The sequence below is a fragment of the Aythya fuligula genome, chromosome 3 (genome assembly GCF_009819795.1).
Source record: "Aythya fuligula isolate bAytFul2 chromosome 3, bAytFul2.pri, whole genome shotgun sequence".
NCBI lineage: Eukaryota > Metazoa > Chordata > Aves > Anseriformes > Anatidae > Aythya > Aythya fuligula.
Genome location: NC_045561.1, coordinates 39619127 through 39691215, shown reverse-complemented (window position 1 = coordinate 39691215; position 72089 = coordinate 39619127). Strand labels below are relative to the sequence as shown.

The following is a 72089-nucleotide window of genomic DNA, read 5'->3' as shown; positions in this document are numbered from 1 at the left end:
GGAATGTGATAAATTTTCTGTATAAAGGATGAATCACTCAGATTTCAGTTAAACATCTTAATCATAATGATTAAAAAAAATTGCCTGGTCAACTATGAGGAGGGCAGACATAACTTTGCAAATGGTCTGTGTCTCAAATGATATTTACAAATTAATTTTACTCTGAACCTAGAGATGACTGTTCAGCAACAGATACCCTACAAACTGATCCTGCCTACAAATATGAGAAAATGTTTAATCTGTTTTAATCTGATCTTTGTCCAGTGATACTGAGATTCTTTCTCCAAAGAATTCCATGGGAAAAAATTACTTAGCTACTTTTGGCTCTTTCAAAAACTGTTTTATTATGATGGTAGAGAGCACTGCCAAATATTGTTAGTATTGATAGATACCTGAAGTTCTCTTTCATTGTAACACAAGTGTTCAGGGTACAAGGTGTATTTGTTCCATTCTTCTCCAGGCTGAACCGTAAATTCTCTTTCTGAATGCCTAGCTGTTGTCACAACCAAAGTTCTTCAACTCTCATGTCCTGAGTCATAGGTGAAATGCTGGTTTTATTAGCAGGTTTCTCTGGACATGTGGTGTTTGAATAGTGTTTCTATGGCTTCAAGGAGACCATTTAGTCTTGGACTCTTTTAAAATAGCAGATATACTTGGCTGCATTTTGGTATCATATTGTCATCTCAGTTTCTGAATCGTTCCCTAGAACACTGTAGAGAAAATGAGCTCTCTATGAGGCTGTCAGTTTGGGTATGTGCAGAATGTGGCTTCCAAAACAACCATTTCACTTACCTGCCAGGATGCTGCTAGGACATCCCAAGCTAGTGTCTAGGGCTTGGCATTTTTAATGTTGTTGGTAAGGGAGCATCTATTCATATAGGGCAGTGCGATTTTTTTCCATATTTATCTCTAATACTTGCTCTCTTCTGTATTATACCTTTTAGCCCTGTAGGAACAGGAGATCTGTAATTCTTTGGCAAATCGTTTTGTTGGTAGTTTGTATGCTAATTAAAAAGAAGCTTGAGCAAAATGGAGCTGAGCTTCCTTTGGTTCCTATCTATTAAGCTGGTATTTTCCAGCACATTTTTAATAGCTTTTGTAAATCTCACTGTTTTTCTGAAAAGCCTCTTTTGAGAGCCACTGTTGTGACAATTTTTTTTTGTAGGTGTGGGGTTTGTTTGTTGTTTTTCTTTTTGACCCTCCTTTTCTTCACTGTTATGCATTTTTCCCCTGCCTCACACATTACTTTAGTCTGTTCTGGTTCTTTTTCTTCTGTTTGACCTTCAGTGTCATAAACTATTCCCATTAAAGAAGTTTCTGTTTACATCTCAGAAATGGGTGACAAGCATGAACACAGCTGGCTGTACTTCATGTACTTCAGTGTCTTCAGGAGTCTGTGAAAGGCAAGACCTGCCTCAGACTGACCCCAGCGATCTCTCCTACTCTTCTTCTTGACTGAAGAGCATTTTTGTGACTTAAAGAAACAGGTCTGATGAGAGCAAGCAGAGTTATTGTATTTTATCTATTTCGGGGGGTGGGTGATGGGGTTATGCCTTTAACCTAAAGTTAGAGTTAAAGATTTCTTGCTTGGTTACAGATTTCCTGTTTTCTGCCTTACAGAGATTGCAGTCTTTTCTGCCTGGAAAGAGAAGCTAATCTGTGGAAGAGGAATGAAGTTGGAAAGCCTAACTCATCAATGACAGCAAAAATGCTTTAATATCTGGACAGTAATGCTGGATATATGTTGTTTCTGTGGTACTTCATCATAGAATCATAGAATCATAGAATATCCTGAGTTGGAAGGGACCCTTAAGGATCATCAAGTCCAACTCTTGACACCGCACAGGTCTACCCAAAAGTTCAGACCATGTGCCTAAGTTCACAGTCCAATCTCTTCTTAAATTCAGACAGGCTCGGTGCAGTGACCACTTCCCTGGGGAGCCTGTTCCAGTGTGCAACCACCCTCTCTGTGAAGAACCCCCTCCTGACGTCCAGCCTAAATTTCCCCTGCCTCAGCTTAACCCCGTTCCCGCAGGTCCTGTCACTAGTGTTAATGGAGAAAAGGTCTCCTGCCTCTTGACAACCCCTTACGAGGAAGTTGTAGACTGCGATGAGGTCTCCCCTCAGCCTCCTCTTCTCCAGGCTGAACAGGCCCAGTGACCTCAGCCGTTCCTCGTACGTCTTCCCCTCCAGGCCTTTCACCATCCTCGTAGCCCTCCAACAGTTTCATGTCCTTTTTATACTGTGGTGCCCAGAACTGCACACAGTACTCGAGGTGAGGCCGCACCAGCGCAGAGTAGAGCGGGACAATCACCTCCCTTGACCTACTAGCGATGCCGTTCTTGATGCACCCCAGGATACGATTGGCCCTCCTGGCTGCCAGGGCACACTGCTGGCTCATATTCAACTTGCTGTCTACCACGACCCCCAGATCCCTCTCTTCTAGGCTGCTCTCCAGCGTCTCATCGCCCAGTCTGTACGTGCAGCCAGGGTTTCCCCGTCCCAGGTGCAGGACCCGGCACTTGCTCTTATTGAACTTCATGCGGTTGGTGATCGCCCAGCTCTCCAACCTGTCCAGATCCCTCTGCAAGGCCTTTACGCCCTCATTTGAGTCCACAACTCCTCCAAGTTTGGTGTCATCAGCAAACTTGCTCAAAATACCCTCTATTCCTACATCCAGATTGTTTATAAAAATATTGAAAAGTACCGGCCCTAAAATGGAGCCTTGAGGGACCCCACTGGTGACCGCCCGCCAGCCTGACACAGCTCCATTTACCATAACCCTTTGGGCCCTGCCCGTTAGCCAATTGCTCACCCATCGTATGATGTTTTTATTTAGCTGTATGGTGGACATTTTGTCCAGTAGGATCCTATGGGAAACCGTGTCAAAAGCCTTGCTGAAGTCCAAAAAAATCACATCAGCTGGTTTCCCTTGGTCCACCATACGGGTGATCTTATCATAAAAGGAAATCAGGTTAGTTAGGCAGGACCTACCCTTCACAAACCCATGCTGGCTGGGACCAATGACTGCTTTGTCCCCCAGGTGCGCCTCAATAAGTCCGAGAACCAACTTCTCCATGATTTTACCAGGCACTGACGTGAGACTGACAGGCCTGTAATTGCTAGGGTCTTCTTTCTGACCCTTCTTGAAAATTGGCACAACATTTGCCAGCTTCCAGTCTACCGGGACCTCTCCAAATTCCCAGGATCGTTGAAAAATAATTGAAAGAGGTTCCGCGATGACATCCGCCAGCTCTTTCAGCACCCGGGGATGAATCCCATCCGGACCCATGGACTTGTAGGGATCCAGGTGGAGTAGCAAATCCTGCACACGTTCAGGGTCAGTTGGGAGTTTGTCATCCCCACCGTCCCGGTCCTCCAGCTCAGGGCACCCTGGGTCCCGAAGCCCATCATCGGCATTGAAGACAGAGGCAAAGAAGGCGTTAAGCGTCTCTGCTTTGCCTACGTCATCGTCTGTGAGGAGACCTTCCCTATCAAGGAGCGGCCCTATGTTTTCTTTAGTTCTCCTTTTTCCATTTACATATCTAAAAAAACCCTTTTTATTTTCTCTCACAGACACAGCCAGCTTCAACTCTAGCTGTGCTTTGGCCACTCGAACTTTCTCCCTACAAACACGAACAGCATCCCTGTATTCTTTCCATGACGCCTGGCCCTCCTTCCAGTAGCGAAACACTCTCTGTTTCCGCCTAATCTCCATTAGAATGTTCCTGGTCAGCCATGCCGGCCTCCTGCCCCGCCTGCCTGACTTGCGATATTTTGGAATTGCCTTATCTTGTGCTTCATCATGACAGTACAGGAATTTTGATCCATTCCTAAAGGATGCCTTGTAATTTTTGTGCTGTCTTTTACTAATAGAGATTGTGGTAACAGAAGTATAATGTTGCTTTTTTTTTTTTTTTTTTTTTTTTTTTTTTTTTTTTTTTTCTGAATGAGAGAGAAAAAATGTCCCTCCAGAAGTCCTGCAGAAGGCCTGTGTAATTTTGATTTCTTTTTAGTTTTGGTTTGAAAACTTCTGGCCCTTTACACAGTAATTACTTTCATTGAGGAAGTGCACACATTCTGCTACTCGCTAATTACTGATAAGGAAAATGCAGGAAAGCTCAGTGATGAAACATGTCTCATTTGCTTGTCTTTCTTTTACCAAGCCAAATTCTGCAGAGCTGGCAGCAGTTGCAAAGACTACCTTCTGAAATCATTCCCCCCTCCCTGTGACTTGAAATTTCCTTCTCTTCTTTCCATCAAAAATAAAATGGTAGCAGATCGTGTCTTGTCAAAACGGGCTTCGCATGCTACATGCCCTGTGTGGCAGGCAGGTAGTTAGGCAAGAAGCCAAGCAGATGAGGAAGAAAAAGGGAAAATTTCCTCATTTCGTTAACTTTGCTACTCACTATGAAGGAACAGATGCTGTTATAAATATGAGGAAAGGGAGGGAGCAACAGCTTGGCTGGATTACGGATTTGGACACTAGACATCCAGTTTGTCATCTTAATTCAGATAACCAGGATTGCCAACTCTTCAGTCACATACTTGGCAGTGACAAAGTGAGTGAGAGAAATCCCAGCAGACTTCCTGCTTTCTAGATGTCTCTAGCTCTTGAGATAATACTGTTAAGTTTGTAAATGAGATGGTTTAAACCTTAACTAGATGGATAAAAATAAAAATCCTAAATACATTAAAAAAAAAATAATTAAATCAGTTTTGTGACTCAGATTTTTTAAATATCCAAGAGTAGCAATATTGACTATTAAGGGGTAAACTCATACATTTTTTTCAGAATGCTTCATCTGAGATGATAGAAATGTTTTGTTATATCCAGTACAATGTCTAAGTGTTGTTTTTTTTGTTTGTTTTATTTAGAAAATGTATTCTGATATAACTTGGGGTTATTGAAAATAGCACCAATTCCCCTAACTTTATTTGGTATTACTTTAGATTTACTTTAATAAAAGTGGGACCAAAATTAGATTTTTCTTGCTGTACGTCAAAGCAACAAGCCTGAGAATACTTAAAAAAAAAAAAAAAAAAAAAAAAATCTAAGCAGCCTTAATATTCACAGAGCAGTGGCCAAGTGTGGAGAGTTTTGCCTGGAGTTTACAAGGTTTTAGAATTTTAAAGAAATTGTAAAGATGGGGATAGAAGGATAAAAAAAAAAAAAAAAAAAGGATTGCCTTCTGAGGAATGAAACAGTAATTATGCCCTCTTGGGCAGCAATAGCAGAAATTGAAATAATTTTACATTGACGGAAATTTTACAAATTTTACAATGACAGAAATTGAATAATTTTACTGTGCTTTGATTCAACATTAACACAGGTAGTCTTTTGGCTACTCTGAGGTCATTTTCCTGTAAGGTTCTTCTGCTTGGTATTGTTAGCTAGAAACAGCTCTCTTTTTGTCTGGTATGGCTTCTGTGGTGTCTGTATCAGGGATGAATAGATTAAGTCTTTCTAATTTGAAGCCTCTGTTTGAAGAATGACAAAAAGAATAACCACCTGATACAGAGATGTCACTTTGCTAATCAAAGCTTTTCATATTTTATGAGCCATACTTAAAACTAATGTTTGTGTGAAGAAATAACCTATATCTAGGTAATAAATTGTTTTTTGTATCAGTTTTGGGAAGAAAACTAACAAGGTTTTTAAATCTGAAAATAATAATTTGGGAATTTAAGAAAGTGTGCAATATTTCAGGAATCATTGAAAAATACTTTGTTGTTACAAGTCAAACACAAACTTTTTATGATGACTCATGAACAAGTGTCTCATCTATCTTAGCATAAAAAGTAGTCTGATTTTGCATATTATCAGATTTTTTTTTTTTGGTTGTTTAGGATAACCATGTATTTCAAACTTTCCCAGAAGACTGCTTGATTCTAGTATCAGACCTCCTTCCTATGTCAGACCTCTTCAAGTTACCCCTCAGGATGATGGCCTTCCTTTCCCTGAGGTGATAGGTGTAAACCACTGAATGATTTTCACACATCATATGTGAGAATAAAACTTACTGAATAATACAGGAAGATGCATCTTTATCTAATCCATCATGTTCCCTGAGAATGACTTTTCTAAAAAATGCTTTTTTATCCTTTTTTTTTTTTTAAAATAGCATTAGCGCCTTTTTAAACAGCAATAGCATTTGCAAACTCCAAGGCCATCTACATTGCCTCTAGACTTTCAGAAATGTTTTTTTTTTTTGCCATGCTTATCTTATTATATTGTGTCATAGTTTCCACAGTCATGTATAAACAAACTTCTTTCCTCTTTCTACCAGCCTGTTAGGTACTGAATAGGTATTCTTATTGTGTCTGTCTCTCCTTACAATTACCTCTTCTTTGAGCTAGCCATTTCTTGTTTCTTCCAACTTTCCCCACAGGACTTGCCACCCTTGTTCATTTTCTTGTCTGGAGTCTTTCCAGTTGGCCTATCTCTCTCCTGAGATGTACACACAACTGGAAACAAGCCTTACCTGTGGCACTGTGAACCACAGTTTCCCAGAGACTGGAAGGAATTCCTTTGGGAGTTGCTTGTACATCTCCTTACAGTGTGTACTATCTTTTCTAATAGTCATGGTTTGTTTTCATCTTGCAATCCACAAAGACCTCCAAATAATTTCCTGAAAAGCTTTCATATAATGAGTTGACTTTGTTTCTATGCACTTGATTTGTTTATGTTTATGTGCATCACATTATAGTTGCCCCCACTGAATTTCACTGTGTTGTTTTAGAACAGATTTATGAAGAAAGTTTTGAATTCTAATCCTGGTCTTTAGTTTACTGTAGTTTATACCCATTTGGGATCATTTTAAAACCATATGTTGTTTAATACATCATCTAGGTTATTGTGACTATGCAGCATTGAACGCGGGACCATTTGGCCAGTCAATGACTAACAATTCTCTGTAGTATTTAATTCTCTGTAATATTTTATTCAACTAACTTTAACTATTGCTTTAATTTCAACTGAGAGTATTTTCATCTAGCTTGTAGTTTTTTGATTTTCTTTTCAATTATGAGAATCAGTGTTTGGGGCCTTACTGTGGTCAAAATACACTTACTATTTTATTTTATTTTATTTTATTTTATTTTATTTTATTTTATTTTATTTTATTTTATTTTATTTTATTTTATTTTATTTTTATTATTTTATTTTATTTTATTTTTATTATTTTATTTTATTTTATTATTTTATTTTTAATTTTATTTTTATTTCCTTTGTCTCTAGAAGGGCATTAGGTTGGCTTCACCAAACCAGTGGTTGCTAACCTATTCAAACAACTGTAGACTTAAACATTATTAACTTATACATTCTGTGCAGTTTTGTAGAAGAAATACGGATTTGTTACACTGTTCTATGCTGGGTGTCAAGAAGACTAATAATATATAGAAAAAAATTTAAGAAAGCCTGGTAGCCTCTATAAACCATTCATAATATCATTAATACCCAAAGACCAAACAAGGAGGACTATTCCTGGTTGAACTATGGTGTAGTCAGATGTGTTCATTAATAATATAAAACACCTGGATCATTGTCTTTAACTGGTCTTAAGGATGTTTAATAGAAGCAATGAGAAATAATATGAATTGCAAACAAGATACTTCCAGGAAGCTGAAAGGAGGTTTTTCATAACTGCGTAATATCCAGGAGCCACAGATTTAAACTGTGGTGAAACAATCCCATATTTATTAAGTGGATTCTGTTGCCAAGATTGGACTATAGCAGTGTTTTGTTACAGTGTGATGTGAGAGGGAAAAGCTCTCGCTGCATATTTTGAAATTATGTTCATATGGCTTATTAATTCTAAGAAAAAGAATATGAAGTGCAGCTGAACAAATGCTCAGGAAAAAAAAAAAAAAAAAGTGGAATAGCCAATCATCCCTGAAGAAGATAGGTAAAATATGAATATAGTGCAACTGTGCAGTGCTTTGCCATAGAAAATCTTAATTTAGTTATCAACAGGTTTTCAAAAACACTTCATAGTATAGCCAGCTCTTCCAGTTCTCAGAACAGGTAGTGTTTTTCTGAATTCCAGTGGAAGTGACTTGCATAAAGAAAACTTAAACTGCCTAAAGGGGTCTTACAGAAAAGCTGGGGAGGAACTCTTCATCAGGGACTGTAGTGTGTAGATTTAGATCAGATTTAAGGAAGAAATTCTTTACCATGAGGGTGGTGACGCATCAGAACAGGGCAGTGAAGCTGTGGATGCCCCATCCCTGTAGGTGCTCAAGGCAAGGTTGGATGAGGCTCTGAGCAACCTGATCTGGTGGGAGGTATCCTTGCCCATGGCAGGGGGGTTGGATTAGATGTTTTTTAACATCCCTTCCAACCCAAACTATTCTGTCATTCTATGATATCATAACTTTTATTTAAAAAAAAAAAAGTAAGAAATTGGCTTGAAAAACAAGGTCATGGAATGCTAGGTCTACTAGTTTTTGAGTGGGTTAGTATAATACACAAATGTTCGGCTAAACCTAAATATTGTGTTGGATTAACAGTGCAAAGACCAAACTGTGGAGAGACGTATAGTAAACAGATGATATATACAGAATGATTAAAGAGAAGGTAATGTGGTATTGATCACAGTCCAGTAAATCTAACTCAATCTTCCTTAAAGGCATAAATATTAGGGGAATAAAAATCTATTAGTGTATAAGGGTAATAGACCAAGGAGCAATCAGTAGCATGAGATGATGATGGAGGAAAAATAATGTCACACAAATTTGATTAATATTTTGGAGATTGAATTACAGATGGCTGCAATGAAACAGATGTAATTTGTATGGCTGTCAGATCCTGCTCCTATTTATACAGATGAAAATCCCAACTGACTCTGTTGACATCCATTGAATTTTTGTTGATTGAACTCAGAGACCAGGGAACACATCTCTGGCCTTCACTGAAACAATGTTTTCATTGTAAATGTTCATTCAAACATAATTATGTGTATTGGCATAGTTGGGTAAACTTTTACCTCATAGAAAAAGGATAAATGCATAAATTTGTGGTACTGGAGGAAGTGGGAAGGTAAGCTATGGAAGGTAAGCTGTGGATCACACAAGCTTCTGATTTGGAAACAAGATTGTCTAAATGAGAAGTTCCCAAAATATAGCATGTTTACTGAGAGGATGTTGATAAATATGTTCATAGAACCACACAGAATTGTCTAGGTTGGAAGAGACCTCAAGATCATTGAGTCCAACCTCTGAGCTAACACTAACAAGTCCTCCACTAAACCGTATCACTAAGTTCACCATCTAAACGTCTTTTAAAGACCTCCAGGGATGATGACTCCACCACTTCCCTGGGCAGCCTATTCCAATGCCTCACAACCCTCTCAGTAAAGAAGTTCTTCCTAACATCCATCCTAAAACACCCCTGGCACAACTTTAGCCCATTCCCCCTTGTCCTGTCACCAGGCACGTGGGAGAATAGACCAACCCCCACCTCAATACAGCCTCCCTTAATGTACTTATAAAGAGTGATAAGGTCGCCCCTGAGCCTCCTTTTCTCCAGGCTGAAGAAACCCAACTCCCTCAGCCGTTCCTCATAAGACTTGTTCTCCAGACCCCTCACCAGCTTTGTTGCCCTTCTCTGGACTCATTCGAGCACCTCCATGTCCTTCTTGTAGCGAGGGGCCCAACACTGAACACACTACTCGAGGTGCGGCCTCACCAGAGCTGAGTACAGGGGGACAATCACCTCCCTAGTCCTGCTGGTCACACTGTTCCTGATACAAGCCAGGATGCCGTTGGCCTTCTTGGCCACCTGAGCACACTGCTGGCTCATATTCAGCCGACTATCCACCATCACTCCCAGGTCCTTCTCTGCCTGGCAGCTCTCCAACCATTCCTCTCCCAGCCTGTAGCTCTGCTTGGGGTTATTGCGCCCCAGGTGCAGGAAGCGGCACTTGGCCTTGTTGAACTTCATGCAGTTGACCTCAGCCCATCGGTGCAGCCTGTCCAGATCCTCCTGCAGAGCCTTCCTGCCCTCGAGCAGATCGACACACGCACCTAACTTGGTGTCATCTGCAAACTTACTAAGGGTGCGCTCGATCCCCTCATCCAGATCATCGATAAAGATAATAAATGTTGTAATATGTATATATTTTATACTGTAATATTTATATATAATATATTTATGCTGCAGGGAGTGGTCCTTAAGAATGCCTTTTCCTCAAAATATTCCCTAGTTTTGAAGAAAGCCAGACAGGAGACCCCAGAACAGGGCTGCAGGATGACTGGGAACAGCTCCCAGCCCCGCTCCCTGCACTAGCCTGTTCAGCAATGGAGATACATCCTGAATAATGGGATAGTCTAAGACAATTTACTGAGTGCACTTGTACTGTGCTCACAGTGTCCAAAATGTTTCTTTTTTGCAATGGAATTAAGATCTCCTAGACAATGTCTAAGCTGATGATAAAGTGTGTACTCAAATTATGAAGGTTATTAAGCTATGAGGTAGTGACAGTACAGTAATATTGTAGAAACTGATCTGACTAAAGTAGAAATATGGGTAAAAAAGTTGCCTTGGATAAAAGTTATTTTTTAAGTCTAGGAAATATTAGGATTATTTTTAAGCAGTCCTCTGATGCTGGTTTGGATAATGCTGCATTTCAGATTCCGTACAGCAAATTCAAGTGGAATGTATGAGAGAGCCCTGAGCAATGTCCTTAAGCAACGTCCTGGCTCACTGACCCCTGCTACTGCAGCCAGCTGTGGCATACACTTCTCTCTCTAAAATGGCAGCACAAGTGCTGATAAGATTCAAAGTTATAAAGTTAGTACAGAGAGATAGAATAATTGGAATTTAATAGGATCTGCAGCACAGGGATACTATTTTGAAGTATACTCAGTGTGCCAAATACTGAGGAAAAGACAGTAGGACAGGAGAGCATCTATCTGTCGCTGTATAGCTGGAAGGAATTATTTGATTGCTGTGTTACTGTTCACCCTGAGAATATTGCTAATTTGATGTTTACACATCAAGAGGTAATATCTTGATACAAAGCAATTAAAGTGGCAGGAGTCCTTTTCTTAGTCATCTCTGCTGTACCCTAGATGTTTTTTTCTCAGTCAGGCACTTGAATTTTCACAACATAGCATGATTAGACAAGCAAAGGCTTAACACGATAACTCAGAGGGCTATGCAGTCTTTGTTTCTCACTGCTGGATACTTGGGATAAGTATTGAGCATGCAGACCTACAGAAATGCCAGCTCTGAGAAGAAACAAACATATGCTGTGGGTGAAGGAAATGGCACGCTAATGAGGCTTTTGTCAGATGCCTTTCTCTGCTTGTCGTGTAGCTCCATTTTTCTCACTTGCTATTTAGCCTATAAGCCTCGGGGAAACAGATTGTCTCAATCTAAGTTTGTGCAGTGCCTTGCTGAGCATGGGAGCCTTATATCATAGAGTATTTGCTTTATTTATCACTTAAATATAGGAGGATTTGCCTTCTGTGCAGCTTTTCTTCTCTTTCCTGGTCTCCAGCAATAGCACAAGCCTATGCAGACAGAGGGTTAGCTTTCTGCCACAGCAGAGGGAATCCTAAAGGAAAACTCCTCTGAACATCCAGTAATAGCAATATCTATCCAAGCCATGGGGGACCACACTGTGTGTTATCTACATACTTTATAGCTGAATGTAGTAGTGAATGCAGTAAAAAACCTACACACAGTATGTTCAGGAGTTCACTATTTTCATCATTGGTGAAGAAAAGCATTTAATGAACAAATAAAGACAAGGAGGATATGCCATGTTCCAGTACCCAGCTTGAGATGTAGTGCATTATCTGCAGGAGGCAGCAAGGATGAATATCCACACCCCAGTCAGCTTTGGCAATGGATTTGTTTCAGTGCCCAGTCCCTGCTTTGAGGACACTATCTGATGAGCAGGTATGGGAATGTTGTATTAGCAAATTCTGCCTTACTACTTCTCTAGTTCAGCTTCTCCTTTCCTTTCCTTTGTCCCATCTGAAGGGTGCTTATGGCAAAGGCTCTGCTGTCTATCAGTGCCATCCTGGGATGAGCCCCTTTAAACCTTGCTATCTTCTTCCCAAAAGAAGAAAATAGTTTTTCAGAATTGTTCAGCCTGTTCGTGTGCAGCCTGACTGTATGTGGCTTCCTCCAGCTTGATGTGGCTGCTCACAATAATTCCTTGATATCTGTTTCTCCACCACTGTTATGTCTCTCATGAATGAGTCCTTAAATGTCCTTTTGAAATGAATTATACAGTTTTGCCACTGTTTGACCATTCAGAGGGTAAGGAGATGAGATGGTGCATCACAGAGAACAGTTATTTCCAGGAATTTTTACTTATAGAGTAAGACACAGTCTCTGTGAGCATAGCTCTGAATTATAACCCTTATAAGAAAAAAAGGACATCTGTTCAGGCCATTAACATTAACTTCATGGAGAAAACTTCCAACAAGAGACTACAATGCTTTCTTGAATAAATTGATGTTATGGGGTTTCAGTGGATGTCTGAAATAGATGTGAGAATTAAAGAGAATATAAAAACTAGGTTTTCCATTAAGCTTTACTTTCATTGATATAAAATTTGGTCTTTTAAATGACTGCATAAAATTAAACTGTATTTTTCAAGCTAACTTTAATGATCTATATCAGCTGTACTGTGTTGGAGAAGGAAAGCTATAAGTATTACTTTAGCTGATGAGTAAAGGTATCATCTGTCAGCTCTGAGAGATTAATACATTCAGCTGGATTAAACAATCACTTGGAAGACTAGGGCAGGGAAGTGTTAGATGGGGCCAAGAGATTTTAGGGCTTGTTGCATATCAGCCCCATCCTATTACAAATTAACCTTGAATTAAGTCTGTGCTGAGTGGTTGTGATCTCCAAAGAGCATGCAGGCTGAGACTATCAGATTGTATTTACCTCCTGCCCCTAGCTCATGCCTGGTAAACTCTGAACTGCATCTGAAGGAGAGGGAAACAGGTATAAAGGATCTGGCTGCTTCCATTATGGGTTTTCTGGGGCAGGTGTTGGGTTGTTGGTCTTTGCTTCTTCCTTCTAGAGCAAAGCTTGTTAATTTAAACCCCCCTATTTTTACCGCTATATTATTCTAGAACTTCAATATGTTATAGCAGCTTCAATTCAAGACATTGGTGAATACTTATTGTCTAAATACTTTCATTAAGAACCAGAAAGAACTTGTCATCTTGATTTCAGTAGAATTGGAAATATTCTCAAAAATTCATTTTTGTGTCTCTTTGGGTTGACCTCATTATAGTCTTCTTCATGTAGACTTTCGTTAGGCCACCTGATGAAGTTTATAATTTTAAGAACTTATTAGTTCATCTGTATGTGTGTATGTAAACACATAATTTTTTATTGGGGGGGAAAAAAAAAAAGGGAATTTTTAGGCTTTTTTTTTTTTTTTTTTCTAGTTTAGTGGGTGATTCTGAAGTTGGTTTACTTGGCCCTGAACAAAAGATTACTGTTTGGGTGGTTTACATGGTATAATTGCTGTAGCTAATCATGTCCCTGGACTCTCAATTTCAAAAATGAACACTTATGTCAATGTAAGTAGTTGCCATGGAAATCCTCACAGCATGAACCTCCTCAGTGAAGACCTTATGGCAGATAACACAAACTATGTCTATGATTTCCCTAAACACATCAGACACCAAAGTGAAAGTTTTTTTGCATGCCTTTAAAACATGTGTGCAAAAACAAGTATTTGTCTGTTCTAGCATACTTTTCCTAACCTTACTTCTTCAAGTCAGATAAAATGAAGGTCACATTCTAACAGCATGCATTCATTTGGAGAAACAATACAAGGAATTGAAGAAATCTCTTTCAGTTGCTAGTGCCCTAAAATATTTTCAGGTAAAATTTTTCTATCCATTCATTCATCCATCCATCTAAAGACTTCTATATATTGAGCTTTTAAAAACACAAGCATGGGAAGCACTGTTGGCAATTGAATGCCTTCTTCCTTCCTTTTTTTTCTCACTGATCTACAGTGCTCTCTTCTGTGTAGATCTAGATGTTAACATTTCAGTCATCTAGAGGGTGCTTCTTTTCAACAGGACGCAGCTGCCAATTTCTGGTCTTATAGCATTTCTGGAAAGCGAAATTCAGCTGTAACAAGAGTTACAAAGCCTCCAAAAGAATTGTTCTATTATCTTGAATAAGGTGCACTATTAGAGTGAAATTATAACCTGCGGAAGACTAGAAGCAGTGGTGTGTACCTGTTGTTAAGCAGCCTTCGTGTGCTGATGCAGTTCCACCTTGTGTCATGCTGTGGCTGTAATACCTACCTGGAAAGAGAGCCCAGTTGTAGTGCCATGAGATGAGGGTAATTCCATTAGCTACATATTGATACAAAAACAACTGAGAATGGCATTTGTCCCAACACAGAGACATGAGGAAATGAATAAAATAGTTTCAATGCTAAATGTCATGAACTAGATACGGAAAATAACAATTTAATGACAGAATGCACAAGCTGCATAAGTTAATCTGTAAAACAGCTTTTTCAAATATATCCAACTGTTTCTGTGTGTCTTAAATTAAGCAAGAAGAATATTATTACCTTTTACAAAAAGTTTTTTTTGTTGTTGTTGTTCTGCAGGGAAAGGAACTTTAAGATGACCATTCACGTGATCATACAATGTGTATTTATCTCTGTCCTGCTCCCACTGGACTGATGTTGATGTCATGAAAATACCATTCATGACTAACATGGTGCCAGCTGTAGCGAAGGCCAATTCCAAGCAGAGGTGGAGATGTCAGTAATGGTGGGTTTAAGCACACAGACGAGCAAGAGTAGAGAAGTTCACTTTGACACTTAACAGCTGCCCCCATAGTAGATAAAAGGAGTGCTTCATTCCCCAGAGCTTTCAGTCTGTCTCTCCATTCACTATATTCTTTTAAAATTGAGTCTGTTTAATTTCCACTGCCAGACACTCTGGCACAGTTCCTCAGGCACTTAAATATCATTGCGGATTTGGGCTTCTGAGCCTACATCTTATTTCCCTCTGAGGGGGAGGAAACTTTGCAAGTAGAGTTAATTTTGATTTAGAGGAAATAAATGCCATGAAACCTTTCTATTAGATTAAAACTGATAATAAAAAAAAACCTCTGGCCCTCCATGAGGTATGTTTGTGAGCTGCAAAGGCCCAATTGGTTGGGTTGCTGTGGAAAGGCTTGTTTAGGTGAGCATCTCATGTGGTTGGCTTCTAGTGAAGACCAGGATAGTTCTTTCCTCCTGTACGATCTCCTTCTTTTTCTGTCCTCCAGCAGCATGTATGGAGTGCATCCAACCCACAGAGAGCACAGATGTAGCTACTCCATAAAAGCTTCTGAAACATCCCGTGTCTGACATAAATAAAAATGACCTTTAGTATCAATCTGTATCTGGCTGACAATAATTGGCTAGTCGTTTTATAAAATGACAAGCACACGCAGTATGCTTGGCACAAACTTCACCAGTATGGGCAAGATGAGATTTCACAATTCTTTACTGCACGAAGATACTCAGAAGGCATATATATGTGTTTGTATATATGTCTCTGTGTCTGTGTATGTGTGTACACATACACACATGTATATAGTCTATAAAGCTATGCAATACTATTTTGCACACAGAAAATCAACACATTATAGTGTAGCAGCCTGATTCTGTTAACATGCTGGCATAAATCAAGGCAGCTGCACCTTAATCGGCAAAGATGTAAGTAGAGGCAAATTGCTTTCAATAAAGAATTGGGTGTAGATTGCCTGGTTTATCTAGAAGATGGAAGAAATAGCTTTAGACAGTTTAATATTGTAATTTGTCTTGGAAATAGAAACCAGAGAGTTGGCTAATTTTTGTTTTAAACTCTAGGTCTGATGGGATAAGGCTGTCTGATTCTAATGCTAGCATATAATTTCCTGTCTTGATTTAAAAATACAGCTAATCTAGTAGATTTTTGGATTAAATAAAATCTTGCCACTGCAGTGTGTGTGATATTTCTGGAAATCACTATGATTTACTGAGTGAACTCTAGTAGCTGAAAATATTTTATGAATATTAAACATATGTTCTAGAGAGTTAAATATGTTTTCTCTGAAATGTCTATGGCAGTTCCATTTCCTGTGGTTTCATATTTATTAAATGTCATTGTTTCTTCTTGGAGCGTGTGATCTGTGCTCTCTAAACCAAAAGAACGTCTGGAAGGGACTCATTCAATTTTCTTGCTTTATGTCCTGTGTCTTTCCACTACATAAAAGAACTTTGAATCAATGCTTTCTGCATCATTCAGCATTTTTAATTATCTAAACTTTCAACATCAGTTACTCTCTTATGTCACGCTGCAGGTTCATGTTTTTTTTTTCTGTTGGGGTATTGTGAGGCCGCACCTCGAGTACTGTGTTCAGTTTTGGGCCCCTCGCTACAAGAAGGACATGGAGGTGCTTGAGCGGGTGCAGAGAAGGGCGACAAAGCTGGTGAGGGGCCTGGAGAACAAGTCCTACGAGGAGCGGCTGAGGGAGCTGGGCTTGTTCAGCCTGGAGAAGAGGAGGCTCAGGGGTGACCTTATCGCTCTCTATAGGTACCTCAAGGGAGGCTGTAGCGAGGTGGGGGTTGGCCTGTTCTCCCACGTGCCTGGTGACAGGACGAGGGGGAATGGGCTTAAGTTGAGCCAGGGGAGTTTTAGGTTAGATGTTAGGAAGAACTTCTTTACTGAAGGGGTTGTGAGGCATTGGAACAGGCTGCCCAGGGAAGTGGTGGAGTCACCATCCCTGGAAGTCTTCAAAAGACGTTTAGATGTAGAGCTTAGGGAAATGGTTTAATGGGGACTGTTAGCGTTAGGTCAGAGGTTGGACTCGATGACCTTGAGGTCTCTTCCAACCTAGAAAATTCTGTGTGATTCTGTGATTCTTGATTACAGCTATGCTGTAATCTAGCTAATGCTGGCCAGTTTATGACTCCTACAGGTCTCACCAGGTGTTAGCAAGTTCTCATTTTCTCTGCTTCCACTTACATGCCATGGATGAAGAGAGATAGTGGTCCTGAAATGAGCTTGCATGGGTTTTGCATAACATTCAGGTACGTGTGCTTGTCCTTTTTAATGTGTCTTTCAGACTTCATGGTGTCGTACAAAAGGCAGAGTTTTCAAGTTTTTACTTAGTTTCATTCAGTATTTTCCATTCTTCTTCTTCTGAAGAGAATAACAGGATATTATGCAGTACAGGGCCTGATGCATTTGATGTTTGTCTGTCATTCACTAATAAAGCACATAGGGTATGAACCATGTGGGTTGTTAGTCACCAGTATCAAGAAGCCATCGGTAACTGTTAACATTTTTCTCAGATTGATGTAAACAAAGCTGATCTATTTGTGGTCTGACAATCTGCTGATTATTTTTCCCAAGTCAAAATGTGTTGTTTACCTTCATTTTGTAATGTATGCCAAGATTCTAACAGGCAGCTCAGATCACAAATGTTTTCAGGCAAATAATTGTTACTGAAACAATGGTTTTGTAATGATATGTGCTTTCTGTCAGTGCTAGCTTTTATTTTATAGAGTAATGTTTTCTGTAACTCCATTTGGGGAGTAGGAATTATCCTCTAGTTCACTAGCAATACTGGGGTATGAGCAAGCCTGTGTGGCTCAATTTATGTCACCACAGTAGCACAGAGCTTTTTTTTTTTACAGTGCAGGCATGGAGATGCCCCTAACAGTGTGGACTGTGATGTGGATGTTCCTGCAAGACAGCAAAGATGAGTGTTTGCCTTCCCACCTCTGCACAGAGATGGGAGCTGTCTCTGGGGCGGCTTGTGACATTGCCCTTTTCCTGAGACTTTTGGGTAAAATGAGGTTATAGATCTCTGGCTGTGATTTGCAAGAAGAGAATGAGCTTGGCTCAGGTCTTGAAAAAAGTAGAAACCAAGCCCTGTGGATTTTCAGTGGAGGTGGCTGCACCCTCAGAGCAAAGTATGGCAGGGTGGCATTTAAATGTTTGTAGAACCCAAATAATTTTGCCCTGACTTCAGCCTAATTTATCTCCCAAACTAGGGGCATAAGATTTTATTTAGCTATGTAATGGTCATGTATGTGCACCTGTTGAGTAGCTCTTCAAAAATATAAAGTGGTGAGCACTTTAAAATCTTTGAGCACGTGGTTCTGATGTAACTTAATTGAATTACCTGGGCAAAGATCTGGGTATATTTAACCTAAAGTAACATCAATTTGGAAGGAGTTGTATGCAATTCACAGATCTCCAAACAGGAGAGCTGTCTGCAGAAGTGAATCTAATGCATGCATTTGGGGTTGATTTACCTAACAGCAGGGTTTATTTCTGCTAAGGTGCTTAACAGGAACTGTTGGGTATACATGTATGTTGATTTGATGTATGTTTTCCCCCTAGCTTTCAAGCATTAATAAAAATTTCAGTAATGGTAAAAGGGAGAGTTCTTATGCACTTCCACAGTTTCTGGACAATCACTGATATCACTGGCTGTATCCACCATAAGATCGTTTTGTGTCAGATAGTGCTGGCACTTGTGGGTTGAGATATTTACTCTGAGCTGCAGACTGTATATTAACTTTGTCTTCTTCATTATTACTTTAAAATCAACTGTTCTAATTGGGGTCCAACCAGCTGTTATTCTGCATAGTTCGATGCTGAAGAATAGGTCTACAACCATGTGTGTCTTCAATCAGAAACAGACCAGGAGGTGATGACCTTTATTAGACTTACCTGTTCATTAAAGTGCACTCTGAATCATTTACTGAAAATAAAATAAAAATAAAAAGAATCCCCAACTCACTGAAATCTGCATCGTAAACACTGTTTTTGTAGGAATTTGTAAAACAAACAACAACGAAAAGCTTTTTTTCTTCCTTTACTTATATGCGACGATGGTGGGTGTGTTGTTTTATGTGCATCTGTTCTATAATATAAATGTGGTTCGAGATCTGAAATCAGAGTACCATGAATGCTTTTAACACCAGAATGAAAGTATTATCTTCATAAAATTAGAGAAGATCGGTTTACAAGCATGAATAAATGTTGTGTGGCTTTGAGGAAAAAGTTTACTACAACACACATGATCAGTTAACTGATCTATCTAGTCTGGTTTTCTGCCTCTGGTAGTTTGTTACTTCAATGGAACAAGCAGGATCTAAAAATAAAGCAAGCGTGGAGGAAGGAGAGTTCATCACTTGACTTGTGCAAGCTGTCAATTTATTCATTGCAACATGAAATGTAGTTGGCATCTGATCATTATTGTGCCTTAACTGTTCTGCTAATTTTAAAAACAATGGGACAGTCTTGAGCTCTGCTGTTGATTTCTGTGATATGTTACAGCATGATATGTGAGGGTCACTGTTTACCTGTGTTTTACATAAAGTTGTGTTGGATTTTACTGGTGTTGATACATAATGTGACCATGCTAATCAACGTTTTTTGTTATTGTCCAACAGTTCAACACTTAATAAGGAAGAATATATGGAGACAGTATCAAAACTTTTTTCAATTATTTTTAAAATTCAGCTTAGCTCAAAATAAGAATAAAAGTACACTGTGAGGTCAGACCTATCTAGTTTAGTTGGCAATTGGAGGCACTAATTACTGTATTTTTGATCTACGTTGCTAATTTATAACTGACTCTAAGGTGAGGTCTCTTGCCCAATTTGAAATGCTGGCATAATGTTTATATCACTCATATGCATTTAAATGCTGTAATAATAGAAAATACAATATATCTGTAGCTAAAAGAATGTGTTTCATCTTTGGTTTTACAAAATTTACCAGTTTTCTCACTCGGTTTGAACATTTTAAAGGCACTGAACAGTCACAGTCTCTCTGCCCCACAACTGGTAGTATTGGGCCATTTGCCCTTTCCCATTTTAAGTGAGGGGGGGAACTCCTGATGACTTCCAGTCTAGGTGAAACAGAGGCTTGGGTAACTATGGATGCTTGTAGGTAGCTTCAGACTCCTTTGTGTGTGCTTCTAAGCTTTCAGGTCAGCTCTGGCTTGTGATTCTAGGCAGTTTTGAGTGTGTTGAAGGAAGTAGTGCAGGTATGTCTTCTCTCATCTGTGTAGGTTTTATTGTAATATTGTTTAGAATGAATATTTGTATAAAGGCATTACTTTTGAGTCTTGGAGAAACCACGGGCAATAGATGGACTGTCAAGGTAAACATGCACTAATAAGGTCAACATAAGCCTACCAAAATGCAATAACAGAGAAGTTTATTAAATGTGAGGTGACACAGTATCTGTATGATTCAGATTGAAAATGGGTGCCTAAATCAAGCAGCAGGTGCAACTTATTTAGAAAGAGAAGAATATGTTTGAGTGGAGCCTTAATTCTAAACCCTGAAGTCTTTAAAGGTGAAAAGTTATCTGTAATCTAGAGGTGCTTAAATGTGCATTCTGAAATTTCCATGGCTCACAGTGTCTCTGAATTTGTGAAGAGCTGCTGCAGATCGTCCTACATGCTACTGTATTTTATCAAATTACCGTTGTGTGAAATACAAACATTTATGTGATATGAAGTAAACCCAGAACTAGCACTGCAGTAGTTACCTCCAAACTGGTAAACTGAAAATACAACACTCTGATACCCTAGATTCTTCTGCTGTAGATGTTCACTTGGGGAGCAGGCAATCCTGCAGGCAGACAGGCCTATCAATACCAAAGGTAATCAGATAAATTACTCCCTCATTCAAGGGACACTTGTCTGTTGTAGGTAACATCCATAATAGCCTTAAGGACAGGGCTCAGGTTCTCAAATTAGATCCTCTGTTATTAGGAGAACATAGCAAAATTCTGCTGTATGCTTTACTAGAAAAGCTAGTGAACCTAAATATATTATAAATTAAGGCCAACATATCTCAGTTTTTCTCACCAAAAATACTAACACTTGCATAAAACACATACAGCATTTCAGTTTACTGAGCTTTGTAGGTGATAGATATATTAAATAAATATTTTCTGAACTTTCATTAGTTATTACAAAAATCAAGAAATGGTAACTTCCTGCTTTTTCAAGCATGTAATTGACAAAGCTCAACATCAGAAAACAGATTAGTTAAATGTTTAATAATGTAAAGTGCAACATGTTTTTTAAAAACAAACAAAACCCACATGTTTTAGGCTATTTTAAATAAAGACTTCTACAGCTGGAAATCCAGGACTGAGATGCCATGATGATAGTGTGGTGCATAGGCAGCATCCCACATGGTATGTCTGGCATGTTACTATCAGCTGTGATTGGTAATGCAGTACCAAGATTTGATAACCTGCTAACAAGTTACGTGAAGCAAGTACAGTGATGATCTAAGTAATGTGTGATGTTACTGCTGCTACTGCTTCCCCTTTTACTAACACACCTTCCACTTTTCACAAGGAGAAAGTCCTTGTGATCTACTTGAGATCCTCAAGTAGTGGAGCAGAAGAAGTTTGTAATTTCCCTCCCCCTCCCTTTTTTTTTTTTTTTTTTTTTTTTTTAAAGGGCTTTTAATCCAAAGATCTCAGAACATCTGTAAAGTATTGCAAATAAAAATTCGTGTGCTGTGGGCTTGATAACTCACATACCCAATTTATCATTAATGGCAAAACTGAGGCAAAGAAATGAAGAATGTAAGTAAATAGGCAAAACAATATCTGTCCTATCTCCCTCTCTTTACCTCACAGAGGACACTTGCACTTGAAAAGCTTACAATTTATTCCAGATATTATCATTTATATTACTATGTAGCTAATCCTACTTCATGGATCTGTTTTCATTTGCTTTCATGTAATAAAGTCTTGTTTTTAACAAAATTACAGGTTGTAGATTTTGCTGAAACATTAACTACTTGGGGAAAAAAAAAGTTATAATGGGGCATAGCACTTGATTCCAGTGTAATTATTATGTTAGACTATTCAGATTTACAGGAGTTCTGACTATAAATTTATTAAGATGACATAAGTAGGTTAAAATTTTTCTTATCAATGTCAACTGATACAGAAACTAGGTATAAGGCTGCTTGTGTTTTGGATCCTGAGCAATGTAAAGAGCAACACATTCTTCTTCTCTTTTCCAGAAGTACCTGGAAAAATAGAAAGAGAGATGATTGAATACCCACATAGGGGAGGTGGGGAGGACAAACCAACTACCAAACCGAACAACTAAATACCTTGATGCTGCTGAAAAATAGAGGAATTGCAAACAGGTTCTCTTCTGACTACATTTGTTCTATTTCTATATTGGCATATCTTGCTATATTTTTCAGAACAGCTCTTTGTAATCATCCATATAAACCAAACATCATGACACAACGGGGAAGAACATCTCTCTTCTTATGGATGTAGCAAGGGGAAATTCTGATCTCAGTGACGTAAGGATTTAAACACAGATATTATTTTAACAATATAAGCATCTAAGAATTCAGGAGTATTTTTGCTTTGTGGTCATCACCTTTGTATTAGGTGTTTATGCCAGTTTCAGAGATGACCAGAGATCAGTATCAGTGTACAGCAGTGAAACGTACAATAATATGTGCCTGCTGTACAAGTCTGATAAATGCCTTAATCCAATATGATCTGTGCTGGCAGATCTCTACACATGCATCATGCCAGGATTTTGTAAACAGTCTCATTGATTGACCGCAGGACTGGGAATTAATTTAAGAGAAGTGATTTCATAGAAGCGGTGGATACAATGGTGGAGGGAGGAGGGGAGGAGGTACTTGTTGAAATCACAGGTGCAGAGAACGGTTCTGTGCAGCTGGGCAGTTTCAGGTCTTTCAGTAACAGCTTCTGGTGTTAGTTAGTGATTAGCAAACATCATCATTACTACTTATTACTTTGTTTGCTTTGTTTTTTTTTTGTTTGTTTGTTTGTTTTTTTTTCTCTGTAGGAAAGAAGGTCATTTGTAATCATCTGCCTATAGTTTGCTGCATTGTATTACCAGTGGGTGTATGTAATCCTTCACGATGGGTACTTTATTGACCTATGCCACTTTTCACAAGAGTTGGCAAATACTTCCCCTTTCCATTCCTTCTGGAAACTATTTTCACCAGTTTTTCTTTTTACAAATATTATGTGTACCATGATTGTGAAAAAGCCTTATGCATCCTACTCCAGGAAGAGAACTGTGCTCTTGGTCTGGCACCCAAATCTCACTGTATTGATGTTGATTAAGACTTATCTGAAGTTTAGAGGATTTGCTGTTGCCATTTAGTATCAGTATTCTTGCCATCTACCTTTATGCATGGTCTTTTGTGTGCTGACTTTTCTTGGTGTTTATCTTTTATTTTCCACAGCTTAATCGTACAAGGTGAGCTGGAACGAATGCCTGGCTTTGTTTCCTCCAAAAGACACTTCTGCCCGAAGGAGTAATATTGCAAATCCTGCAATCACAGAGGCTATGTTTCTGCACCAGCTGATGCCCAACTTGATATGGACCAAATAGACAGAATTTATATTGTTGGAGTCTGGGAAATCATGCTGTTGAATCGCTCATCTCTACTCACAAAGATTGGGCACGGACAAGTAGGCTGTCACCAGCAGTTAGAGTCAGGGTTTTACCATCCATAGTAACTGTAGATGCACCCTCCTGAAGGGAAAGAAGAGACGGACAGCTTTTAGTTTTCCGTGGCTTATCACCAGCAGAAAGAAAATGCTGCAGGTAAGTATGGAAATCTTTCCTACTGAAAGAGCACTTCAAACAAAACACTGTTTTACAAGGCCTAGCTAAATATTCAGCTGATCTTCCCCATCTGACGCTATTAGCATCAATAAAAACATGCTTCATGGTTTGTTGTTCCTCATCATAAAGCAGCAACCTATTGCCTGATGCCTTAAGGATGTGCTGCTACCAATCTAACCGAGCAGCCTGCAAGTTGGTACAACTATCTGGAAACTCACAGGGATAACCTGCTGGAGTACTTCAAGCTCCTCTTCTACTTTCCTGATTCCTAATACCTTTCTAAGTCTTGAAAAGAAGTTCACAAGTCAGCAGGGAGCTGACAGAAATCACTAATAGGCATCTGTCTACACTGGAACAGACTCATCATTATCTTGTCAAGCAGAGGAACCAGATTCCTGCCAGCAGCAAGGTCTTGATTGCACAGGCTGCAGTGAGCTGCAGTGTAAACAAGTGTCTTTCAAGAATATTATGTCTTTAATTAGTATTTGATAGTCCCTGTGAATTTCAACAGAACAGGAACTGATAGAAATACCTGCCTTACGAGCTAGTTTCCCTTGTGTAAAGGGAAACCAGCTTTTCTCTGCTGTTTTTCCCTTGGGCTGCAAGAGTTTCTTTGAAGCCAGGAGAAAGATGGGCATCTGGATCAACTACTGCTGTGATTTAGCATAAAAATGTTTCTGGATTTTTATTAGCTTTGTCTACCTAATTCCAGCTGGAGTTCAGTATGAGGACAAAAACTTCAAAGAAAGAACTAATAGGTGATGGTTTTTATCACCCAGAGGCATTCTGATGTATTTGCAAGGTACTCCCTAGCAGGAATCAAAATCCCCATCTAGAACTGATAGAGGATGGCAGTAGTTCTGTTCTCAACATACAAGATGAGGGAAAAGAGGGATTATTTTTATGGTGGCAGTTGTTTACAGTTTTTTTTTTTTTCATGATAGTTTAAAGCCAAACGACGATTCCTGTCAATGGCTTCTGTGAGAAGGAAGGTAATCATTAATTTTTGTTGTTGGTAGTAAGAGGCTTTACAACTGTGCAGTTTGCTCTGAAATGTGAATTCATGGATGTGTGAATTGTCACCTACCAGCTGCCATATCCAGATATCTGAATTACTTTTACTTTTTTCAGTTGTTCCTGGTCCATAAGCTATAACCTAGAAAAAAAATGAAAGAAAAGTAATGGATTCATCCCAGTGACTGAAGTGTACACATTCATCTTTCTACAGCATTTAAACATTCTATTTTTAAAGAAAAATGTTCATAGAGGATGACATTATTTTTACAGACATTAAAATTCACATTACGTTTGGTATTCTCATATTGATTCCTACTGATAAAAAGAGAACTGATCACACCTGCCACTCCTTATGCTCTTCTGCATCCTCACTTATCTACTCCTTCTGCCTCCTCCCACTCTCTGCTTTGCATCTATATCCTTCCTGCTTCTGTTCTTGGAACAGGCGCTTCCTCCTCATGAACTCGGGCCCCTGTCAAGAGTATGTTGAAGTCAAAAAGATACTTCCATTAACATTAAAAAGGCTGTAGACCAGACCTTATTTTTCTAATTATCTGCCCTTTTTGTGTTCTTCCTGACAGTCCCACGCTCTCTGTTACTCTGCTGTCAAACGTATTGGATTCTTCAGAATATGACTCCAAGTAACCCAGGGAGAAAATATGTTTTGTAAACCATCGCACATGCAGCACAGACATCACATGGTAACAGCTTCATTTACACTCAAGCTGGACTGTGTTTGACAAGGCTGAGAAGTGCAGTGCTCTAGCATGGCCCAGGCTCTCTGGGGCTGTCCAGGTCTTTGTTTCCATTTTATGTGGATTAAGAAGGAAAAAAAAAGTGTATTTACACATTTGAATTAGATTTGGCACCAAGAGTGCTGTACAAACATATATGGAAGCTGAACGCACTTGTGAGCAGTGATAGCATCTTGCTGGTATTTCTGATGTGGGAAATAAGGGGGCGGGGGAGCTGTTTTAATCTTAAAGGAAGTGAGTGGAAATAAGGTTCAGGTTGATTCTGCAAATAGAAGTATCTGAGACAGGAGTCCCCTGCCCTAGGTGCGTTGGATCAGTGGCCAAAGGTGGGCATTTCCAAGGGGCAGGGCAGGCTACGACTGAATTACTTTTTTAAGGGTGCATGATTTTCTCAGCAGATAGGGTTGCAAGGCCTGGATTCGTTCACTCCGAATATGAGACACCTATTATATGTATCTTTAAAAATCTCTTTCATAGAAATTAAACCACCTACCTCTGTTTCGAAGTTATCTCCAAAGATACTCAAAGATTGCTTCTGTTTTATTTCTCTGCGATGATCTTTCAACCAGCCTTGGAAGGAAAATGGCTCCATAACACAAGTGGAATTCAGTGGGAAAGGCGTTTCTTTCAGGAGTTCATCTGTAAATGCAGCAGAGGACTATCAGTGGCATTTCCCTTGAGCTTTGCAAACTTTTTACAGTTGCTTACGGCTTGAAGAGTTCAATTCACAGGCATTACCTAGGTAAAAGTCAATGACCATATAGCACCGTTTGCTATTACAGTTATCACGATGTAGCACTTGAGGTTAAGACGCATCTTACTTGCATGTCTTGGTGAAGTTGCTTCCCTGAAGCTGTTGTCAGAATTGTGCATCCAGGCTTCTTAAAAACACATTCAAACAGTATGTGACAGACTAGATAGTCCTTCTGGACATGCTCTTTGCTCTCTTTCAGACCAGCCTGTGCCTTTGTAAAAACTGATGTATTGTTCCTGAGCCTTTTCTGAGCAACCCCTGGCACATCCCCACAGAATGAGAATGAGACCCCCTGAACCACCTTCCTCTCTTTTACATAGTCAGTATTGGCCTTTGTGCTTCTTCTCCCCTATGTGCTAAAAACACTGGCCACAATGAAGCAACCTGGTTATCACAACTTTAAATAGAATATAAAGGCTTTTCTTGTGGTGCTCCTGGATTTGTAGTTGGATTTAATTTCCAGTCATTCTCCTTCATAACTGATTTACTTTAAAATAGCTGGAGGACTGAATGCAGTTTCACTGTAGCTAGTAAAATTCAAGGCTTGTGCTCCGTGTTGCTGTGAGTTGGTAAATGACTAAAGTTAATTTTGTCTAGCAGTGAAGTTCAGAGACAGGGTAATCATCTTGGGGATCCTAGGTAGCTGGTTCTGAGAAGCCACGGGGGAATGCCTCTAGAACAATTTCATGTCAGTATGCCAACTAGATGCAGGAAAAACTCACCATATGTCTGTCTCCCAAAGGCAGACATAAACTCACATAATAAACTCACATTATTATATTATATTATATTATATTATATTATATTATATTATATTATATTATATTATATTATATTATATTATTATATTATTATATATAATTATAAATATATAAATATATTATATATAATATTATATATTATATTATTATATTATTATATATTATTATAATATATTATATTATATTATTATAAACTCACTAATAAACTCACAGCCAAATTCTAGTTACAACCCAAGGAAGAGTAGGTTTTATCAAGTATTAGGGTACTCCTTAGGCAGAATTCCTCTGGTTCTTTTCTAAAGCCACATTTCATAGCTCTGCAGTGTTCTGAAAGCATTACTGCAGTTTTTCATAGAAGGCCATTTCAAATGCAGGTTTTGAACAGTGTGAGAAGGTGGTCAGTGCATCCAGGGCATGGCAGTATCCTGCATAAGCTGCTGCTATTTGATGGATCATAGTATGTACCAAATATCCACATTTATCTTCAGAAAATCTGGATGAGATGAACTCTTGTTGTGGAAACAGGTTTTGTCATTAGAATAAATTCTCTTTAAGAGTAAATTCTATTCTAAATATAATTTATTTTTTCTTTCTTTCTTTAAAAAAGAAAGAAAGAAAGAAAGAAACTTTACATTAGATTTATTCTAATCTGGGCCTGGAAACATTAACAGAAGCTAGTCTAAACACCGTTTTATTGTTTTATGACACTACAAAGCAGCATTAGGGTCATTGCTTGGTGATTTTTTTTCACACTGCAATATTTCTGATTTTATTTCTCAGTTTCACAGGTTCTTTGAACTTGCTTTGGAGGTATTTATAAACACTTGTAGACTTTGTCCTTAAATTATAGATACATCCAACTATAGCCATTGCAATTTTTATTTTTTTTTTGGTTAGGGAGAGATACAAAATAAATATCTAAAATGTCATGATGATTCATAATCACACAGAAGAAAAAAATCAGGATATTTTATCAAAAGTTACTCAGAGCAATTAGGATTCCAATAGCTTTTAAAATATTTCAGTAATAGTAGCAATCTTCACTTTCTAAAGTAATATGAAGATAGCAGAGATTTTTCTGTTATCAGACTAAAACAAGTCACTTGAAATTAGAAAAGCCTTTTGTAATACAAGAAAGACATTGGTAGTAAAAAAATATATATATATTATTATATACATTGGTAGTAAATTGGTAGTGTATATATACATTGGTAGTAAAAAAAAATAATAGTATTTTGTAATACATATACATGTTTGTGTATATATGTATGTATAGACGTTTTTCATCTCTTACTCTATCACATGCTATATTTACCTATATCTACATCTCTCCCTACATATATATCTCTATCTCCCTACATCTCTCTCTCTCTGTGTATATATATATATATATATGTGTAGGGAGAGATGTATACACACACACCAAGATGCCGTGACAATCCTGCTCAGCTCATGGGGTTACACCTTGTTCAAGAATTCCAGCATCAGGCCAACATCAGTTCTGGCTTCACATGCTGGAGAGTAGAAAGCAACAAACCGAGTCTCTAGGACAGGCGCTGTGAAGTTTTCTGCAAGTAGAACTATAAATGCTTCCAATGATTTATAAGGAATTTGGGGTAAAAAAAAATAAATAAAGCTGATTTTGTTCTGAGCAAGAAGCAACACAAATCTAACAACGAAAATTAATTATCAATTTCTTAGTTGGTATCTTAACTTCTGTCACTTATTCATAGTAAGCATGATTTTGCTAGTTTTCCTCTTTCTAGTGATCAACTCTTGATCTACAGGATGTCACAGGGATTACACAGGGCTATAGGAAAGCAATCTACTCATACTTAGGGTCAAGGCAGAGTGTAAACACAACCTGCATTTTTTTTTTTTTTAAGAGTCCACACATTGGAAGTAGAGCTTCATTTCAAGTGAAGCCCTGAAGAACTTTCAGTCAGTCTGCTGACATTTTCTTGTCAGTGGGCCCTAGTTTGTGATGGTGTTTGAGCTTATTCCTCAAAAATTCAGATGTGTTAACAATACTTGGCCAGTAGTAGGACAATGACTTCTGAAAACAGAATCTGGATGAAGTCAATGTTTGGTGTAAGCCATTATGATGATTCTCTTGCCTGTTATTGCAGAAAAAATAGGAGAGCACTGTGATGATGAAGTATATGACATGACGCATCTGACATTGTTAATGGCCTGCTTGACTGAGTCCTCATGTAAAGTCCTCATCTGCAGATTATCCCTTGAAGCTGAAAGCTGCATGTGCCCTGATTCCTGTGAACTTGAGCTAATAAAATGCAATGAGGAGGATCCAGTACTTTGCAATCTCACATATACCGGGATTGAAGCCTGGTGCTTCCAAAGGAACTGAGTGTTTCTTATCAGCCCAATGACTTATATTTAGTTACTGTTGTATATATTTCTGCTTAGCCTGTATATTGGCTTTCAGTAGCAGGAGACATGAGTTGGTGTGTTTCTGGATTGATTACTTCATATTAACACTGTGAAACAAGGAGACCTTAGTGATAATAAGGGTATTTTTATATAAAAATAAAATATGCTAGAAATAAAAAAATGCTAGAATTGACATCTTCTTACATTTTACTAAGCTAGTCAGCTGAAAGCCTTGTGTATTTATCTCCAAGTGATGTATCGCTAAGTGGAATATCAAATCTAATATGTTCCTACATGTTGTACTGTTCAGGAGATCCATTTAAATAGTTCAATAGTTAAGTCCATTTTTGGAGTTCATTACTATTAAATATTCATACCCCAGCAATGCGTTCTTTGTGGTTTTTATAGCTCTTTCCAGCTTTAAATTAGAATGTGATGATATCATGTTAAGCTGAAAAATACATCATGTTTACGGAATGAATTTATAAATATTTAAAAACAGAAAATTACGGTTTTCATTGGATGTTGATTTCAGTTAAACAATAGAGACTCTATTGAGACCAAGAATATGAAGTTGTGGGGAGAAAAAGAAAAGGACAGAGAGCATGCAAGAAAACTGCCAGTGCTCGTACGGCTTGTTCCAGTCTCCGCTTTCTAACATGTATGGTCCCAGGGTTTGTGAGCACAACCTTGACAGAGACTGTCTAAGGGAGAGCTGGGGACTTGCTGGGATTACTGTTTTTCTGATAGTAATAAAGAGGATTGCCACTGGCTACTGGGTAGATGTGTGTGCATTTGCTTACCCCAGGCTTGCATACTACTTGGGGCTACTTGGGAGCTTTCCCCTACTCTAGTGATATACCTAAACTTTCTTGTCAAGCATCATCTCATTCTCCCAGAGTGTTTCTTAAACTCTACTAACCCCAAGCCCTTATCATAGCTCTCTTGTGAACCTTGTTTTTTAAGATTTGTTGCAAAGGAAAAAAAGCAATAAAGTCTATAAAATAAAATACATTGAAATAGTGTCAACTATGAAACTGATTACGTTGGCTTTATGAAAAACTGTATTTTTTCAGTGACATGCCATTCTTCACTTCTAGGCAGCACAGTCTAGATGGAAAAATCATTGACTCTTTAAATTACCTGGTATGTTCTTACTAATTGAGAAAGGCCCTCCATCCTGAGTGACGGTGCTGCCTTAGAAACAACCCATCTCTGCACACTGTGGGCCCATCTCTGAGCAAGGACACAAGAAATTCCCTTACAAACAGTGTCTCCTTCTGTAAAAGAGGTAGGCATCCTTATCCAAAGAGGAACACTTAGATCCTCTTTGTTTTGTTCTTATCCTTTAAAAAGCATAAAAATGGCCCATGATAGGGATAAGGAGTTATTTTAGAACTGTGTATTAATTTATTTTTATCTACTTTATACGCATCCCTTCCATCTCTTAAATAATACTATATTAAAATGAATAGTTCTGACATGACAGTTTTGCAGATTTTAATCTTAAATTGCCATTGGTGGCAATAATTTATACACTGGGATGTTATTCCCAACATGCCTACCTAATTCCTTTGAAAAGTCAGCTTCATTCTCAGCGCTAACAGACAAGTTGATGAGACTAGTAGGAGTTTAATAGCTCTGCAAGTCAAATCAGTTAGAACCTGTGGACTGAGGGGCATAATTTTAGGCACCTGTGTTTAAAAGCAAACAAACAAACCAACCAACCAACCAACCAACCAAACAACAACAACAACAAAACCACATGGTTAACTCATTCCATATAAAAATCCAGAATGAAAGCACTCATGATGACTGATTACATAGGAGGTTAGTTAGTTCATTTTGGTGTTGCTGAGTGTAGATGCAAAAAAATTTAGCTGAAAATTCAGCACTCACATGGTGTAATCATACCTTTCCCTGTGTAACTGTATTTGTTTTTGTAGTGTACCCTGAGAGTTGGCACGACTGCTAATATATGACTCGTCCATGTAATTATTTCTGGGCACATTTTTCCTTGTGTCATTAAATCTATGTTAGAAACTAAACATTTTTTTTTTTCTAATTGAAACAGGAGTTTGATGTGTAAAGCTTTGAAAAATATTTTTGTAATAAAGAAATATTGTATCTTCAAAAGGAGACATCACCAGCCAGGAGGAAGGGAGTAAATTAGAACAATAAAAATGTAGGATTTAGGCCATATTTCTGTTTAAAGGCTTGTCATGATCTAGCTGGGTCATTGTAATTAAGAATGCTAAACTGTATTGAGATATACTGGCTAGAGTTCCAAGTACAATCCTAAAATCGGGAATCTTACCTTTTGTTTCTGAATCAGCCTTTTATATGACTGTGGGCATTTTATTAATTGTCTTTGTGTGTAACTTCTCCCTCCATAGAAGAGGAAGGCCTGTGAGACTTCAATACATTTGTGAGATAAGGCTTTTTACAGCACATGTGAGTTATTATTACTAAATATCCTTAGAAACACTAGTGAAAATGTCAGGCTGACACTATAAGTGAGTATTCTGATTCAGATGTTACCATCTGGGGGACACTTAAGAACATGCAGATAAAAAGAAGCTACCTTATTAGAGAAGATGTACCTGCTGTGAAACTGCTCTGAGGTTTAAAAATATTATTTATATATTTACTAGAGTCTGAACAGAAAGGAAAACAATTTTATATGGTGTTTCTTTCAATTTCCATGGTGGGTTTATTATATACATTATGTACTTAAAGGTCAGCAGTGGCTTGCTTCCCACGGTGAAGCATTGGGATAGATCTCAGAGAAAACAATTTATGTTCTGCCTTCCTTTGAGGAGGCTCAGCTGAGACTATTGTAGGAGATGCACTCTTCTTCTCAGAGATTTTGTTGTTGTTGTTGTTGTTTGATGACTACTGTCATTAGTGGTTCTGGGTCCCTAATGAACTGCTTGGAGTGCTCCTGGCTCCAGGGAACATGCAGCCAGCAGGCCTGGCCTTTGGATGATATCAGGTTTGGGATTGAAGAGTTTAGCAGAAGTTGTGATATGACAAATTATAGCAGCGAGTGTATTCGAGACATTGTAAAGGTATTTTATTAAGAGTTAATAACTTAGGTTAGTTGTGGCCTATCTGGTTTGTCTGAACTTTTCATCTACAGTATTAGCTATATACTCACTGGGTGTATATATATCTGTGTGGTATAACGAGTTGTTAAATATGAAGGAAAAGGAAATGGATGAAGCCAGTGAGAGGCTGCATGGTTATATAGGACTGTAGGAGTATATTAGATGATTCTAGTCCCTTCTTCGACTTAGGTAGCTGTTGCTGTTCAGGTGGGCTTCAGGAGAGAGATAAACGTGACTTGGGAATTTCTTACAGTTTCTTGTGCAATTTTGGTGGGTCTAGGCAGTTCAAAATTATTGACTATTTTTGTCAGCTTGAATACCATTCCGTCCTGGAGATCTGCTGCTGGCTGTTTGCAAAATACATTCCCAAGAGAAACACTTCTTAATGTCTAAACGCTCATATGCTTGTTCTTTTAATACAAGTATTTGAAGCAGAAAGAAGTCACATGTTGTAGAAGACAAGTAGTAATCTAGATATGTTAGAAGTACTTAAAAGATAAGCGGAAAGAGAATCAGATATTCAGTTTTCTAAGCTAAGTTTTCTAGCAAATGAAACTTATTTCCAAAATGTTTGTTCTTATTGAAAAACAAACAAACAAACAAACAAAAAAAAAAACATGTCTTTAGAATTATTTCAGTGTACCTTCAACAGAAAAATAAATATTTATATAGTTATATTAAATTCAAAACAATGACCATACATTTGCCATTTTGTAAATGAAGACAGAATTTCCTCCTTTCCCTCTTCTTCCATTACATTTCACGTAAAAAGCTTGGATTATTTCAGTGAGTACTAGCAAGGTAAACTTTTAAACTTCTGAGTACTTTTGTGAACAAAGTTCAGCCATTACTGTTTTTTAGAACCAGTGTTTGTGTCTGTCTGAACTGTATTTAAATGTCCCTCATATTCACTATGAAATTGCGATGAAATAGAAACTGTGAGAGGAGAGCCTTGCTTCCACGCTGGTTCAACCAAAACTGGCAAGAGTTGTTTTGATAACTGTCATTCCTGATGTCAAACTTTGTGTAAAGGAAAACAAACAGGCAAACATACCTCGAGTGATCCATGTTTAGCCTGTGTCCTAAATGCATTCATCCTTACTGATAAAGGAAGGGAGATGTTTTCTCAGGCCTTATCTCTATACAAAGGAGGCTAATAATTTGGTAAAAAACAGTTCCACAGAAAGTGCCTCAGATAAGGACTGCATGTAATGTGTGTTTCTGATTGATTGTACTTGAATGTACTTGAATCACTCTTCTAAAAATGTGTCTTTTTAATAGCTATTGCTGCCTCTTTGTATATTCTGAGTACCCTGGTTTATGGGACTTGCCCTAGTGTTGGCCGAGACAGAAAGCATAAATAAATCAAGAAGTCTGGACTTAGATCTTTTTTTTTTGGTGGTTCTCCTTTTTTTTTTTTATTTGTTATTTTTTAGAAAGCAATTGAAGCTTGATTGATTCCATTTATAGCTTTCCTGTATGGGTGAGCTGCAATCAAGGTTTTATTTGAAGATGTTTTTCATCCTTTTCTCTCACAAAAGGGGAGGCAATAGTTCAGATTTATGTAGAGATGAACCTGAGAGTGCTTCAGCTGGCACTTTAAAACTAAAGGGATTCTGGATTTTCAGAAGAGAAACTAAAAGAGGCTGGAATCCAGCTCTCTGCATAGACCAACTTAAATTTTGTTAAAACATGTCTTGAGTGAAACATCATGAGACACTGGTGGTTGCTTGTTAACAAGTGTTATGCTGATTGTTGAATTCTGCTTCTTTGGGAAAAAAGAAAAAGAGAGGGGAAGAGGGAGAGGGGGAGAAGGAGAGATGTGCAAGACAAGAAGAGAGAGAAGAAGAAAGAGGAAAAGAAGGAATGGGAGAATGCTTAAAGGGGGAGAGAGCAAGCAAGCAAGCGAGAGTGTGAGAAGGGGGGAAGGAGGGGAGGAGGAGAAAGAGGGAAGCTGAGAGAGATGGGGAAAAGGAGAAGAGAGGAGGAAAGAGGGAGGCAAGTGAGAAAATGAGCAAGTGCATGGAAGGAGGAGAAAGAGGATGCAAGCAAAAGTGAATGCAGGAGAGAGAAAGAGCAAGCAGGAGAGAACAAACAAAAGCAAGAGAGTGAGAACAGGGAGGGCAAGGAGAGGGTGTGTGAGAATCACAGAATCACAGAATTTCCTAGGTTGGAAGAGACCTCAAGGTCATCGAGTCCAACCTCCAACCTAACGCTAACAGCCCTCCACTAAACCATATCCCTAAGCTCTACATCTAAACGTCTTTTGAAGACTTCCAGGGATGGTGACTCCACCACTTCCCTGGGCAGCCTGTTCCAGTGATAAAAGAAAGTAAGAGGGCAAGAGCATGCAAGAAAGAGGGAGGCCAAGAGAGAATGAGAGAATGTGAGAAAGGGAGAGGAAGGAGAGAGTGAGAACAGAAGAAAGCTAGCGGGAAAGAGAAGCAAGCAAGTGGAGAGAAAGTGCATGACTGAGAAAGAAAGTTTTTAGTTTTTCTGCTTGCTTGCTTGTTTCTCACAAGTCTCACAGCTGCTACCTTAAAATTCTGTAACTGATGATCTGGGGTCTTTTTGTCATGTACAAGACACCACTGAGACTTTCAGCATCTTATTATCAATGAGTATCGAAAATTGCAAAACCTGAGCTGTTTGGTAGGCTGAAGTCCTGACACTGAAGTTCGTTGACTTGCTTTTTGAGTCAACACTTGCTTAGCGATAGTTAAGCCACAAACATTTCAAATATTTGTTGTCTTGACTTGGAGGCTACTCCAAGGGAAGAAACTATTTAGGGGGAAAAGATGTATTGAGCTCTGAGCAAGACAGGTACCTTTATTGCTTTACTGTTTTTTGTTTTTTTTTTTTTTTTTTTTTTTTTTTTTTTTTTTTGTCTCTTGAAAGAAACAAAACTTTTTTTTCAGCTTTAATTAAAGTCTCGTGGCTTTTGGCTTTTGCACAGCTTTTGAATAACTTACAAGGAAAGGACTTTATTGGATTTATCAATAAAAAATTCTCAGAGTTCTTTGTTTTTAAAAAAAAAAAAGACCAGAATATAATAACTTCCGATTGACTGTCAGGTCTATTCTTTAGCTCTAATTTTCTGCAAAAATATTGACAATATAAATCTTTACTATTTTTTTTCTGCTTTGATATTTAATAATTGGTTTCTGTCATAAGCTCTTACTTCATACTAGTGAGGCACACTTACTGGAAATCACCGTATTGAACAAGATACTATGTGTGAGGATTTTTTTTTATTATTATAGCAGCATCTAGAGGCTTCATCTGAAATTATACTTCCTGTGCTAGACATAGTGAAGACAATGAGAGATAGTAGCTGCCCTAACACACCATCCCCCCCTCAAAAAAAAAAAAAAAGGGTGGGGGGGAGAAGAGAAATATAAGGGAATTATTTGCCTCTTGGAATAGTAAGGCATGTCATATGGGTCATCTAGATCTGTAAGTGCTAATTTAATGCATTACCCAAGATCACTACTACCTGGACAAGCTTGCGAAGTGTGCCCATGTGAACCTAATGAAGTTCAACAAGGTCAAGTGGAAGGTGCTGCACCTGGTTTGGGGCAATCCAAGACACGAGCACAAACTGGGCGAATTCATTCAGAGAAAGACTTGGGGGATCTGGTGGACAAAAAGCTCCACATGATCCAGAAGTGAGCAATTGGAGCCCTGATGGCCAACTGCATCCTGGGCTGCATCAACTGAGGAGTGGCCAGCAGGGCGAGGGAGGGGATTGTCCCCCTCTGCTCTGCCCTTGTGAGGCCCCACTTGGAGTGCTGCATCTAGCCCTGGGGTCCCCAGCACAAGGAAAGATGTGGATCTGTTAGAAAGAGTCCAGAGGAGACCACAAAGGATGTTCAGAGGGCTGGAGCACCTCTCCTATGAAGAAAGACTGAAAGAGCTTGTTCAGCTTGAAGAGGAGAAGGCTCCAGGGAGACCTCATTGCAGTATTTCAGTGCTTAAGGAGGACTTATAAAAAAGATGGAGAGCAACTTTTTACTCAGGCAGATAAGGATAGTACGAGAAGTAATGGCTTTAAACTAAAAGAGAGTAAATTCAGATTATATGTTAGGAGGAAATTCTTCACTTAGAGGGTGGTGAGGCACTGGCACAGACTGCCCAAAGAAACTGTGGATGCCCCATCCCTGGAGTGCTCAAGGCCAGGCCAGATGGAGCTTTGGGCAGCCCGGTCTGGTGGGAGGTGTCCCTGCCCATGGCAGGGGGATGGAACTGGGTTGGCTTTAATGTCCCTTCCAACCAAAGCTGTTCTATGATTCAGGCGGGTGTGATAATAGCCTTTTGGAAGACTGGAAAAGCCCAAAGCATTTTCATGGTGCATATAGACAGAGAGAAGTAAGATCATGGAGACAATAAGACTTTCTCTTTTAAGAAACACAGAGACTTTTTGGAGAAGCATGTTTCCTAGTCAAGGACACAATGCTGAAAGCTGCTTCAGCTGCAGTCTTTCAGGCAGGTTTTTGTCTGGTTTACTGTTCCCTAAGTGCAGGGACTTGCAGGGTTGCTATCCCATATACAGGACTCTTCTGTGAATTTTTCATTGTGGTCAGGATTATTATCCATCACTATCCACGTTTTAGGTCTCTGCCCAACAAACTCAAGAGTGCAGTTATGACTGGAGTGTGTTCTCCAGTGTGGAAGTTGCAGTTGCTATTCAAAAACAGATGCAAAATAAAAATAGGTCATGACAGCATGGAAATGAAATATTAAATGAATCAGACACTACATGAACTAAAAGCATGTGTCTTTCCATGGGCATCTTTGTTTCCTGAGTTAGTCATAGGTAAATAGTTATACAGTTATAGGTAAAGGAGAACAAGTAGCTATATAGCAACTATCGTAGCTATAGATCAACTCACTAAAACCTCATTCTCCACAGTCAGATGACTTTTTCTTAATATAAGACTGGAATGGCATGCAAGAAAAATACAGATACTGAGGTTTCACACTGTACAGTTAACTGATAGGTCATTGTGACATCCTCAAACGAACAGACAGGATTTTGGCTTTTTCTTTTTGGTAATCATGTATATGGATTTTATTTGTGGTTGGGATAATGAAAGGAAGTACTTCCCCAAACAATTTTCATTTACATAATCACAAAGAAAGAAAAACAGAAACTTAGTCATTTTACGTGGACAGAATCCTTGTTGTTCAATCAGATATAATAATTGTTCTAATTCTGAAATTAAATTACATTACCTGGATTTGGTTTTCCAGTTTTATATTGCCTTGAATTGAAGAACCTGAAATAATAAACATTAAGCAACAGTAAGAATTTTATGTTCATGTTTTGTAGGTTAAGAGAGATTAGGCAGTAATGTTAAGAATAGCTGTGCTAGATCCTCAGCTACTATCAAATGTATTCAACAGGGCTACCCTTATTTTGTTGACAGAGAGTTTGGCTGAAAATCCTCAAAAATTCATGCCACGAAAAAATTTCCTATTCTGGTGTTTATACTGATTTTGATTTCACTTGCTTGCTGCTTGTACAAGTTTACTTGGACCATAGTTCAACTTTAGCAAACATTTCACAAATCAATAAGTTAATTGATGACATTCACACATTTCCTGGAAAGCAGCTGCTTTTTACAATATCTAACAAATTTGCCACAGTCCTGATTATCGATGAATAATATGGATTAACAGTATTTAAACTAGGGCAAGCAATAAGAGCGAAAAGCTCTAAGGCAGCTTAGAGTTTTACCTAGTTAACATCAATTTAGTGTTAAGTTTTCATTCAGTTCTTGTATTTAGCAAAAATATATGTTTACTTCTTCACAAAGTATGTTCCAAGTTTCAGTGGGTGACACCTTTTTTTTAAAAAAAAAAACAAAAACTGATTTAATGATTTTAGGGTATACAAGATGCAATTAAAGATCTACAGAGCAGTAATTAACTTTTAACAAAACTATGAAAAACACAGCATAAATAGAAAATGGAGTATATAAGTCACAGGCTGATAAAGATCCATTAGATCATTTCAAATGTCTTTTAAAATTTACACAGAAAAAGGCTTACTCTTGAATTATTGGTGTAAGTTGAGTGCCGAGATCTTCACAGTGAAACCACTTTTCAAATAGGACATTAGTTGATTCTCCAACATAGTATCTGACAAAGTAAAAACATTATTCTTTTTTTTTTATTATTAACAGATCATGCATTCTTTTTGATAAAATATCTACTTGATGTGTGTAAGCATGTATTATTCTCAAGCATGGTGTACTTTATTCTGAAGTGTGGTTATTCAGGGAAGCTTTATTTTTCCCTGATTAGCTGACTGGTGAGGTGCTTAAATTTCTGTCAAGGGCCTAGTAGTTCTGCTGATCAACTTTTGCATAAGTTACCAAATTCCTTTCACAAACTTTCCAGATTTAATCCTAGAAATTGTTTTGTGCCATAACTCTTTGGGACCAATAAACCCCACTTTGGGTATAGTTTCTACAAAAATACCTGTCCCCAAATACAGTTTGTAGTAACTGCTTCCAGGCAGCTGTTAGATAAATGTTCATTTCTAAGAGAATCCTCTTGCTTATTGCTCATGCATGGGCAGATAAGAATACAAGACGGATTATGGATTTGTTTGAAAAAATTTGGCTGCATAAATTTGGAAAGTGTTGTTTAGCTTGTCAATCTGCAAAGTCACTTTGTGTTTTACTTGCATTATTTTGTCTTAATGAATAAATAAATTGTGCTGAGATCAACAGGACAAAGTAGCTGTTGTCTCTGGGATGACAAAAATATAAGTTACCTACAGGTTAAAAAAGAACAACTACATGGCAATGGAGAGATATTCCAGTACAGTCACTCATAATGACAAGTGATTGTAAATAGGACCTGTGTCCTTTGGGTTAAAATGACTGGAATTCAGGTTTAAAGGGGTAAACAAGGCTTATATAATTATACTCCACATGTATGTGTATTTGTGTATTCATGTATGTCTTATATATCCATATTAGTATTGTCCAGAAACTTTCTAAGAGCTCTGCACTTCTTCCAGTTTTGGAAAAAGAGGGTACTGGGAAGAGGGTAACGTTATTAATGCCTACAGCATAAGAAAAGCTGTGCTATGAACACAAATGTTGGTTACCTGAGAATCCACATAGAAGGGAAATGTTACAAATGTCTCTGTTGGGAAAAGGCTTTGGAAGGAATATGCACCTTGCTAGGCATTAAAGAAATAATACAATCTAAAAACTAAAATCAAACTTAGTTGGCTTAGTTTGCCATAGGATTAAGTTTTGCTAGTGCACTTTTATTATAATACAAAGCATGTAATTGTTACCTAGGTTGAAACACTGAAGCAGGCTCTTTTTATTTCACTTGCACAATAATCAGCATGCTGGTGGCTCTGATTTATGACTGAAGCTTGTAGGCATGGTAAATAATGTAATGGTAATATAACATTAGACCTTGAGTCTGCATACTTCAAGGCAATCTTTGCTGCAGGTGGGTGGAAGTGAGAAGCTTGACAAGAACAGAAGTTCTGGTTGTAAATCCCATCTCCCATGAGCATGCATAGAGCCAGTGTTGCTTCAAAAGTACAACATGATTGTTCACTTCCCAAACTTCAGGCATCTTTGTTTGTGTCAGTGTGAAACCCTGGCCACTAAACACCTCTAAGTGATTTATTTTCAGGTACTTGATTAGATATTTTCAATTAAGAGTGTGTTTTGTTAATCCAATTATTTTTTCCACCTGCAAACCATATGGTAGCTTCTGATTAGTTTAAATTCTCACCCAAAGCATGACTATGTCAAAGTGCAAATCCCTAGATCTACCTGGGGTTCCTTGTAAAGCCATTCAGTATCTTTGTAACTCATGACATCTACAAGCTTTGTGTATAAGGTAGGTTATTTTATCTGAAGTTACCTACAGCTACTTATGTTCTTTTATTACAAGTGAACATCATTTTCTGAATCACTAGCCAATTGTTTCTAACTCAAAATATCTTTTTTAATAATGCTAGTGCTCAGGATTTATGGACCTGCTATGAAAATAAAATTAATAATAACTTGAAGCAGCTATGCACTTTTTTTTTAAGTGGATTTGTCTTCAGCTTCAAATCCATTCAGGTGACTTTCTGAATTATCCTCCTCTTAATTTCCTATTTTTTTCTCTAGAATTCTTTGAACAGTGTGTGTGTGTGTGTACATATATTTCTAGCTCATATATTCAAAATTCCCCTTATTTGATATGGCCCATGCAACGATCAAAACTACAGACAAAAGGACAAAAACAGTACATTACAGATATTACTGCAATTTTAAATCTTTATAAACTACGTGAGCAGCTGTGAACTCACTTTGGTCAGCTGTATCCAGTTAATACCAAACCAGCTTTTCTAACTTGGCTATCACTGCTGTGACTTGCCTTCTTAGACTTATGAATTCTGCAAGGCTACAGAACAAGGCTCAGTCTTGCTCCCACTAGAATATAAAATAAATCTTTCATTTATTTGAAGACATTGTTCTCATAAGGCAATAAAACCTAGACAGAGGTGTTTACAATGTAGGGGGGATAGCGTTAAGAAAATTGTCTTTTGTTTCTAGCTACCCACACATTTGCCAGGAAAGCTCTTCTTTATCTTTTTGTTTTCAGTGCCTACCAAGGAATTAATGTTCTACTTGCCAGAACTGATATGAAAATCTCTTTTGATTTGTGCTGTTACAAAACTCTGAGTTTTTAAACTTAAGGTGATATTCATAGGTGATCTATAGGTTGATAGCTCTAACCACAGGACTTGTTGTGAAGACATTTCAATGTGTTCCTTGCTAGCCTAAACTAAATGCTAAATGAGATCTCTGTTTGTGTATAGATAAATGCATGTGTGGACAAAACTAGTAAAAAAAAAATTGTCAGGGTGTATCTATTGAATTACTGCAAAAGTATAATACAGTATTGTATTGACATGAGAAATTAATTTCATATTATGAATCCTAACAGAATAGCCAACAGTTATACTTCACCTGAGCCCATCAATTTCTGTCTTTAATCTTTCCCTCTCGATCACAAGACCCACAGTGTCTGCGTATCTCTGAGGAGAATGAGGTATCCTAGCAGGTAGGAGAAACATCTGTTCAGACAAAGAAATGGGAAAGCATCAGTGGTAGGAGGGTTTTTGTTTTGCATATCATCCTTCTCCTGTCCCCAGTCCTCTGTTCACTGTCCCCACATTCCCCCTGCTCCTTGTTGATCTGTGCTGCTCCCTTGCAGCTGCATTCAGTTTGGTACCAACAGCCTGCAGATGCTGCATTTTGCTTTCTCAGTGAATGATGACCATTGATTCAGCGATCAGCATTGCCTTTATTGCAGTCCTCCTAGATTGATCATCATTGCTAGACACACATAAAATGAAAATCTAACCAGTTACTCTATCTGGAATCTACATGTATAAATTTACTGCAATTTCTCAGTAGCAGAAATGGAAATAAAAAGTGAGTTCGTTGTCAGCTCAAGAAGATTTCTAACGTAATCATCCATGTGTGTCCCTCCAACACAGTGAGACCTGTGATTGTGTGATAAGGAGAATTCTCCAAAATTAACAAATACGAGGGACTGTGACAGAGAATGGACAACATTTGGTTGGGAGAAGCCTATTACTGAAGCCTGAAAATAAATTTTCTTGTAGCATCTATTTGACTATGTAGGAAGGTGGTGGTAAGCGTGTGCTGTTTTTGAGTGTTACAGATTTCATAGCTGAGTTTGGGCGTGTCATTGCAACTTCTCTGTCTGCAGGACAGAGCGAATGATAGTGCCTTAGTAGGACTGGTGCTGGTCTTCCCTCTGTGGACATTGTGTGTTCCTTTTCATTAATGCTCTGGTATGTGCCCAGATCTCAGGTGTAGAATCTATTACCAGACTGTCCCCATCTACAGGTTTGAAAGTTTAGATCTGTTTCTTAATTGAAAAGGTCACAATGCTTCTTCTAGTGACTAAGCTGTTGGGTCTAATACATGTCCTTCCCTTTAAAGACTGACCCCACTAGATCTAATATTTGATCCTCTCAAAGACTGAGAGCAGTTCAAGCTTTTGACAATGATAATGAGCGGCAGTAGTGGCACATCTAATAACTTGTAGTAACCGCAAGTAAAACACCTAGTCACAAGCTCATTAACAGCATTGAAATCTGTGCTTTAGTAAATCTGCTACTACATGGAAAAACATCTGAATGAAGGTGGATACATTTTGTCCATAAATTGCTCTTTAAAAACTGTTCTGGTATTATGATGGTTGTGAAAGCTAGCTGTGACAACTAAAGAAGGCTGAAAATACCTGAATTTCTTAACTTCTAACATTCTAAGCAGTTTATTTAATGTGGTGTTTGGGTGGGTGGGCAGTATTTACCTGACAGTGTGTAAGTAAGACTGATTCACTTGAATTCACGTGGCTGATTCTATGCCATGAAGGGGAGTAAGAACTCCTTTCAGTATTTTCTTGGCTGTCTGAATGGATATCCCAAGTACCCGCAGATTTTTATCTCTTACTGAAATTGTGAAATGTTGGACAGAGTATTGTCGTTTGCTGTTAATTACATGGAATTTGTTACAGTGCATTCAAGCACTTATTTGTTTTTTTAATCCTGATGCCATTTCTTACATAGCAGCGATAAATTAATTTTGATATACTTCATAAAATATTAATTTAGCATACATACGTACAACAATAACAGAAAAACAATGGTGTTTTACCTCCCCTTCACGGATGAAAATGTCTTTTTGCTTCCCATTTTCAATTATCTTTAAACACATGTCTCCTTTCACTTGGTAAAAGAGCTGAAGGAATGGGAAAATAACAATAGGTCAACTGCTCCAAAACATTCTGTACTTCATATTCCGTTTTTAAAGAATATATGCACAAAAACATTCAATCTGTTTGCAAATACTTACAGCTTTTTTCTAACAATACATAATAGACTTCCAACCTTCATTGCTTTTTAAAATTTTATGAAATATGTATTATTTCCATTATCTGCATACATATGACAGGCTGTGCAAGAGATGTGTAATTGCTTGAAGAGCTCTTCCACAAACATATTGGAACCCTGCTCTACTGTCTTTAATCCTGGGGATTACACTTTGTAGGGCCGGGAATTTATGGTTGAGACATCTGTTAATTGTACTGCATATAAAGCTTCATTTCCATTGTTTTTCAGCTCAGATGTATCAGGGTCTTCACTGTTCCATTCAGTCAGATTAAATGCCCCCTTTCCAAAAACGCTTCAGATATGCAAGCCCATTTTTATTTATTTATTTATTTATTTAATTTTAACAGAGCTTTTTCAAGTGGGAATAATTGCCCATTTAGAAGCTGTTCTGTTTTATTTCTGTGGTCACTCTGAAGCCCTGCAACAGCTGCTCCTCATCCTACTGTGTGTGTAAAAGGATTATATTCTAAGCTTACATAAGGGCAGGGCTACTGAACCTGTAATTCTGCCTTCAGTGACCTTTCCACGGTTCTGTTTTCAGAGTAGCTTTGTGAGGGCTCGGAGGTGTTCAGACCTGGCCTCGTGCTTCATAGAAGAGCTGTGCTATGATCTGTAAGCAGGTCTGTCGTTGACCTGGAATAATGGGCACATTTTTACTCGTACCGTATAATGATGGGCAATAATACTTCAAAAAGTCAACTTTACCTTTCTCATTCTGCCTCTCTGCCCAATTTCTATATACTTTTCATATTCTGTCTTCCATAGCTAGAAACCAAGCAGACTAATACATATAGTTGCTGAAATTCAGGTTAAAATTGCCTGAAATCTGAGTCAAAGTTAGAACTACAGCGGAAATTATTTTATCTGTAGCTATTCACTACAATTTTAACAAAATGGAAATAAAGTGCTCATGAAATATTAATAAGAGAAAAAAGAAACCACCCAAGTATTATGGAAACCCTGAAGCAAACATTTTCCGTTAGAAAAGCTTAATCAAATTTTTAATTTAATTAATTTTTAATTTTTTTCTGAAACAGTTCCTGATATATGGATTGATATATGTTTCAAAATCCAAGGAACACACTCATGAACATAAGAATAAATACTCTACCAGGGGAATGAAACAGTAGAGAGAACTGAAGATGCACTGGAAAAAACCTCATGCTGAGAGCTCTTACATGAGTGGAAAGCTCACCTTGTGCGAAGGAGATCACCATGGCTAAATTAAACTGTTGTCTAGATGGCCACATTGCCAGGTTACTTATCCTCATTGCACTCCATTTTCCCATGTTCTTTTCATATCATTTTCTTGTGTGTTACTGAATGACTGTATAAATGCAATATTAGCCCTCATTACAGAGCATGTCAGGCTCCTTGTACAACATAGTCGTTTGGGTGGAGAAATGCTCTCTCCTCCATTTCAAAAAAGACCTATCTTATCTAAGAATATAAGGTTCTGATGGATTCTCACACAGGCCATTGGTAATATCACAGAATCACAGAATTTCTAGGTTGGAAGAGACCTCAAGATCATTGAGTCCAACCTCTGACCTAACACTAACAGTCCCCACTAAACCATATCCCTAAACTCTACATCTAAACGTCTTTTAAAGACATCCAGGGATGGTGACTCCACCACTTCCCTGGGCAGCCTGTTTCAATGTCTAACAACCCTTTCGGTAAAGAAGTTCTTCCTAACATCCAACCTAAAACTCCCCTGGTGCAACTTAAGCCCATTCCCCCTCGTCCTGTCACCAGGCATGTGGGAGAACAGACCAACCCCCACCTCGCTACAGCCTCCTTTAAGGTATCTGTAAAGAGCAATAAGGTCACCCCTGAGCCTCCTTTTCTCCAGGCTGAACAAGCCCAGCTCCCTCAGCTGCTCCTCGTAGGACTTGTTCTCCAGGCCCCTCACCAGCTTTGTCGCCCTTCTCTGGACCCACTCAAGCACCTTGATGTCCTTCTTGTAGCAAGGGGCCCAAAACTGAACACACTACTCGAGGTGCGGCCTCACCAGAGCCGAGTACAGGGGGACAATCACCTCCCTAGCCCTGCTGGTCACACTGTTTCTTATGCAAGCCAGGATGCTGTTGGCCTTCTTGGCCACCTGAGCACACTGCTGGCTCATATTCAGCCGAATGTCCACCATCACTCCCAGGTCCTTCTCTGCCTGGCAGCTCTCCAACCATTCCTCTCCCAGTCTGTAGCTCTGCTTGGGGTTATTGCGCCCCAGGTGCAGGACCCGGCACTTGGCCTTGTTGAACTTCATGCAGTTGACCTCAGCCCATCGGTGCAGCCTATCCAGATCCTCCTGCAGAGCCTTCCTACCCTTGAGCAGATTGATACATGCGCATAGCTTGGTGTCATCTGCAAACTTACTGAGGGTGCACTCAATGCCCCCATAATAACATGGCATGGGCAATGCAGAAATTGAAAGATACTTTTGGAACTGATGACTTTTGGAGTGGTATCTTCCCTATAGCTACTGAGGGAACTGTTCCTAAATGCTTGCACAGACATGTTGATGATGCAAAGAACAACAGGAGGACAGTTTTGTGCTGTTTGTGAGTACAGATTGTGTGGATAAGCACCTTACTGATAATGGAAGGCTGAGGAGAGGAAAGGAGCCTTTCAGCTCAACAGTAGAGCAATCCAGACACAAGAAAAGATTCTTGACACAACACTGAGTTTTGAATTAAAATAATTATTTTGTAGTGGGAAAGGAGGAGGGAGGTATGCATTGTTCCATTGCCAATAAATGTGTTTTTTGTTTGTTTGTTTGTTTTTCTGTCTGAACTTAAATACTACCTACCATTGTAAATTATGGTCCTTTTTTTTTTTTTTTTTTTTTTTTGTGAATGTCTGCATGCTTTAGGCTTCTATATATCATCTGATGTCACTGTGATGCATTAAAGTGGCTGTAATTACTGAATCTACTGATGTCCTTATATTATACCCTGAACTTTTATTGAGGAAACTGTCAAATGTTTAACATTTCTGTGAGTTATAGTCCATGCCTGTTTCATAGGACAGTTTGCCAATATAGTATTATACTGTCATTTTACTGGAACTTTTTTTTTTTCCTTTTTATTTTTTTTTTTTTTTTTTTTTTGTTTTTTCCTTTTTTTTCAGTGCTGACCAAGCTTTGCATTCTGGGCAAATATGAGCTCTTCCTACGTACCCCTCCACCCCCACCCCCACCCCCCTCCCCCCCAAAAAAAAAAAAAAAAGACATGAAGACACATGAGTAATGAAGTAGTGGTGAGTGTGTGGGTGCTTGATTGTGCTTCAAACTGGATAGCATTGTGTCAAACTGTGAGGAAAGGCAGCTGGATCAGTGCTGAATTTCTAACAGGTTTGCACAGGCCAAGTACAACACAAGATGTGCTCTAGGTGGTCCTGCTTGGTAGGGGGGTGGTGATGATCTTCAGAGGCCTCTTCCAACCTCAGCCATTCTGTGATTCTCTTTTATGCTCAGTAGTTCGGTGTATGGCTTGCTAATTTAGATCCACCTTTGACATCAAACTCTGCCTAGATATAGTAGCCCAGAGCTCTGTGAGTGTTCTTGTGGCTGACAACTTATTCATGGGCCTCTAAAGAAATCTGCAGTTTGCACTATACTTTGATCGCTGATTTTGAAAGTGGAATTTAGGATTGCTTAGCCACTTCTGCGACGACGTTCTGACTTGGCGTATCCTGGTTTGCATTGCACGTCAGATTGTTAAGTACTAAATTAATATGAAGAGCAAATCAAATTCTGATGTGGGAGTAAAGTCTGGGTGTTCTCCAGACTTCAGCAGTGACTGATCTACATGAGCACAGAAAAACAATTTTCTCCCTTACTCATCACAAGGCTTTTCAGCCATCAGAAGTCTGGAAGGCAAACAGATGAGGAAGGCAGAGCAAACTGTTTGTTTTTTTTTTTTCTCTGCTCATTTACATGTCACCTGTGAAACATGAATACTAGCCAAGACTCATCCTAACAATTTTATGCAGCAAACATATTTCTGAAGACACAATCTCTTTCTGATGCAAGGGGATCATCACTCTTATTGCTTTCTAATATGAGCTTTGTTTCTTATTAAAATATTCAGAGTTTTCACCAGATAAATGTGTTTTTAAAATATAAGGAGCAAAAAGATCTTGCTTGCTCTGCTAAGACTCACGTTCTCAGTTTAACTCAGGAGATAAGCACTGCAATACCACCTACTGGAATGATCGTCCTAGCCACTTTCCTCTCTCCTTAGGCATCCAGTATCCCCATACAATCTAAAGGGAGAATGAAGTTGCTAGGGGAGTTTCTCCAAAGCATGCTGCCTGGAGAGCAGCATAAGCTAGAAGAAGGGGTCAGGCTTCATTTAAGCAGATTTGTCAGAAACTGGAGCCAAATCCTACTTGTGGTGTGTATGTGAGGGGGAGAAAAAGAGAAATTGAAGCTCAGGCTAGGAAATGCAGATGAGCTGTGACAGATATGACTTGAAATCTTTATCGCTTTTCAGAGCACAACAACTGTATCCCAAATAGAAAGTGTAAATATGCTATACGAAGCTGAAGGGATTGGCCAAGCTGATCAGAGGAGAGAGGGTTTCTGTTCTGAAAATCCTCTGCAGGAGTGCAGTGCTAGGACTCTGACCTGGGGCTGCATCAGTTTGTAGCTGGCTGCATACACGGGAAACAACCTAGATGCCAAGAGCAGAAACTTCAGGCACTCATGCCACAATGAGAAGCAGGGCTTTTAACACCAAGTGCAGTATTGTGCCAATGCAAATGTGTTGCAGGTGGTAGATGAAAGGCTGATTTGAATTTCGCTGCATGGAACTGCATATGTAGACTCAACATCAGGTGTGAGGAGAATATGAATTGTTATGAAATTAAAGGCAGCTATTGGAGATTTGTTATGTTTAAGTGGTGGACTGAAATGGGTAAAGAGATGGGAGCCTAACTACTTTTCTGATCCTAGATTTAGCATATCTCACCTTCCCCCAAAGCAGCCCACACTGTGCAATAAATAAAATCTGAAACTGATTTTACTATAGTTAAGCTTTGTTATGATCATGGTTTTTATGTGTCATTAACGTCCTTTGAAGCAAACAGTTCCCTTCAGCTTTCACTTATCGTATAAATAAGGTGAATAAGATAAAAGAATAGCTTTTCCCCTACTCAGGCTTTGCAAGTAAGCAAAAATGCAGTAAATACACCGTGAATTTTGTGAGCTGTGTGAACACCTTAACTCTTCACGTCACAAATGCTATTGTATGATGAAAAGTTAAAGAAACCAAGTTATGTCTGGGACCTGAAAAACAGCTATGACCCTCAGCCATAAGGCGCTGAGCATTGTCAGGACTGGCATACAATCTTTCTATACAAGCTTTTCATCAGTACTTCATGAAGGGTTTGTATAAAAACTTACAAAACTAGATATGTATATATAGCACAATCTATTTAGTGCCTATTAAGAAAGTTTTGTCTGTGTAGCTATAAAAATGTTTTCTCACAGCATTTTGCTATTTTAACAGAAGATGTATGTCCTAAAGCAACATTTTGCTGTTTCAACAGAAGATGTATGTCCTAAAGCAAATACAGGAAAAAGAATGACTATGACATAGTGATAAATTAAAGCCAAAGAATGCAAATAGCTTATCTCTTGTAAGGTGCAGCTTAATTTTGCCATTTATAAAATCTGTCTGATAGAAAACACTGTCCTGAGACAGTACTTTTCTGCAGAAGGCTGGCAAATAAGTAGTGTGTGGAAAATTAGGAAGGAGCGAGGTATCAAGCTACATATTTAGGAAACCCCTGCTAAGCAGGAAAAAAAATTGTGAGACTGGGTACTGTTTTTGTCTCCATGGATGTAGATTCCAAATCAAATCTCCAGACCCTCTCATAATTAGCCATCAGAACCCATTTTCCTGATACAGCTGCACACTAAAGGTGCCAGCAGGGAACAGTTTAGGAGGAGGAGGATTTAGGAGGATGCTCCTAAACCCTCATCTCTGCGTGTGAGCTGCTTCCTGCTGTGAACTGTGGGCTGACAGCACATGTGCCATAGGACACAATATAAGCTGTGACTAATAACAGGCACAAAAGCATGTCTGAACAAATACAAACAATTCTAGTTAACTTTCCTTTCTAAACCATTTTTTGTGGGTATCAGAATACTAGTAGAACAGTATCAGCTACATTTGTGAAAAGGACTGTGAGTTTTTGCATTCATGATTTGGTTAACGGTATGCCTCTATTTTGGGTTTCAAATTATCACTCAGAACTATAAAGGACCTGTTTTTTTTTTTTGTTTTTTTTTTAATCCCAATCCCTATTTATGAATATGCCCTTTTACTAGGAAACTCTCTTACAATTTTTAAATGAAAAACATAGATTTAAAGGATTCATTAGATCACTAGAAGGTGCAAATGTATGAGCATTGTGAAAAGAAAACAGCAATAACAAAAAACTGATGTAAATGATATTCATCTGACTTTTGTTTTATGGGAAGAAAAAAAGACAATTTTTTAAAATGCAACAGGATAGGAACTGCTCAGGGACCAAGAACAATCTAGCATAAACTGAGAGATGCAGGGAGAAGCAAGATCATAAAAAAAGAAATAAATATATTGTATTTATATACTTCATAGTTGGAAGGTATCCCTATCCGTAGGAGGGAGGTTGGAACTAGGTGATCTTTAAGGTCCCTTTCGACACAAACCAGTCTGTGATTCTGTATTCTGTGATATTTAGCACTTCAGTGCAGACTGTTATTCCAGTTCAACCTCAGCTTTTTTTTTTTTTTCTTCTCTGTTTTGCTCTTAGTATATACATCTTGGATGTTCTTCAGAGCAAGAAAATAAATTAATTATATAAGAACAATTTTGTTAAGTTGCAGGAAAAAATAATTTGGACTCATTCACTTCCATATCTGCCTTTATTTTATGCTTGGTAGAAACTTAATGTCACTGACCTTAACAAAATTCACTTTGTTAATCTAACATATAACGCTTTAAAACATGCCATATAGATGTGATATTCTTTTCAGTGCTTTCTGAGCTGTCATGCTACAGATGTGGTTAATCCTCTCCAAAGGATGCAATCATGTTGACAAAACCACACTTTGTTTTCCCCAACTAAGTATCTCTGGAATTTCCTTGTCAAATACCTGCTAGATGGTAAATTCTTCTGGTCAGTGACAACTGCTTCATACTGCACTGCCCTGAGGTCTGTCCTCCCTGCTTCCCCACCCTGAGGGACCTGCCAACACAGTGCAGCTAACAAAAAGGGATATCCTGAATGTGATGGGTAGCCTGGTACCTTATCAGACACGGCTGTGCCCACAGCTGAGGGCAGGCTGTGAGAATAATGTTACAATTTTGATAGGTTTCCACCTTTTCGTCCGATATTCTATAGTCGGCCCAACAGCTTCTCATTACTCAAAGCTTTGAGTTGCATGGCTTTGTTTTGATACAGAAGATATGCAGAGAAGGGGACTGATTTGAAAAATACATGTATGGAGAGATTCTATTCTCATAGAACCATTGGATATCCTGAGCTGGAAAGGACCTGCAAGGATCATGGAAACCAACTCATGTGTACACCCAGAGCTTTGTCTGAGAGCTTTGTTGAGATAGTTGCACCTTGAGTACTGTGTTCAGTTTTGGGCCCCTCGCTACAAGAAGGACATGGAGGTGCTTGAGCGGGTGCAGAGAAGGGCGACGAAGCTGGTGAGGGGCCTGGAGAACAAGTCCTACGAGGAGCGGCTGAGGGAGCTGGGCTTGTTCAGCCTGGAGAAGAGGAGGCTCAGGGGTGACCTTATCGCTCTCTATGGGTACCTCAAGGGAGGCTGTAGCGAGGTGGGGGTTGGTCTGTTCTCCCACATGCCTGGTGACAGGACGAGGGGGAATGGGCTTAAGTTGAGCCAGGGGAGTTTTAGGTTAGATGTTAGGAAGAACTTCTTCACTGAAAGGGTTGTGAGGCACTGGAACAGGCTGCCCAGGGAAGTGGTGGAGTCACCATCCCTGGAAGTCTTCAAAAGACGCTTAGATGTAGAGCTTAGGGATATGGTTTAGTGGAGGGCTGTTAGTGTTAGGTTGGAGGTTGGACTCGATGACCTTGAGGTCTCTTCCAACCTAGAAAATTCTGTGACTCTGTGATTCTTGAACTCCGGCAGCTCAGTGCTGTGACCACTGCCCTGGAGAGCCTGTCCCAGTGCCCGAGCACCCTCTGGGTGCAGACCCTTTCCCTAACCCCCAGCCTGACCTCCCCTGTCCCAGCTCCATGCCATTCCCTTGTGTCCTGTCGCTGTCCCCAGAGAGCAGAGCTCAGTGCCTGCCCCTCCGCTCCTCTTGTGAGGGAGCTGCAGGCCGCCATGAGGCCTCCCCTCAGCCTGCTCTGCTCTGGGCTGAACAAACCCAGGGGCCTCAGCCGCTCCTTGTGCGTCTTCCCCTCCAGACCCTTCACCATCTTTACAGCCCTCCTTTGGATGCTCTCTAACAGTTTTATGTCCTTCTAGCATTGTGGGGCCCAAAGTGCAAATAGTACTTGAGGTGAGGCCACACCAGCACAGAGCAGAGCGGGACAATCCCTTCCCTGGACTGGCTGGCAGTGCTGTGCCTGATGCATGCCAGGGTATGGTTGGTTCTCCTGGTTGCCAGAGGACACACTGCTGGCTCATATTCAACTTGACAACAGTTAGAACCCCCAGATCTCTTTCTTTCGGAAAAGAGGATATTCCATAGGATATTCTTTATCCTTCAAAATATGAATGAAAGTAGAAAATGCTGATATTTTTCACAAAGCCCACTGGCTTGAAATTATATATATATTTTTTTTTCTGAAAATAATATTGATTTCTGAATTTCAAAATTACTTTTGAAATATAAACTGATAATCTGTAACAAAATATCACTTAAAAAATATTCTTACCTTTCTAAAGTGTCATTCCAAAATGTTGACATGACACATTTTGATGTGTAAAAGTACTTTCTCTAGTTTCCTGTTGAAAATGAACTATAGCAAAAGAGATCTGATTTCAACACGTAGTTTATTTAAAAAGAAATTATGGTTCAGGTGTATAATTCTGTGTAAGACTTTGAATAGATCTAGTGAGTACAACACCACTGAGCCTGGCATTGCTAATCTGTAGCTTCAAATGTAGCTGCATTCTAACCATACAGATCAATTAAAACAACTTATAGGTTACCTCTTCTCCTTCTTCAATATGATAATCCTTCCTTTCATTTGGTCCTCCAACAAACATCACATTCAATTGATGTCGATGCCTAGAAAAGAAAAATGACAATTTAAAGCTACCTCCATACATGGTGTCCCTTATTTCATGGATTTTTATTTTTATTTTTTACTTTTGTGATGCTTTGACTACAGTGAGTCAATGAAACAATAGCAAGTGACAAGTAGCAACAAGAATGAGAGAAAACACCTAGATGCATCTTCCTGCTCTGCCACTGGCCTGCTGGATGACCTGAGGCCATCTACTTCCCTCCTGGTGTTTTGGTTCCTCTAGCTGTGAAAAGAGAACGAAGGTTTACCAACAGTGGAAAGAGCTTTGAACTGCAAAGACAAAGAATGATATGTAAAAGACAGGAAAGACAGGAAAAATGCCCTCTCAATTATTAGTTCAGGATAAAGGTAAATCTCTTTAAGCTTAATAAAGGTAAAATCATGCTTGGTTCCCAGGGGCAGAATTACTAGAGATTCTATTCTGATGGTAGGAATTATGAGCTAATTTCTCTTCTATTTATATCAGTTTTGCTGAGGTGGAACAACATTACAATGGTTTCTTTGCGGTTGTGGTTGATTCACAAAAAAGAGATTCAGGCCCTTTATCTTAATTCTGTCCCTTGTAAGAGTCTCAGCGAGCTATTTTCTCAGCTGTCACAAAGAATAGATAGAACTCCAATTATCTATCACTGCGCGTATCTTAATAAAGAGGTAAAGTAGCAGTTTTCTGTTTCCTTTGTGTGGGGAAAAAACCGCTATAAATCAGAATTGTTAACTGTGATTCAAAATTTATCCATAAGCTCTCTTTGACGTGTGAGCTGAAGGATGTTGACCTCTACTTTTCAATGAGGAAGTACTTGAGCTAACTGGAAATCCTAGTAATACAGAACCAGCAGGACTATGCTCCCCTACAATTCAGGAAAGAAATACATGCCTCTGTGTCAGCACTTCACAAGCCTTAATTGAGAGAAACCAAACTATTCTGAATTACTGAACGTATTTATTTGATCTGGTACTTATATCATGCTTACTTTGAAGAGAAGTTAAATTATAAAGAACACCACAGTAAGGATTAGTAAAGCAGAAATAACTGTTGTGACAAACCATTCCTTGATCAAATTAAAATCTAAAGAATTAAATTAGATTACAATACTTAAATTTACTATTCTCACCATGGGAACTTGTACACATTACAGCTCCTGGCTTCATGCCAGTATCTTAAAATAAGGAACTGAAATCAGAACTGACTCTATCAGGCAGATTTAATACTTCTTTTCAAGGACATGCTGAAATACTTCTGTATTAATGAACCCTTCTACTAGAGAAGGGTAGGAAGACCAAAGCAGTAACAACATAGCTAATTATTCATGAAATAAATTCAAATCAGCCCTGAAGAATAAGAGAAACATGATCTACGTGCATCATGTAGCCTACTTTTAAGATTAATTAATTTTTACAGAAACCCATTGTATTTGATTCAACTGATTGATTTTATTAGTTCAATAATTAAAAGGGAAGCTATTGCTCTCTAAACCATTGTTCCTTAACTTTTTGTTGAACTATTTGGCAAATCTAACATTAATTCTGGTACCCTATGGATTTAGTTTTGCATAATAAACTGGCAACAATGGGTTAATTCTTGCTTTGATTAAGAATTATACAATGGCACTATCAAAAACTTCTAACTATCAAATACAAGCAGGAATTCAAAGAGGTTCGTTTGTCCACACTGCTAAATAAAGTTGTCCAGTTAATATAATTGCAGTGAAATAAGACAAATCATAAGAAAGAAAAGCAGGTTCATCTAAGACCGTCTGGGAGACAGTTAATGCAGTTTCAGTATCATAAAGGTTACAGGAGTGTGGAAATTACTTGATTGCATTATTTTTAGAATGAGCTGCTAATCAATGGCCTATTAAGTTTTACATACTCTTATATTTTTCTTCTTAATCACATAAAGAAAATGTGACCAGCAGGCAACCTTTTGAAAATGTCTCAAGACCACAAAGAATGAGATACTCCATGACTGTAATGAGGTCTCCTTACCTCCTTACAGTATCATATTCTGAACTCAAAGAAAAGCGTTAAAAGTGCCTTAGCAACCCTGTAAAAATCAGCTATCCCAAGCGTTCTGATTTTGCGCTAATTGCTCCTTGAGGTTAAAAAGTATTTAAGCTTGCAAGACAGTGTAATTAAAATATATATAATTAAGTTGTAGCTCTTACATCACGTTGTTTTCTTGACTCTGGTAAAACTCTAAGCGGATGATGATTCAGGAATTGAGGTTTTGTTTTGAAATCCCATACAGATACTTAAAACCTTTGATCATCACAATTGTATGGAACATAACTGAATGAAAGTCTGAAAGCTGTAACAAATTTAGAGATGGGAAGTCTTACTGATACACTGTAAGACCTATATTTTAACCTTTAATTCTCTTTTGAAACTTAGGATCTTAAGTTACTTTATTTTTTTTTTTTAAGGTGTTTGCCTTCTTGCAGTGTAGAAGGCAGTGAGAAGATTTCTTTATACATCTGCACTCGGCATATAAAGTATCAAAGCCTTTGAAAACAATCTTGGAAATCTATTAGTCACATCTTGGAAAATTGCCTAAAGCTTTTTTGGAAAATCCTGAAAAAATGTAGATATCACTAGGAGCAGGTGGTGAGAAACTCAGTATCTATATAGTACATGGCTTTTCTCTCCTCCTCCACAGGCTGAAGCTTCAATGGAGAAATTGATTATTTTTTTATTATTATTTTTTAATCTATGCAAGCGTTATCATGAAAAAATGTTCCTTGTTTCACTCTAGCTTTTTACAGTGTTTATGGGGGAGACTCATCAACATCAAGGATTTAGGGATACGTGTAACTTTCTGACCTTTGATAGACCTCATATTTCAGAGTTACTTCAGAATTACACAGAGCTGCTGGTAGGCTGTGCAGAGTAGTGCAGTAATAACAAAAAGGTTAATTTTACTGATGAAGAATGAAAAAATGAATATTTCACATACTCTAAAATACTAAAGCTTTACCACTGTCATTGGTAAGCTTCAGAAATAGATATGCTTTTATGCTTCCTAAATCCATTCTCAAAATGAAAGAAATGAAAGCACTTGTAAAAAGACACTTTCTTCTCTTTCCCACTGTGAAACTATTGCAGTGACTCAAGTTTCAGAATTTCTCATTTAGAACATAAACTGTAGATTCAACAGAGACATCTTGCTAAGGATGTACCTCTTACCTTATTTTTGTCTTGCAACCATTACTTTGAAAAGCAAACTCTTGCAGCTTTGAATGGAAATTAGTATCACTGCCACTGCTACAGTAGTGCCAAATCAGCTTTTGATTAGAGGTAGCAGTTCAGGGCAGGGGCAACAGGCACATTCTTTGCTATTGTAGTTGTTAAAATTCAAATGGAAGAAAAATATAGAAGAGCAAGAACACCTGCTTTTTATGTTCTTCATAAAACTCAGTCTTCTATAATTTCTCGTACATTATTCTTTCTTATGAAAACCTTCATATAGAGGCAATGTTGGACTACATGTATTGTCCTCAAGTTCACTGATAAAAGAAATCCTTGGAAACACAACTAGAATGTGCCACACGTTGGACCACTTACACTGGAACTTTTTCATGGACTTTGACGCTGGCAATATGCATACTGTAAACCTGCATAATACCCACACTTTTTTCTTATATTAGCTGTATAATTATTCAGGATACAGTTCATAGCTCCAAGCTGTCAGTCAGTGCCCCGCAATGTTGCCTTTTTAGCCTCATGCTGTGTTCAGAGCATCCTACCCTGCCCTGACAGCTCAGAAATGCCCTGGAAACCTGCTCTTTCAGCCCTGCTCCCCATTGATTCTCCTTATCTTCATGTGATATGCCCTGTCAGTTTCGATCGCTCCTGCAGATTCAGCTCCTCTGCAATACTGGAATGACACTTAGCAGCTCTAGCAGCTGTTCCAGGTTGTAAGATGGCAGCATGAATCTATTTGCTAAATCTTACGGTCTATGGATGCAATGCCATCTCTTCAGATTTCTATGAGGTTATTGTCAAAGGGCATGACACAAAGTCCCTTAGCAGCCTAATTGCCTACAAGAGACTTTGAATTGGGGCAGACATATTGAAACTGATCTTCACAGCTTCTGCAGAGTTACCACAAAAAGATTTCAGCTAGTTCCTGTCCTTCAAAACTGCGGTATGACTGGCTGTAGCCTGAGAGGAACTACGGTTCCTTACTAGTCTTTACCACGTATGCATTTTAGCAGTTTCCTCTGTTAGCTAAGAATATTTATATATCTAAGAACAACATTTAAAACAAACAAACAAACAAAAAAACACCTTCATTTACTCACATAAGTTTATTGCACACAGGAGGTAAAAAGGCTGCCTTGTTTTCTTCTATCCATTTTCTGACATTTACCAGAAGCTCCATGGTCCACCAGCTACGAAACTTCTGATGAAGATGAAGTTTGCATAGTGCTTGCTCTGTGAGCAACCTATGTGTGACTCCATCCCCCCAGTTCAGGGATTGGTTGGTAGAAGAGGTGTCTTCAGGCTTAAGTGTCAAAGGGGACAGGTCCATCAGCCAAAGGTCACTTTGCAAAGAGTGCTCATGCTCCAGCAGCTTAGCTAATAATTGACCAGCATTTTTTTTAAAAAAATAAATATTTTCATCTGAGACTCTTACTGCCCACAGGAGGTTGCTTCCTTCTCTTTACGGCATCAGCTGCAGTAAAGAAACTTTCTCTGTACAGAAACTGCCTTGCTACATACAGTAATGAAAACTTGGGCACTTAATAGAAACATCAGGTTTCAAAGCTAAATGCAGCTTGAGAGCCATTGCTCAAAGTTTAATTACATGTATACAATATAGATAAAATGTATTTTTATACATACTTAAATATCTATGTGTTTCGTGCATGATAATAGAGTCCTATTTCCTTTTCCCACCTTTCTTCAACCTTGTTAGGCTGAATGATTGAGGTTGTGATTGAAAATACTGGGAACTACTTCTGCCAAATAACAAAAATAAAAATGTCTCCTGCATTTGTAAGACCAAAAGCAGTTGTTCATAAACGATCTTTTTAATTTGTCTCAGTCTTTGCCAGGATTGTGGCAGGCCTTGTTGGAGAGCTGAATGGGGTTCTGTGATGCCCTTTGGGAAAATGCAGCATGCTGTCATCAAATTACCAGGCAAAGAAATGGAGAATTATCAGGCATTCCTGGTCTGTATTAGGCTTTATTCCTTCACTGGTGTCTTTTGCATGTCTATGGAGTTCCTAATAAAATCGATCACTGCTTCCCCCTCCTCCTTCACTTCTAATAACCAAATCTATAAACATTTATTTTCAAACTTGGACTACACGATATGGGTGGCTGACAAAAAAAAAAAAAAAAAGTCATTACAAAATGACAGAGCTTTTCAGTTGCTATTGATATAGCTTAGTCTTCTGACTACATCTATACTGTGCTTAGCGTGTCAGTGTGCATGGGTATAAGAGTATCATATGATTTGTTTAGAAGTGAGCTGTATAGCTGCCGTGACTTGTGCATATGGGCTGTGCAGCTTCTGGATTGATGAGTCAGGATACTGGAATGATATAAACTCGGGAGTTCTTTAGCTTGTGCCATTATAACTTTCCTATGGGTGGAAAAAAGAAAAGTGATAGAATGTGAGTTGAAACTAATATTGGACTCTTCTATCAGTAAGTGTGAGGGTGACTCTGCTTTACTTTCATCTCTATGACTTCTATGCAATTTAATTTAAACTTCTTACATAATTGATCCAAAAAACTCCATTCATTTTGGGATACAAAAATCCACATGGGGATTACAGTTCTGCTATATTTATACAGTCATAATGGTATTGGCAATACTTTTATCTGATATAAGCCCAGAGTATGTATTATTTCACTCAATTATAAATAATAATAAAAAATGTAACATTATTTATTTAGCACATGAAATTTCTACCATCAGAATGACTGTGGTGAAACATCACTGTGTAGCAAAGTCATTAGGCCTGGTTTTGGACCTACAGACAGGAACATTTTGGTGCTTTTTGCACTGTAGGCTGATGGCATGCTATTTAGCTACGAAGGAAAGCAATCTTCCATTTAAAATGCTTTCACTGAGAGGACTGTGACCCAGCCAGAACTGAAGACTCTCTTAATGACAATGGTTTTGTAAAGCTTTACCTCATTGTTAGTAACAGGTATTGAAGAGCAGGACTCCATTTGTCAGGCCTAAAAAACAAGAGGTTGTATAGATTCACAGCAGGAAAAAACTAAAAAGGTCCTGGACTTGATAGAGCTGATATTAATGCACAAGTTTTAACTGCAGGGTTATTCTGTCTCAAACCCCTACTCTCATCACTAGTCTCTGCTCTTTTCCCTGCTAGGTAGAATACAAGGTGCTATTACCTGCAGAGAAAACTATCTGTCACAGGCTGATAAATCCATTTTTATGGCTAGAGTGAGGTATGGGGAAAAAAAAAAAAAAAAAGGAAAAAAAAATATAGCTAGAACTACTCAGGGAGTGCACCAATGAAGTTCACTTTTAAAATCCACCATTACCAGGAATCTGCGGTTATGGTCACCGGAGCAGTACTTTCTGCAACCCTCGGAAATCAGTGCATTTTGAAAAAAGCAGTTAATGGGCTCTCCATGTGTGCAGCAGGTATAAGGGAACATTGCTTCTTTTGAGGAGGGATAAGAAATGGTCTGTGCAGCCTGGAAGTAGTGGGCCATGAAACCCTGTTTCTGTGAAGTAAGTGTATTGGAGAGGCAAAGAAAAGAGCGAGTGTTGCAGGCTCTGTGAGTTTCAGGTAAGTATGGACACTTCATGACCTGAGTGGGGACCTGGATTTTTCTGGCTAGTCCGCTTTGCTGTGGCTCTTCACATCCATCAAAGTCTGTTCCAGCAACTCAGGTTTCTACATCTGCTTTCGGCTCAGATCCTTCCCTCAGGTAGGGAAGGCAAAGGCTCTTGACTCGTCAGCTTTTGCTGACAGAGTTGTGCAAGACTACTGAAGCACAAAACTGCTCCTCAAAAATAAGCCATCTTTTACATTATGGGTGCAGGAAAAAGCATTAGTGAGAAAAAAAAAAAAAAAAAAAAAACAACAAACACCTGAACATGCTTTCTTTTCTTTTCTTTCTTTTTTTTTTTTTTTTTTAATCAATTCTGTTCTTTCTCTGCTATAAAAGATTCTTTGAGAACAAACAAATAAATATATATATATACCCTTTATTAAAATGAAAACATTATATAATTATTTATAGTTTTAAAATTCCATGTAGTTGTTGGAAATAAAATCAAATTTTTAACAAACCTACTACGTGAGTACAGTTATGTTCCCACCTACAAACTAACTCACGCGGCCAATTTTTTACTATTTGATTTATAAACATGGTATCAAGGGCCTCAGTATTGGTGGGGACACATGCAGGAAACAAGTGGATCACATAGCACAGTAGAAGAACTAAACATCCCACAAAATTTACTAGGATCTTTACTATTGCTGACACTATTACTTTTATGGGAAGGCTGATTGAAATACAACAGCAGTGATTATCATTTATATGTAAATAACAAAAGCAAAAACACTCGGTCCTCCTCTTGCCTGAGTCTAAGGCTGAAGCTGCAATAAAGAACTCGTCATAGCTTCAGCTTTGATTCTTCCTGACAATTTTTTATTCTCTAAACGGACACCTGTTTGGATGAAATTGTACAAAGATTGCTGCAAACATAATATAGTATATTTTATTTGCTGGTGTAATGATGCACTGGTAAGGGTAACGAAAGTAGCTGCAGTTTTCTGGTATGGGAACTAAATCTATGTGATAATATAAAACTGCTCTAAGAAATGAACTGACAGCAATTTTCTTCTCTCCACCATCATCTTCATCAACAGCCAGATACAGCAATTGCACGATACTTCACCTGTCAGTGGTGTATACCAGTGAAACATATTCCAAATAGTGCCCACAGTAATAGCACCAGCAACAGAACAGCTGTCTTGACAAGCAAGAAGCATCCTGTCTCTGTCCAGAAGTTTCCAAATGTTTCTGCTCAGTTATGAATAGGAGGTAGAAGGAGGAGGTAATGAACTCATGTACCACTCAGTCTTGGAGGTCGCGGCTATCTGCTTGAAACTGGCCGAGTGCCCGTCCCCTGCTGCCAGGCCATAAATATTTCAGTTTAGAGGCCATGGAAGTCCAGGCACTGTGGGGCACTGTACAATCATCCACTCGGTAATGACAGGTCCAGAGCTTGTTACCTTGCTCATGCTTCGGAGATGTAGAAAGCAGAATGCTTTCTGGTAATTGTGCCCGTAACCCAGCAGAGCTGTCTCAGTTCTAGGAACATGAATACGGTGACAGCTTAATGATAGCAGGAAAAATAGAAAGGGTATGTCCTTGTGTCAACTGTAACAGGACTGGGGCATTAAATAGGGTTTAAATGCCACACAGAGATAGTGGAATTGACCGAGCTGACTGCAAAGTTCACGTTGGCAGCGTACCTTATCAACAGACACACACGTATGGCTGTGTTTGTTCCTAATAACTGTTTCTCAGCACGTAGTACACCATATGCATGCACTGTGCTTTGTTCTACGCATAAGCACCGGCTGTCTTTTAGCAATGGTCGCTGACAATTCAGCGGTTTCGGAGCAGGCCACCTGCCCGGGGCCCTCCCAGCGGACGGGCCGAGCTCTCCCCGCCGCCACGGGCCGGCGGGCCCGCAGGGGGCGGGAGGCCTCATCCCGGGCCCCGCCGCCGCTCCCCGCCCTCCCGCACCTCACGGCGCCGCCCTCCCGGGACGGGAGCCTCCTGCCCGGCCGTGCCGGCCCCCTCCCTGCGCCGCCGGTAACGGCGAGGGCCCGGCGGCGGCCGGGGGTCGGGGCGCGACGGGGCCATTCCGCGTCGCGGGCGGGCGGCCCGCCGCCATTTCCCGGCCGGCGCCCGGCGAGTGGTTGATAAAGCGTTCGGGAGGAGTTGGTGTCAGGGCTCCAGTGGCGCAATCGGTTAGCGCGCGGTACTTATACAGCAGTACTAAAGCCGAGCAATGCCGAGGTTGTGAGTTCGAGCCTCACCTGGAGCACAGAGCTTTTTTTGGGGAGGGGAAGACGGATTTTTTGGGGAGCGCTCCGCGGGAAGAGAAGAAACGCGGAAAGTTCACGGAAAAATTATGCGTGGGCCTGCACGCGTGCACCCTGCAGGGCCGGGGAGGTGCTGGAGCACGTCCAAGGGGCGGCTGCGTGCAGCTGAGCGGGCTGCTGGTGGTCGGGAAGGCAGGCAGGCAGCGCCTGCTTGAGGCCGGGGTTTAAAAGATGCATCTGCAAGTATGGAAACACGCTGAGGTCTGCGCTGTTTAGCGTAGCCTTTCGGTGTGGAATAGTTATCGCTTTCCTTGTACCAGCTGCATGCGTCGCCCTGCAGGAAATAAAAACTTATTTTATTGGGGGTTACTTAATGCAGGGTAAATAAATACCCACCAGCAGCGTCACTACAACTGAAGAGTAACAAAATCTCCTTTACTTTGGATATTCATTGTAACTGCTCACTACCACAGTAATCTTTTAGGAATGTGTAGTCAAGAGAAGGAAGGAGAAGAATTCAAATAATTTCACTTTCAGAATTGAGGAGGTGGCAGGGCCATAGAAAAAGGCAGTTTCTAGAAAGAGAAAGTTGAGGGACACTGCCCAGCAGGTTTAGGTCCAGATCTTGTAATCATGCACGTTAACATCTAATCTACTATTGCAGCAGTGCAGTTTATACTAAAAAGCTCTGTGAGAGCCTCAGGATCATGCAACCAGAGACAGAGACATCACCATTGCCTGATCAGCCCATTAATGTGTGTGCACCAGGGGTTAGCTCCATATCGTATTACTTTCAATTACCACGCCTTCCCTATTCTAGTGACCACCTTGTCCCCTCAGAACTTTGCAGGAACTTTGCCACTGATTTCAGTGACAGTATGCTCATGCCTGAACCACACACCACATTAATATAATAAGGTCTAAATAAACAGAGATCTGTACTATATCAAAGTGTAAATACAATTCATCCTTTCTTTACTGGGAGTTTCACATTTTTTCTGTCATACATGAGTACCATGTCAAAATGCTGGGGAATAAAGACAACATGGAGGAACATTTGCAGAGGTATTAGAAACAGTAAAAAATGAAAATACTGTTTTTCTGTAACTGGAAAAAAATAGCAGAAGGCCTATTGATTGCAATTGCAGAGGGTCTCTATTTCCCAGGTTAGACCCACTTTTTTGAGAGATTGGGGGAAACACTGCTTCCTTCTCTCACCTTCCTGCTTGTCCTAATGCTTTCAGGAACACTATAGCTCCTGCTCTCCATGGCTGAAGAAGAACATGGTGTTCGAAATTGGGGTTTGGTTTTGGTTTGCTGGGGTGATTGTGCAATTTTTGCCAAATATGAGGAGCACAAAACAGATGCTGTTTGGTGCATGCATAGCAGTGATCCAGCTTGTATGCAACTTGCTTCTGCCACACCAGAGAGCAGCAGGACAAGCGGCTGGAGTTGGCACAGTGCTGCAGCCTCCTTCACAAGGCCTTTCTCATCTGCTCCATCCTACCTGGTTCTTTGTCTCCAAAGCAATTTTTGCTTTGGAGACAAAAAAAAGAAGACAACTAATGGTGAATTTACTAGACTAACACAATGAAAGAATGTTATTTATTTGTGTGCAGTGACTATTTATGAAATAAAGTGAACAGAACTGCTACAAAAGCATGAGCGTATCCTGATGGAGGCAGGGCTGTGAGATAAGATAAATTAAAGCACCTGAAGTGTGGTGGCTCATTATGGCCTGACCATGGGCACCTGGGCTGGGGTGTTGCTAGGCAGTTGCTCCTGTCCCATTGTGAGGGGCCTTGCAGGGCTTGTGGAAGAAGGGTGCTATTTTGGAACAGGGGTTGGTGAGTTTGTGCTTTCTTTGTTTACTTGGGGGGTCTGCTGGCTTGTTTGCTGTAATTTGCCTTGTTCTTTGCTGCAGGGAGGATGTGAGGCTGGGGCCGGAGGCCTGTCCCTGCTGGGAAAACTGTGGTGCTGATAGGATGAGGACCAGGGTGCCTCTGGTTGTCATTCATGTTTATAAATTTTTCCTGAAGAGTAAGCATCTTATGGGCTTATGAGAGGAAAGTGTATGCTGTTGTTTACATGAGGTGTGTTTTTTGTTGGGCTTCTTCGTCCTGAATTATTGGATAGTGCTTTAATTCTAGTCGATAGTGGCCTGTACCTGTAAGCACATATATACTTATGTATGTATGTGTGAAGATATCTTTATACCATTAAAGCTCCCAGTGTTTGCTTGTGATTGGTATCTTCTTTTTTTTAAAGCTTGCTTACCTGTGCCTCATTTTCTGTTTGAAAGCAAATGACCAGACATCATTCATCTTTCTCTGAGCCACTGCTCTATGTCACTGTCCTCAAAGGGTGACATTGGCTTGGCCAGGGCTGTGAGCTGCTGGGGACTTGGGCAGTCCATGGGTGTTGCTGGAGGCTTCCTCAGGAGAATTTCCCCATGTAGGAACTTTGTTGATTATTCTGTGCTCTTCTGTTCAGGATGTACATCTTGTAGCCTATATCATATATATATATTATTTTTCTTTTTATGTGTCTGGTGTGAATGTCATACTTGTGGGTCTGTAACTATCCAGCTCCTCTGAAATCCTTTGAGGATCCCTCTTTTTAAACTTCTTCTTGCTATTTATTCAATGTCAGGTATGGTCTGTAGTTGCTGTGCAGTGTTTCTCTGGTTACTTTGTGTTCCCGCTGAATTAGAACTCGCTTTATAGATACATAAAGAAAATTTATGTACCTGTTGCTTATTGCTTGGGGAAGGATTTACAAATATCAGGCTATTGAGTGGTTTTGGAGAATAAATAATAATCAGCTAGGAAGCAGGCTTGAAGAGTTTGCATGATACTTCTCACATGGGGAGTCCCACTGGAGTGAGAGATACAGGACGTAGAAGAAAAGGCAGGGTTATTACACAGGCTTACTCAATGCGACCCCTTCCTGATGCTTATTTTTAAAAGTGGCAACTTTTTTTTCTCAGGTGTTTTTCTAGTTCTGATCTTTGTGAGGCTCTGAAGTGTTTGCTTAACTTGGTTTATTTAAACGTATTGGCCTTGAACTTTGCACAGTATGGGGTTTTGTATATTGTAATAAATGTCTGTAAAAGTTTATGGTAAAGACCTGGTACACTTAGTTATTTTGAAACTAAATTAATAAATGTTTTAGTCAACTTAAAAATGCGTGTATGTGTTAAACAGCAAATAGGAGTACGTTTTTCTTGTCTTCCGATAGATGGCACTGTGATCCCACAAAGTGAAAAAGAAAACCAAAGCAAAGCATTCCCAGACATCCTAAAAATAGAACTCCCTTGCCAAATGGTTCGTTGTGCGCAGCAGAGAACAATAGGCAAAAATTCCAAGGGTTGCTTAGAAAACGCAGTCAACTAGAGGTGTAGATACTTTGTGTGTGTGTGTGGAGTGGTGTTTTTTTTCCTTTTTTCTTGTTTTCATGTTGTGTGTAACATCTTGAGGACCTTTCTGAAATTAAAAATCTATTGATCAGTTGTATTTGGAGCAGCAGAGGTGGATGAGATGTGTCATGTGTTTTAAAGTCCGTATGAATTCACTACTGTTTCAAACTGCCAACAAAGCAGGTCCAGCTTAGATTCTCTTAAACTTCTTCAAGAAGAGCTGCTGTTGCTTGAGGCTTTCATGCAGCATTGCCTGAAGTCCAGGCAGCTGCTTCCCATCGAGGCTGCCCATGCTGTGGAGGTATTAGACTAGGGTACAACAGCTGGGGGGAGAGGAACAAACTGCAGATGCTTGCAAACTAAGGGAAAGGACTTGTTTAACCCAAATATTAATACGTGGAGAAGCAGAATGATAAGGAAGGATACATGTGTCCAATGGTGACATGAAAGCTTCTTTGGTGAAACGAATGGCTGAAAGATGAAGGGCGTCCTTGGGCTTATAAGGGTTGACAGAAGGAAGAGAAATAAAGGAAAACTAGATAGAATTAATCTCTTGCTCTCTGAAACCCAGGAAGTGAGTGTTACAAGGAGGGAATGAGCAAGGGAGAGGGAGGATAATAAAAAAAAAAAAAAAAAAAGGAAAAGAGGAGGGAACAGGGAGCTGGTAAAAGAACATAGACGAGGAAGCTTTTTTTTTTTTTTTTTTTTTTTTTAAATATATATAACTAGACAATCCACATACGAACATGCTGTGTAGGGCAATGAAAAACAAATGAATAAGCATGAGCCAAGCATGCGAGTCTAAGATAAAGTTACTATAGAGAGCAAATTGGCCTGCCCATTTTGCCTGAGCAAAGAGTGATCTCAAAATGTTTTTCTTCTCTGTGTGTTCTGAGTGGTTACTTCAGTGTGCCAATGTAAGGGATCCCTCGGCCTCTCTCGGGATTAGAGCTGGTGTTGGGAGGGCTGGAGAGCTCAGCTTTCTGGTTTGGAAAAGGAAGGAAGTGGACAATCAGCACTGGTGTTTGTGCCTGCGTAATTTTCTTGCTTATGCTGAGTTTTCTGTGTTAAGTTCTTCTTTTAAAGTGGAAAAAGTCTCCTGGTTTCTTCAAATAGTTTTGGTGCAGCCTAAATATTTGAAACCTTGGAAAAGGCTCAAAACACAGTAAGAAAAACTAAACCAGATCCAGAGAGAGAACAAGCTGGGGAAGTGGCTGAAATGGCAGGGGATAGTTTGTGTGTCTGTAATTAAAAATGCTGGTGAAGGCATGCTCCCTTGAAGAAGGGAACTGAGCCTGTACTGCCTGCTTTGTATAAGGTCTTTGTTTATTGGCAGACAATTTAGGATATTGCTAAGAAGTACATCTAAAGTTTTTAGCATGGAGTTAGACAAAGATTGAGGAGGGAAGTAGTGACTTCTAAAGGCTTATCTTCTGGACAAAAACAAAAAGAATAAAATACCAGAGGCATTGTGCTGCAGATCATGTAGGCATATGTAACTTGGAGAGTTAGCTGTTTTTTGTGAAGAGAGGCTGTCAAACTGATCACAAACATGAAAAACTAAAAGTATTTTCAAGGAAGAGAATAATAAAACTGAGTCAATTGACTTCATTGCTTGCATTTGCTTTCTGTATATCCTTGCTATTGGAATGAGGATTAGAGTTGGTTAACTACAATGCTTGATTTTTAAGTACTGTTTACACACAGTTTGATAAAAGCACATCCTTCTTTAAACACTTTCTTTAAGGAGAGGCATGCCAGGCATGTTCCGGCAAGGATAAAGCCTGGTTAACATTAAAAAGCTTTCAGTAATGCAACTTCATATAGCTTTGCCCATGAACTGCATCCTGCAAAGTGCATCTGCAGCTTTCGTTTACACTTGTATGGCATTGCACCAAGCTGAAAGCATTTTCCAAGTGAAAATGAGCCCTTGTTTAGGGTTCAGGGAGCTTTGCACCGAAGTGGTGCTGGGTTCAAGGGCTCTTTCATCTGAGGGTAGTGCCTCCCTGCTCAGTGCCCAGGCCCAAGGCCGGGGTCTTGCCTCTTCTTCCCATCACAGGGGGCTCAGCTTCAGCAGGAGAGGGGCACCCACTGGGGGAAAGCTTTCATCACCAGAGTCATTGACAGGGTTTTTTAGATTCTTACAGCACTTGGCCAAATCTTCAAGGCCGCTTAGGGCATGCCCATGTGATGCTGATATTTTTCTGCTTCTAAGCATCTAATGTTGCAAATGCAAAACATTTGCAATGTTCTTGCCTGAGTGGTTACTCTGGGGCTTGAAAAATCAGTATTTGTAACTCCTACTTTCTTTCCATTGTTTCTTGTCCCTGTATGTTAAGCTCAGTATTGGTACTCCTTTTTCCAGGCATGTCATTAACTACCTCTGAAGAATGCTGTCCTGTCTGAGAGCTGTGTGGCTGCCCAGTACTGCAGAGCTCGCTTGCTGGGGCTTGTGGCTGCTCTGAGGCAAGTGTGAAACTGATGGCTTGCACACAGCTGTGTGTGCAAATTAGCTGTGTGTGGTGGTATGGATGGCTTCACTTTTCAAGAATGTAAAGCTCAAAAGTTTTGTGAGATGTCAGATATAAAAATCCTCTTAAATGGTGTTTGGGCACCTCAGCGTTCTCCTGCGGTTTTCTGAATGCACTCTATCTGTAGCCTGTCATCTAAATGCCTCCAAAAGTGAAGATAAAACTGTCAAGGAATGGAGATTGGTGACTGTTTTTGAGATGTAGTATTAAAGAAACAGATACATTTTCACTGTGTCAGTGAACTTGCCTCATGCTGTATAAGAGGATAAATTTTGGCCCAAAGTAATGGGAAGCTTATGTCTGGCTGCAAGGAAACCAGGAATTTCATGGGGCTTTAAAGTATGACCCACTGCATTATTCAGTGTGTGTGATTTTTGGCATGATGGAGCAGTTGAAAACAGAAGCAGAAATTATAGGGTAAATAATTCTGGCCAAAGAGAGGCCTCTGCTTATGCATGTGTAGTAAAGAAAATGGAAGCAGAACCACAAAATACATTTGCTGTGAAGAAGATCAGCAGTTTGGAACATCTGAATTTACCATTTGCTGCTAAAACTGAGTATGATCCTCTGAGGTGACACCTGAAATCAGGAGGGTGCAATCACTTTCTCTGAGTGCAGGCTGACCAGTACATCATGTGAAGACTGCTGCACTTTGCAGGCATCATTTTAGGGGGGGGGGGGCTTCCTGTGCTGCAGCTACTGGGTTGGAGGATATAGTGCTCCTTTGGTAGATGATCTAACAAATGTCTGTGACCTGACTTGTAAAAATTTTCATATCTTTGGAAAGAGATGGCCATCGGGCTAGATACATTGCACTCTGTACGAAGAGAGCTTCTTCATGCTAAATTGTTTTTCTCATCTGTCATGTTTTATTTAGTATTGAAGTAGCACTGTCCTATGTCAGTAATCAGAGCCATCTATCTAATCTCCTTCTTCATACATAGAGAGCTGCATACGATTTGATACGATGTTGCTTTCCGTTTAGGCAAAAAAGAGCTAAAGTAGTGCTGATAGAAGTGTTTGAGCTCTGTCTGAGCAGTGTGGTTTCAGTTTGCTGCATTTGGAATGAGAGAGATCTTCAGAAATCTGCAGGACCCTTGCGCAAGTGAGGTGCAAATTAAGGCAAATAACAGAAAACTGTTAACACAGTAATTTCTCTAGTTTAGGCATGTTTTAGTTGCTCTTGAAGCTTAGATTGCCTTGGCTAAATGTGTACCAGTGTTTCCACACTGGGGAGGGTTATCACTGGGGCATGATATCTGGAGAGCCATGGGTTGAGGAGAATAGCTAGTGGTGCTGATCAGGCATGACCCATGGTGAGCTGCTGCTTCAAGATTGCTTCCTTGCACAGCATGATAATTGGAAGACTGTAGTTCCTTGATGTCTCTGAATTCTGGTTTGAAATACAAATCTTGACTGTATTTAATTTTTACATGGAATATTTCTACTTATTAAGTTGCTTATTTTCTCTGGAAGCTAATCCTTTGGATAATAGGGTGAAAATTCCTGTAGCTTACTCCACTAAATGACTGCTGGACAAGGAAAGAAAAGAGGGTTTAAGGGTCAATTTGGAAAGTAACGTAGACCAGAAGTTTCCAATAACAGTTGTGGTTTGGATACAGTTGAAAAAAGAACAGCACATCTAAATTCAATTGTACTTGCATTGGCTGAGTAATAATCTTAGAGTAGATGTGAACAATACACGCTGGAGACTAACAAGCCATATCCTGAAAGAAAATTATAACTGATGCAGACAAACTGGGAGAAAAACTGGTAGTGATTACAAGCAATGAAAGTGCTGGTCCTGGCTGTCCTACTCAATAAATAATCTTGAAGGGGTATTAGCAGTGTTAGTAGTAGCAACATTTAACCATCTGGCTCGGCTTCTGTGGGATGTTTTCTTAAAAAAAAAAACAAAAACAAAAAAAAAAAAAAAACAGTTAGTGGAATTGCGTCCATTGAAATTGTAGGCGAACTTGGCACCGTGTTGCTGTGTTGGCAGTTCCTTGTGCACTGTGTGTCCTGTGCTTGATTTGCCTGTGATCATTTTGTGATCATTTGACCTGATAGGGCAGATGTTTCTGTGATGTTCATGGACCATTAGTGGTCTATGAAGTCCTAGTAAATGCTTGTTCAAGTCACCATGCATTGGTCTAACCATGCTGGTGGTCTGCAATAAACCCGAAGGTAGCTTCAGACCTACGAAGCTCTGTCCTGTAGCATTGGTGGCTGCAACTCCAAACTTGTCTTGACTGTTACACAGCAGACAAAAAAAAATAATAATAGTTTGTCTCTTGCATAATCAAATCTCATGTTTTTACTATTTCATTGGCTTAGAATTGTAAATGTGAATTTTGATCTGGCAAAAGTTCCTCTTACATATTTACCACGCAGACGCTTATGGGCGACCCTGAGTACATGAGCCCTTGCTGTAGCTTAGTGTTGCTGTTGACTGTATCTCCCACGAGTTCTGCTTGTGCCTTGCTTTACTGATAAACTTTCCATCTTGTTTTTGTCTTTAACAGTCTAGTGCTCATAAAATGATCAATTTGGTGCAAAATGTCAGCTTTCTACATGTATTTTTTCATTTGATTTATCTTTTCCTAAAATCTGGCTTTCTTCACCCCATCAGCAAATGGAATTAAGGATAAATGTTTTAATCTCTGAGCAATGCCTTCCCCCCACCCTGCCAATACCACTAAAACTACTTTGAAATACACAGTGATAGTATTTCTTGGAATCTGATTCATCCTGTAATCAAACTGACAGGCATCAATGGAGCACTTAGGAGTTTATGCTTGGAATTAAGTCCAGTTGAGTGCTTCTGGAATCTTCTGGTAATTTCCTTTTATCAGTGTAAGTGATGCAGCACGATTCCATCATAATTACTGTGGAGTTGCACCAAATTAGATGATATGATTGAGGCTGTTTTTTTTTTTCTTGGAAATTAAAAGATGGTAACAGAGAGGCAGGCTGTGTAACATTCACCATTTACTGTATTTGTTTGCCATCCTGTATATAGAAGAGACCTATTCCTTCTGTTTAGTATTCCCTGATAGACTTCTTGCAGTCTGCTCAAAATGAGTATCAGGTACTATTCTAATGCAGTGGTGTTATAATGTAATTCCGTTCTTCCTTCCGTGCAAGGCATGGGAAAATCAGGCTTGTACTGTTAAGCATCTGTGTCTAGTAAACCCATGCATGACTGAAAGTTGGTGTACAGGCTCATATCTTCCGTTTGTTTACATTGAGAGAAATGGACGTTCATGTTATTTCAGTTAAGTGAAGATATTTCAGATTTGTACTGGTGAAATGGGACCAAAAATATCTGGCACATGCTTTTAAGTGTTGTATGAAGATAAACAATGCTGAAGACTTTTTCCAAGAAGTGCCAATCAAACAGAACTGCATGAATTGCAGACAGCTTCATTGGTGATGTTTGTGTGGTACAGACCATGCTGGGAGACAACTCTGTACATGTACCTGAATTCATCTGGCACTGTTCATCTGGGTTGCAGTAAATAAGACACTGCAGTACTTTTAAATAATCAGAGAATATCCCAAGTTGAAAGGGACCCACAAGGGTCATGGAGACCAACTCCTGGGTCCCCAAAGGACCACCCAGAAATCAAACCCTGTGTCTGAAAGCTTTGTCCAAACAGTTCTTGAACTCTGACAGGCTCAGTGCTGTGACCACTGCCCTGGAGAGCCTGTCCCAGTGCCCGAGCACCCTCTGGGTGCAGACCCTTTCCCTAACCCCCAGCCTGACCTCCCCTGTCCCAGCTCCATGCCATTCCCTTGTGTCCTGTCGCTGTCCCCAGAGAGCAGAGCTCAGTGCCTGCCCCTCTGCTCCTCTCCTGAGGGAGCTGCAGGCCGCCATGAGGCCTCCCCTCAGCCTGCTCTGCTCTGGGCTGAACAAACCCAGGGGCCTCAGCCACTCCTTGTGCGTCTTCCCCTCGAGGCCCTTCACCATCTATGTAGTCCTCCTTTTGACACTATAATAATCTTATGTCCTCATGTTGCGGTGCCCCAAACTGACCACGGTGCTTGAGGTGAGGCTGCACCTGTAACAAAAGCTTTGCTGAAATCCCAGATCACATCTTTTGCATTATTTATTTATTTATTTATTTTACATCCATCATTTAGAAGAAAAGATAACTAATTATTCTGTGACTAGGTGCAGGGAAATAAAATCAATAATATGGGCTCTTCAGGTTTTTGAAAAGGCTATATCCAAGGGTGGCAGACCTGGTAGGTGGAATACCTGCCTCAGGCTGTGGGAGACAATGGTGTCTTCCCTGATTAGCAGTTTCCTCTCTGTATGTCCACAGAAACCACGGGCTTGGGTGTCGTTCCTATCCCAGAGTTGTCACTATGCATGAAATGA

General features: G+C 39.3%; 1 protein-coding gene and 1 non-coding gene across 2 annotated transcripts; one reads left to right on the top strand and one right to left on the bottom strand.

Moving 5' to 3' along the window:
• Positions 1-21985: 21985 nt before the first annotated feature.
• Positions 21986-57082, bottom strand: HAAO (3-hydroxyanthranilate 3,4-dioxygenase). Its single transcript, XM_032183832.1, has 10 exons — positions 57003-57082; positions 52604-52682; positions 43178-43261; positions 41456-41562; positions 38508-38597; positions 37689-37732; positions 25931-26076; positions 24753-24821; positions 23490-23572; positions 21986-22064 (listed from the first exon to the last, which is right to left on the bottom strand). The coding sequence occupies exons 1-10, from the start codon at positions 57080-57082 to the stop codon at positions 21986-21988; spliced, it is 861 nt and encodes a 286-aa protein (XP_032039723.1).
• A 4578-nt stretch (positions 57083-61660) lies between these two features.
• TRNAI-UAU lies at positions 61661-61755 on the top strand. Its single transcript has 2 exons — positions 61661-61698; positions 61720-61755. It is a non-coding gene; the product is annotated as a tRNA-Ile (tRNA).
• The last annotated feature ends 10334 nt before the right edge of the window (positions 61756-72089 follow it).

What these genes read in the sequence shown, in the direction of transcription:
- HAAO (XM_032183832.1), bottom strand. Translation starts at nt 57,082, where the DNA reads ATGGAGCTTCTGGTAAATGTCAGAAAATGGATAGAAGAAAACAAGGCA. An exon ending in ACAGAAATTGATGGGCTCAG is followed by an intron (nt 38,598 to 41,455) that starts GTGAAGTATAAC and finishes TTACTTTGTCAG; the next exon opens with ATACTATGTTGGAGAATCAA. An exon ending in CTTACACCAATAATTCAAGA is followed by an intron (nt 37,733 to 38,507) that starts GTAAGCCTTTTT and finishes TTATTATTTCAG; the next exon opens with GTTCTTCAATTCAAGGCAAT.